Source organism: Syngnathus floridae, chromosome 5 (assembly GCF_059516105.1).
Source record: "Syngnathus floridae isolate MCC-2025c chromosome 5, RoL_Sflo_1.0, whole genome shotgun sequence".
NCBI lineage: Eukaryota > Metazoa > Chordata > Actinopteri > Syngnathiformes > Syngnathidae > Syngnathus > Syngnathus floridae.
In genome coordinates, this window is record NC_142417.1 from 16295001 (window position 1) to 16346215 (window position 51215).

Here is a 51215-nt window from a genome sequence, read left to right on the forward strand (position 1 = left end):
CTGGAGGCCTTCACAATAGGTTCTGCGGGCCCTGTCACATAAAATAAATGTCAATCAAGACAAAAATAAATAAATAAAAATAAAAAAAAAGGTCTGACACGTTTTTCACATGTTGTCTCAGCTTTCTTTTTAAGAATCATGATTTTTTTTTTTTTTTTTCCCAATGATCATCGTCACACACACATCTGGGTGTGGTGAAATTTGTCCTCTGCATTTAACCCATCCCCATGTGATTTTGATCCATCCCCTGGGGGAGAGGGGAGCAGTGAGCAGCAGCGGTGCCGCGCTCGGGAATCATTTGGTGATCTAACCCCCCAATTCCAACCCTTAATGCTGAGTGCCAAGCAGGGAGGCAAAGGGTCCCATTTTTATAGTCTTTGGTATGACCCGGCCGGGGTTTGAACCCACAACCTTCCAGTCTCAGGGCGGACACTCTACTACTAGGCCAATGAGCTGGTGATGATAACAAAAAGACACAAAAAGAACACTAAACCTTCCAGAACGTGACAAAACTCAAAAAGCCCTTGAGATATTGGAGAAATGCATACTACTCGTCTCTTAAAGGAGATGAGGAAAGTACATGGTGATGTGTCAACACATAAAGGTGTGTTGTGTGAATCTCTTGAGTTACACACAGTCTTTACACTGACATCTCTGTTTGCTCTCTCATTTAGTTATTTATTTAAGTTTTAATGGACTCCTTCATCCTGCATCTGTACCACTTACAGGACAGCAAGCCTTGACGGCCAGCATGGATGGGCCTAATCGTAGTTTTAAATCACGGTAATTGGGAGTTTTTGCTTGATAAATGCTAATCTGTTTCCTGAACATGGATCAGGTGCCATTGAGCAAGGCAAATAGCATCCATCTTCAGACTCAGTGCCTCAGTCTTTAATGTCTAGCTCCCTGATTTCCTTTATGTATGCGAGTTGTTTTTTGTAATTTCACGCATGTCGCAAACAATAGGCAGGTAAGTGGAAATTTAATTTCCCTCTGGAGACAACAATTCTTATTGTTTATTATACAAATTAAATTAAACTCATCGTAATATTGTTTTCCTTTTGAACAAGTCTCCCGAGTGCATGTTTGGTGAGAAATTGCACCTTTTTCAGGATGTATTATGTCTTGTAAATTGAATATGATGGAGCTTTGGGTGGACAGCATGTGAATGTCTGCCTTATATCGCGAGTCTATGGCAAGCTATTTGAGCATTTATTCCATATCCTTGATATCAAACATTAGTGTTCTTCACTAGTTTGGTCTTTGTCAGCACTAGTTGGACATTGAGCCACACTAGTTGTACACGTTGTCATACAAGTTGCACAGAAACTCGAACCAGTCCCTAGTTTTCAGCAACTAGTGCAACATGTGTCCAACTAGTGCTGGCATAAGACTACCTACTGACAGGTAGAAACACACTAGTAGTTCCAAAATCCTAGCTGGTCAGCTTTTTGATGCTCTTGTGACCCACTGAACCAAGCTATGAAGTTTAAAGTCTTACAAGTAAACATGTAACATACAAAAGCTTTAACATGTTCACTTGTCGAATGTCGACTGTTGTCACATGTTAACTAGTGACCTGGGATTTCTTGCACTCGTCAACTAGTGAGAACTGTAATAGCCACTAGTGAACTTGTAAAGGATAAAACACTGACTAGTTAATAAGTGACAGCCCCTTGAAGCCTTGATATCACACTAGTGAGTCTAAAAATGCTTACTTGTTTACTAGTCATGCCCCAAATATCCACTAGTGCACTCGTGCAGCATTTTGACTTAACTAGTTCTACTAGTGAGGTAAAGAATGTTCACTAGTAGAACTAGTGAATGCCAACATGCTCACTAGTAAACTAGTCAAAGGTGTCTTTTGATGCAACTAGTTAACAAGTGATACGCAAATGTTCACAAGTAGAAGGAGTGACTTCTAAATTTCTTACTAGTGACACAAGTTGCACTAAATGCTAATTAGGAGGCAGGAACTTACCATAAGCAAACGCCTCCAATTGGCTCTCTGATAAGAGATACATTCATCAAAAATGTAACCCTGTAAAGCGTGATTACGAGCTTTCACTGATTTTTTTTTACTGCTCTTTGCTTCGTATTAATACAGAATCAAGCTATTTTCCCCCAGTTAATGGGTATTTACACAGAAATCATGGATCAAAACAGTATTTTCCACATTAGATGGAATAATAAATAAAAATAATGCTATATAATGCAACAATCATGCAATAAATACACCCTTCATGACAAGGATGTGAATTTTCAGTTGTCTATTGAGAAGAGAACGTCATTTGATTCATATGCTGCAATATGTAGAGAAAATGCCTCACCACCTCGGCTCGTCTAAAAAAGATAGATGCCCATGAAAAGCAACTGAAAATAAAACAAATACACATCCATGCTCTCTTACTTTTTACTATAAAGCCAATTAATATGGATAATATGTTGTGATTTTTCTACAGTATTTGTTGAAGTTTATTGGTTGATTTTTGACAGCAGTATGTGATTGAGTTGGTTATGTTGGAGAAAAATGTGTGATTTCATGAAATTATGTCGGACAATAAATACCTAGAATATAATTTGAAAAAATGATTGTAAAAAAAATGCATGCACAAAAACTACACTAAGAATAAAACAACAAATAAACTAGGGGATTCCCTAAGATAGAAGAAAAGTCTAAAAACAATATAACTGATAATAAACATGCTTCTCTTTCTCCCGACGTTCTTTGATGGAGCTGATCACAAACAAGCGTACATTAACAGCGTCATGCTGCTGGAGCTGTGCTGTCAAAAAGTACAGGATGGAACTGCTCATGTGCTGTAAATAGAATCTCGATCTTGACAGGTATGACCTACAGGACCGTCTCAGAAAATTAGAATATTGTGATAAAGTTCTTTATTTTCTGTAATGCAATTAAAAAAAACAAAAATGTCATACATTCTGGATTCATTACAAATCAACTGAAATATTGCAAGCCTTTTATTATTTTAATATTGCTGATTATGGCATACAGTTTATGAAAACTCAAATATCCTATCTCAAAATATTAGAATATTTCCTCAGACCAAGTAAAAAAAAAAGATTTATAACAGCAAAACAAAATAAAACATTTGAAAATGTCCATAAATGCACTCAGTACTTGGTTGGGAATCTTTTTGCACGGATTACTGCATCAGTGCGGTGTGGCATGGAGGCAATCGGCCTGTGGCATTGCTGAGGTGTCATGGAGGCCCAGGATGCTTCAATAGCGGCCTTTAGCTCATTTGCATTGTGGGTCTGGTGTCTTTCAGCTTCTTCTTCACAATGCCCCACAAATGGGGTTCAGGTCAGGGGAATTGGCAGGCCAATCCAGGACAGTAATTCCATGGTCAGGACACCATTTACTGGTGGTTTTGGCACTGTGGGCAGGTGCCAGATCATGCTGGAAAATGAAATCATCATCTCCATAGAGCTTTTCAGCAGACGGAAGCATGTAGTGCTCTAAAATAAAATAAATCCAGAATGTATGACATTTTTGTTTTTTAAATCCATAATAGAAAATAAAGAACTTTATCACAATATTCTAATTTTCTGAGACAGTCCTGTATACACAAAGGGTTTCTGTGCAACTTGTATGACAACGTGTATAACGCAATGTCCAACTAGTGCTGACAAAGACCGTACTCGTGAAGAACACTAATATCCGATATCAAGGATATAGAATAAATACTCAAATGGCTTGCCATACGAGTCTGCCCTTTGATACGGATTCGGAGTTGCAAAGTAACAAGATACCACGAGATGGCACTAGTGTCATATACCGTTAAAATTATCCTTTCACATTTCTAGTTTACGTAAATGACGTGACACATTAATGCTCTTTTTCACGCATGAAGTTCAGTAACTGTAGTACGGGCAACCAAGAATTATATGATTTTCTAAATTGATGATGATGATGATGCTTTTTATTTTTGTTGTCTATACTATTAACAGTAGTATCCACTCTATTATTAATAAGCTAGAGGGATGTATCTTAGACTTTGTTCCGACTGTAGGCACAAATTTAGTGTAAGCCCCTCCCAAGAGGAGGACAACGGATGCCAGCCTCTATCTATACACATGGTCACTCACTGTACTGTCCTGCGGAGTGAAATGGAGCTAAATTAGGGGCCCTTCACTTTATGGCCACTTAAAGGCTGAATAGAGTAACCAGCGGTTTGTATTGCTTATGAGCGTAAACGGCTTGACTCAAGGCAGAGATGATGTGGAGATACACGAACTTTTTTGCATGTTTGCTGATCCTATGTAAGGATGCGGCTTCACAGAGCAAGGTAAGTGGAGATAAAATGCAAATCACTGACATGCAATTTCACACATCGCAGTGATCTGTTATTTGTTGATCTAATATGCGCTAAGTCTCGTTTTGATTGATATGCGTTTTGTTTTGATTTTTTTTTACCTGCGTCAAATTACATGTTTTATCACACCAGGGGTTGCGTCGAACATTCAGCGCGTTTCTGTAGACGTTTCGCTGGTTAGTAATAGCATTTGAAGAAATTATCTGATAGAGATCTCGGAACATACTATCTATCAATAGGTCGAATCGTGGAGAACTGACGCCACTTGTATAAAGGCATCTGAAGCACGACACTTGCTGGGAAAGCAATAATATCTGGCTGACCAATTGTTTAGACAGCTGCTGAGCTCCAATAACCATTTAATCTTCAGGTCCATCCAAACCCAGGTCACACAATGGGAGACTATACCCTTTGTAGATTAAGGCAATCGCGCATCTATAAATGTAATAGAATCGCTTTCCGAATCCCGCACACGTCCAATGTCTAATTTCTCGCTACATTTTGCGCAAGCACCAATCTGTACTTCACAAACTGTACACTATTTGTACATGTGGTGTTTTTGTGATTACAAATTGAAGTAATGTTAAAAATAAAAATAAAAAAGATAAAACAAACAAAAATGCTACTGGTTGCAGATACCCTGGCAACTCCTGCATAGGAAAGTAATACATTCATGTTTGATTCATTCAATCCTAAAACACAAAAAGAAACTACAACGTGACCATTTATATAATGTGAAAACTCAATTTCAGACATGTCAGCATGAACACAGAATTTAAAGAGACTTTTGGTTTACATTTTCTTTTTTCCCTTTGCTAATGTTTGTCTAATGCTAGCATGTATTTTGTAATGGAGTTGCTCTACATTGTACAGTATTGCAGTATTTCAGGTCAAAACAAAAACGATCAAATGGTGTAAATCAGCAGTACACGTGCAGCTGCAGCATAGAACATATGGTTGCCAGTCTTGGACAGCTGACCCAAAGATGTTGCAGTATTACTCTATAAATAATACAATGTACTGGACCACACATCTAACATGTAACTGTAGTTGTGCACGCTGTACTCCATACTATTAGAGAAGCAAGTTTACAAAATACAATGTACATAATAGAACAGAATCACTCAACTATGTCCAAGTATGGTGCACGTCTGTCTAACAACTGTCTGCTCTGTATTAAATCAAAGGGGGATGGAATGGAGGTTATTTAAGAGTAAAGCTGCCATATAGCAAGTCATAGGTTGCAGCATGGGGAAGGATCAGCCCCAATTAGGGGAGTACTTTGAGTTACAATGGAAGCTGGATTCATCTGTAGTACCATAGCCATTCACTTCAGTGTGCTTGTTGGGCAGAATAACTTTCCCTCCCAGTTTTAATGGGACATTTTGAATCCAAAGCTTCAGCCAATGACATATATTTCTGATTTTCCCTATTTCAGCAACAATGTGGCCAAGTACAACCCTGATAAGGAATAATCCAGTACAAAGACATTGAATTTTGCATTCGTGCTGGATTTTAACTACATCCCACACCTTTTGGAAACAAAAGAATTTACTGTAAAACAGAATATATCTCCTACCGACAGCCTGGACCTAAATATTACTCTTGTGAATGAATGGGAGACTCGGGCTCACACATAAAATGCAATGATGCTTGACAGCATGTTATGTCATTTAAATGGCAGGGCTGCGACTCCCCTTGAAAGACAAGCTTAATTTCTTCCATTACCATGCTCAAACATCAAAGCCATCTTTCCCTGTTGGAATGAATGAAAATATAATCTGTTCCACCCTCCCCAAAATAAGACAACAAATTCATCTGCAGTGCATTTCCAGAAGTTAAATGGCATTCCGGTGACTGCTTTTATTTTAGTTCAGTGTGTTTTAACAAGAAAATTAGCCCTCTGTATTGTTGTACTTTTTAACAACATAATAAATAATTGAATAGAATGTGAAGAATTAAGCAGTTTGTGCATCCTAAATATTTCCTGGTAGCTCCTTCTGGTATACATAGCTTGGCCACCGGCTGAGTGTATTATACAATCATGTAGACAAAGAAGAGTTTTACTCAACGACTGTAGGGTGACTCAGTACTCAGCAGATAATTAGATTGTGTGTGTGTGTGTGTGTGTGTGTGTGTGTGTGTGTGTGTGTGCGTGCGTGCATGTGTGCGCGCGTGCATGCGCGTGTGTGTGCATGTACGTGTGTGTGTGTGCGCGTGTGTGTGTATGTGTGACAACCGCCAAACTCTGAATTCAAGCCACAGTTGACAGAGAAGAGGGGTTCTGAAGCAAAACCAAGAAATGTGAATGAATTGTGGAATGATGTTAAAGAATATTGGAGTGGAATAGCTGAAAGGTGCCACAAGTTGGTTAGCTTCATATCTCACAGATGTGAATAAGTCTTGAAAAACTGTGGTTATACAACTAAATACAGGGTTAATGAGTCACAGGATTGCTATAAAGAGGATTTTGAAGATAATACTTTTGCGCTTTTAGCGTCAACAGCACCTACTACTTTCACTGTGAGCACTTCCTTTTCTACTTTTTTATACTAATAGCCCAATTTCACAGCCTTGAGATTGTAGATGTTATCAATGCGTGTTGGATTGTGAGAATATACTTAATCTACTGGTACTTGTTTTCCCATGTAACAATAAAACAATAAACTCAAAACCTGGAATAATCGTTTTAGTCACATTGCACTACTATTATTCTGAATACTACTGTATCATGGACGAATGGGGAGTGCCAGTAGTTGTGTGTATATAGTGTAGGTTCAATAAGCAGTAAAATGCATTACTATGACAGGACTGTGACCTGTGTGTTCACTTCTGCTTCACTGTCAAGTGGGTCTGGTTTTCTTGGGTCAGGCCGTCATGTTCAGGTTCTCCCCATGCTTGTGTACGTTTTCTCCAGGTACTCCATCTTCTTCCCACAGTCCCAAAAATTCATCGTTAGGTTAAATGCGTACACTAAATTATCTTGTGGTGTGAATGGTTATTTCGTCTATAATCTGTGATTCAGTGACAACTGGTCCAGGGTGTACTCAGCCTCCTATCCAAAGTCCTGTGAGTCCAGGTCACGTGAGTCCAAATGAGGACAAGTGTATAGAAAATTGATTTATGAAGGTATCCATATGTCAAGCAGTCGTAGTATAATTTACAATATGCTGTATTGCCTACAAAATGTGTGTCTCTAAAGAGTCAAATGTTTTGAAGCCAAAATTGGTGCCAGTGTTAAAAATAAAAAACAAAGTCCTTTCAGAAGAAACTGGGGGCGTTGAGGGCACCATCAAGTGGCGTGGGAAACAGTGCGGGCACATGCTTCATGTTTTGGTCATAAACAAACCAAAAGACAATCAGTACAACGTCCGGGGTGAGTGGCCACAAAAAGGAGACGGTTGCTCAGTCTACTGTGTCCAATGCTTGGCACTGGGGCAGATACTTGGCGTCATTAAATGAAATGAAGGGTCTATTCTTTGTTGTTTTAGATCAGTGCCAACATTTCTATGAATGAGCATTTTGGCATGGTTTGACTGTAGATATTAAGGATTTGAGCAAGCAGTAAGCAATGTGAAGTGTTGCACAAAATTTCTGATAAACAATGTTTAATTTATCTTTTTGAAGGAGACAATGGCGGTGCTACATTCGCACGTCTTGGGCATAACAATACAATTTAGTCACCTGTTGCTTTTAGGCAGAACTTACAGAGGTGCAAATTTACACAGCAGTTGCAATTTGTCCCTAAACAGATACTTACATAAGTAGTGACATGAGTTTCAACCATAAGGGGTCTGAGCAGTGACTCCCTGGTGTTCATATCAACATATCAATCGCGGCTGGCAGTCTTTTGCCTCTGTTCTCCCTGTGGTACTATCTCAGAATCTGGCAAATTCTAGGTTCAATTTCAACCTGGTCTGGTTAGTTAGCCACCTGTCAGCTGACCATTGTCAGACAACCAGCGTAAAAGAGAAAAAAATAGTCTTGTGACATAGATTTCATTTCCCCCCATATAGTATGTTATGTTAAGCTTTCCTTCACTTGCATTAATTGATCGATTGGCATGAGTCTGCATCAAAACAAACAAACAAACAAACAAACAAACAAACAAACAAACAAACAAACAAACTAACTAACTAACTAACTAACTAACTAACTAACTAACTAACTAACTAACTAACTAACTAACTAACTAACTAACTAACTAACAAGTCACGTTTATTTGTATAGCCCTAAATCACAAAGAGTCTCAAAGGGCTTCACATAGCCAAAAAATTGACAATTATTCTCAAAGCATCCCCTGATCATAAGCTCCCAAAAGGGCAAGGAAAAACTCAAAAAAAACCTGCCAGGGGAAAATGAGAAACCTTGAGAAGGGACCACAGATGGAAGGATCCCCCTTTCAGGATAACCAGGTTGTAATGGATGCAGAGAGGGCAGAAGTAATACATAATATATGAAAATCAATGAAAAAAATGGATGTCGGAGGTGCCCTCGATTGTCCTGGCGGTGTCTTCAAGGAGGTTGAGCTGCAGTTTCTTCATCCTGAATTGGTCCCCGAGAATCCAGCTAGCCGCTATCAGCTTTTGCGCCACCTAACCCCCTCCCCAGCCAGGGGAGTAACCAACTAACTAACTAACTAACTAACTAACTAACTAACTAACTAACTAACTAACTAACTAACTAACTAACTAACTAACTAACTAACTAACTAACCAACCAACCAACCAACCAACCAACCAACCAACCAACCAACCAACCAACCAACCAACCAATTAACCAATTAACTAACTAACTAACTAACTAACTAACTAACTAACTAACTAACTAACTAACTAACTAACTAACTAACTAACTAACTAACTAACTAACAGATAATTAATACCAAGTAGAAGTTTACTGACTACATCAATTGCATGTTCCCACATGCATGCATTTACGTAAAAGGATGCTTGGCATTTCCAATGTTTGTATTATCTTGGGTTTAGATAGTTTCTCCCTCTGCAAATGCATGCATCTTTGACAAAAAAAATAAATAAATAGGGGTAAGCAAAACATACCTTTGTTTCTTCTACAGCCAATGTAAAATCCCAGGAAAAGTCTTCCAGGCAACATCTCTGTGGCTCTTGGAACAGAGCCACTTGGCTCAGCTTGCAAATGTCGATGAGTATGTGAATGGGAAACATCGAGTCAACATTAAACTAAATCATTATGTGCTGACACTACTCATAGACCTGACTGTTGAGTTTGACTTCTGTTGTCATTTTTAACATCTTCTTGGGAAAGCCAACACAAGCATAACACGTATGAGATTAATACAATCAAGTAATCAAATTATCACATTGATTGTACTGCTGCATTACAGTCGACGTCAAATAGGTCAGGCATTATTTTTTTGCTCAACAGTGTTTAACAATGTTTATGTGTGCCAGTGTAAACAAGTGTTTATGCTTAAAATGTTATTATTTGATGAAGTATATCCTAATATTTTAAATTATTAATAAAAATATAGAAAGTTGTTTTGTCACTTTTATTTTTGCAACTTTGCCAGATTTTAAAATTTTTGTCGAGGTACTGTTTCAGTAACGGTTTTGAAGTCCTTGTCGCAGGAATAGTATCAAACTGAAAATTTTGTATCATGACAACACTATTGCATGTTTCATCTTTGGAGCTAGTGTCAAGAGTGTTTGTGTTTGGCTCTGTTCATTATAACTCATTGAATTATTTTGCGATACCGACGCAAATCGGGTTATTACAAATATCAGACATTCAGCTAAAAGCCACACTCATTTTATAATTGGGACTTTAACAAAGAGACCATCGCTGTACTCCCTGTTCAACACGGCAGTAAAGGCTCTATGTACTGATATCTATGTTGACATCATTTTCTATTTGTAAGGATCTTTGGGCACTGTAGCGTTTTAAAATGTTTAGGCATCTTGGCAACTTGTTGTGTTGTTGGCATTGAAGTAACTGAAGGAAAAAAGGCCTAGGATCAACACGCGCATTTGTTTGTTTACATCAAATCACAGAAGAAGACTTGCATATACATATAACATATATAACATTAAATTTGTTTGTAACCTTGTTTTTTCATTTTTTCCAAAAATATGAATTGAATGGTACAAGACATTATGGAAGTCAGAGTTCAACTGGGACTGGTCGCCAGTAAACCGTGTTTTTAGAATGTGGCAGGACGATGGCGGACCCAAGAAAACCAAGAACACAGGAAGGCAATTCAAACTCAGAATGTCTTGAATGATGTCCTAACCACCAGTCAAACAAATTGTTGTCATTCATCTGTGAAAATACTTAGGTGCTGATATTCAGTTGTGATTAGCATTAACATCTCAATTCAACCATTTAAAAAGCATTTTTAAGTGCTACTCCTTTGAAATTTGTGTTTTGTTAAATTATTTTAGGAAATACATTAATAGCTGAGTTCATCTGATAATATAAAGAAAGTCATTTTAATGCCTTCAATTGTGTCTATTGTTTGACATGACAATGTGAGTAAATACTTCAGAGTATGTGGACACATAAAGAGACACAGCAGGAATGTTGAAATGTACTCTCAAAAGCAGTGAGGACTTGATATACTTTCTTCTTCGCTAATTAACATCCCAGTGCCGATGACTTGTTTTAGCTCCATGTTTTACGGATAATCTGAGAACAAAGGTTTCACTCGTCATCTCTTATTAATTTTTTTGAGGGTCAATCTTCACAGCGACCCAATGAGCACCGTTAATTTGAAGTCAGAAACAATATTTGGGGTGGAATGTCTCTCTGGGAAGTTTTGAGTGGCCATCAAAGTGGGTTAAAAGTTCTGTTCTTCAAAATTCACCTGATATGCAAAGCGCTGAGTAGAATTTTATTTTATGATGATCATAAAGCACTTCTTGGACAAACCTGCAACATACATTTGCGCATTTTAGGTTTGTCACAGGACAACGCCGCTGCATACTCGCCTTTTAACATACAATTGTGCGGCCAATTACTTGCTGGCAAAGTACTAAAGACGGGACATGCTTGTTTATATGACCCTGGTTTGGCACACAATGAAGCACACAAGTGAAATTCTAAAGCCAGTGAAAGCTTTTAAATGCACCAGCTATTGTATAGCAATTCTGAATACAATTGGAGGTTCACTTCATGACTGTTAGAAATTGTTAGTCATAAATGAGCTAATAGAGCACTCTGTGTCTTACACACTTTTTTTTCCCGGGTTGAGCCCTGTTCTTTTGGCCTTGTACTTGATCGCAAGAGAGGCCTATTTTAAAGACTCAAACCATGCAACATTCATTACTTGTCTCTTAATTGCCTTCTCAGAAATCATGCTGCTAGCTTAGCTTGGCATTAGATGCTCAAAAGTAACGGAATTTCCGGACTATAAGCCGCGACTTTTTTCCAAAATTTTGGACCCTGCGGCTTATAGTCAGGTGCGGCTTATATGAGATTTTTTTCGTGATTTTTGTGATGACTTGATCACTTTTACTCTTAACACTATTATATACAGTAAAAGCTACAAAACAAACTGACAAATAACTCGTTTTCAAATCAGACGAGTAAAAACTGGTCAAATATTTAAAAAAAAAGATATTATCAAAAGTGAAGACAATTTGCAATTCTAGTAATGACACACAAATTTGATGCACAATTTGTCTTCGCGGGCCACATAGAATGATGTGGCGGGCCGTATCTGGCCCCCGGGCCTTGAGTTTGACACCTGTGCTCTAAACCCTTTCTCTTTGCCATGTCACTCAGAGATTACACAAAGCAGTGGCGCTGTTTGGACCATCTGCATTGTATTAAAACCCAATCAATCAGCATTTAAATTAAATTCTTCTGACATTTTGCTCACCAAAAACAAGTTGTAATGAATGTGAACTTTTAATGCATTTTATTCAGGTTACTTTGAACCTTAAACGGCGGCGCGGCGTACTTATGGATTTTTACGGCCTCCGGCCTCCAGGGTGCGCTCTAGCAGGAAGCAAGAGCGAGACAGGCGAAGAAGAGATAATGCGCCGAAGAAGACGCGCCATTTTGTGTTTACATTTCGCGCATCACGCAGAACGCGATCAAGACGGACATTACTGAAAGGAAGCCTTTATACACAAACCGTCATCATGGGGGACAAAAGAAATGCATATGATGCCGCTTTTAAGCCAAAGGCAGTCGATGTTGATGACATTATCTTGTGTCTACTCTGGAGCGTACTTATGGATTTTTACGGCCTCCGGTCTCCACGGGGCGCTCTAGCAGGAAGCAAGAGCGAGACAGACGAAGAAGAGATAATGCGCCGAAGAAGACGTGCTAGTTTGTGTTTTGATCGTCTCGCGCATCACTCAAAGACAGGAAGCTTTTATACACAAACCGTCATTATGGGGGACAAAAGAAATGCATATGATGCCGCTTTTAAGCTATACGTGTCGCTCACTAGTTTAATGTAATTTAGCGCTTCGTGCATGAATAAGATTAGCATGAACAGACCCTCTTCACACTCGAAGAAATGCATAAAAGCGACGACGAAAGAGAGACTGAGAAAGTGTGAGACGAAGGATATCTAAGGCTATTCCAATCGGACACTAAGGAGGAAGAATTCGATGGTTTCAGTGCACAGGAGGAAGATGAAGACGGCTCTTTTTTTACTTTTACTGGTATGTTTTTTTTAACCAGCCCTGTTAGTGCTGTGCTACCGTGTTGCTGCTGTGTTACCGCCGCGTCTCAGTGACTTTGCTATGTTACTTCCGTGTTGCTGCGTTATTACTGCCGCGTCACAGGCAGTGTTTGGAAAGAAATGTTAAGTTATGTTATTAAAGCTTTAAAAAAAAGTTTTTTGTGTCCAGTCTTCCTTTGCTAATAACTCGCGTGCACACTTCCGCGTTGCTGCGATCCTACTGCTGCGTCACAGGCAATGTTTTGAAAGACATGTTCAAGTATGTTATTAAAACATTAAAAAGGCTTTCTATGTACTGTCTTTCTTTGTAGAAAACTCGTGTGCACGTGCGGTTTATAGTCCGATGCGGTTTATGTAAGAAAAAAACTGAAATGTCCCTGAATTTTAGCTGGTGCGGCTTATAATCCGGTGCGGTTCATAGTCCGGCAATTACGGTAGGTAGGTTTACAACCGCACAATTCAGATAGATAGGAGTAGGGGCAGAGAATTCTGGCTCAAAATTTATCTGATTTTAATACTGAGATGTATGCTAGAAGATAGAAGTAGGGGCAGAGAATTCTGGCTCAGAATTCATCAGATTTTAATACTGAGATGAAAATTTCTATGCTTTTGCTTTGAGCTCTGTGTGTTGAATGTTGAAGTACTGAAGATCCAAGATGGAATATTTCCAAACTGCAAGTTAACTCAGTGTTTTGGAAAAGTCCGTATCATTGTTCTGTTCTACCAAACATGTTTTTGGGATGTGGGAGGAAACCCACGCGGGAGAACATGCAAATTCCACACAGGGAGGGCCTGAGGTGGAATCGAACCCGCACCCTCGCAACTGTGAGGCGGACGTGCTAACGGCTTGATGGGACAGCCGCCCAGTAGCAATGATAAAATTAAAAATATTGGAATTAAGTACTCATGTTCAGTATCAAAGCCAAGTGAAGAGTCCCTCCAAATTTTCATGGGTAAACTATGGAATTAGGGATTTTTATTCCGAATAAAGTGTCTTGACTGAGAAATAAAAGGTCATGGGGTGGGACAATGGAAGTTAAATTTCTCAAGGAGCTCGGAAGAAGACATTTAAGTCTCTTGGATATAATGGTCCTTTGAGTTCAGTCAAAAACGTTTAATCAGTATATGAGGGTAGAAATTATTGCATTCGTTTATAATGATAGAAAGATCAGAGAACGTGAGAAGGCCTAAGATTTTCAAACCAGTTACCACTGGGTGGGAAATAAAGCTGGAAGTAGTCAAAAGAAGTTGAGAGTTGATTCAAGTTCCATGTCCACCCGTGAGGGGCACACTTTGTCTGCTGTTATTTATCCAATAGAAAGGGTTATGATCATTACAGGACAAATAATAGTCCAGGAAATCAGGCGAGGCTAAGCCACCAAGGGATTTGGGGAACTGCAACACTGCTCTTCTTCCCTAAAGACGTTTAATCTGCTAATCCACTTTGTTTTCATGTGGTTCTAGCATTTGTCAGCCTGCTGTGTTTTCACTTGACATGGGTCAGGTTTGGTCTGGTTCTGCACACAGGAGGCCTGCTCTGCTTCAGACATACCCCTCCTCCTCAGTATTCATGCAGTAATGGATGGAAGGCAAGTCACCCCCGCGACACACCTTCCCCCATCACTCAGCCTGCATTCCTTCACTAATGAGCCCCTTACCACAGCAATCACTGGCCCCCTCCATCGCTTTCTCCTCTAAGCCTGCCGTTCCATCGCAAATGCAGGGACGAAGGGTAAAACAAAAGCAGAAAAGGTTCCTTTACGACATTTTTATGTAGTGGTTGTATTCTATTTATAGAAACAAAAGAATTATTGGCTTCAACCCCTATTTTCTTATGTTGATGGTGTGCATTCTCAAATTCACTTGAATTTGTCATTTAGTTAATACCAAAAGCCAGAACGTCAAACCCTTCAACACCAGATTTGACTAACTGACTCAATTCCAATCAGTGTTGTTTTGGCGGCCTGTTATAGTTTCGTCTTTGTCACAGGCTTCACAAGCTGTCATTTTAGTTTCTATTAGTTTTAGTCATGATCATACCCTTTTTAGTCTAATCAAGTTTCAGTCAGTTAAATAAGCTCACTCACCTGCTGGTTTGGAAAATCAAACGACGTATAGAGTTTCCGCAACATTTCGTGAAATTTGTCATCTTATTTTGGTTAAGACAATTTTGCATAGTTTTAATTTTGTAAAGCACATGTAGTCTCATTTTTATTCATTAACAATTAAGTATCACAGATTTAGTTATCGTTATCACCATGTGACCAAGTGACCATCTCAAAGTCAAAGTCAAAGTCAAAGTCAGCTTTATTGTCAATTTCTCCACATGCCAAAGACGCACAAAGAAACCGAAATTTCGTTCCCCCCTATCCCACGGTGACAAGACATAGCTCACAACAGACAAGTAAACAAGTATAACAAAAGCGTGCTCAATAAATAATGAATAAATAACACAACAATAAATAAATAAATAAATAAATAAATAAATAAATAAATAAATAAATAAGAGGAGCAGGGTAAAAAAAAGGAGCAAGTGCGCGTACAGCAGACATTCCCGAAAATAGCGCAACAGTGCCGCACGCTACGCAGAAGGGGGTAGCGAGTTCAGGGCCCTAACAGCCTGGAGAAAGAAGCTGTTTGCGAGTCTGGTGGTGCAGGAGCGCAGGCTCCTGTACCTCTTCCCAGAGGGCAGAAGGTCAAACAAAGAGTGAGCCGGGTGACTCACATCTCTGGCAATCGAGGTTGCCTTGCGGGCGAGATGGGAGGTGTAAATGTCCTTCAGGGAGGGGAGCGAAGCACCAATAATCTTACCAGCCGTATTCACTATGCGCTGCAGGGCCTTCAAGTTCTGTTCAGTGCAGTTACCACCCCAGACAGCGATGCAACTGGTGAGGATGCTCTCAATGGTGCCACGGTAGAATGTAGACAGGACTGCCTGAGGAGCACATGCACGCCTGAGCTTCCGCAGGAAGTACAGGCGGCGCTGAGCTTTCTTTGCCAGTGACGAGGTGTTAGCGGACCAGGAGAGGTCCTCACTGATGTGCACCCCCAGGAACTTGGTGCAGCTCACCCTCTCCACCACAGCACCGTCGATGATCAGCGGCAGGTGTGTTGTGTGACCCTTCCGGAAGTCAACAATGATTTCCTTGGTCTTATTGACGTTCAGCAGGAGGTTGTTGTCCCTGCACCACGTGGTCAGAAGGTCAACTTCCGACCTGTACCGAGTCTCGTCGCCCTTCGTGATGAGACCCACCAGAGTCGTGTCGTCAGCAAACTTCACTATGCGGTTGTCGCTGTAGGTTGCAGTGCAGTCATGCGTCAGCAGGGTGAAGAGCAACGGACTGAGCACGCAGCCCTGGGGGGCCCCCGTGCTCAGCGTGATGCTGGCGGAGATTTTGTCGCCAACACGCACCACCTGAGGCCTCTGACAGAGGAAGTCCAGTACCCAGTTGCAGAGGGAGGTACTGAGGCCCAGCTCGTCGAGTTTGCAGATGAGACGCTGCGGCACAATGGTGTTGAAGGCAGAGCTGAAGTCCACAAACAGCAACCTCACATATGAGTCCTTTCTCTCCAGGTGGGTGAGGGCTGAGTGGAGGGCAGAGCAGATGGCATCCTCAGAGGACCGCTTGGCACGGTACGCAAACTGGAAAGGGTCAATGGTGGGGGGGAGAACGGACTTGATGTGCTCCATGACCAGCCGCTCAAAGCACTTCATGATGATGGGCGTCAGTGCCACAGGGCGGTAGTCATTGAAGCAGGACGGTGCAGGTTTCTTCGGCACAGGTACGATGGTGGCAGCCTTGAAACACAAGGGGACGATGGCCTGCTGCAGGGAAACGTTAAAGATGTCCGTGAAGACACCCGACAGCTCCCCAGTGCAGTCCTTCAGCGCTCGACCCGGGATGTTGTCAGGGCCCGCCGCCTTACGGGTGTCAATAGCGGCAAGCGCCCTCTTCACACCGTCGGCAGAGAGGCGCAGGGGCTGCTCGTGTGGGGGGGGAGCGGTCTTCAGCGGGCAAGTGCTGTTCTGGGCGTCGAAGCGAGCAAAGAAGCGGTTCAGATCGTTCAGCAGACGGACGTCGCCCTCACAGCTCCTCGGCGCGGGCTTGTAGTCCGTGATGGTCTGAATGCCCCGCCAAAGGCTACGTGCGTCCTTGCTGTCCTTGAAGTGGGTGGAGACCTTGCACGAGAACGCCTTCTTCGCTTCTTTGATGCCTCGGGACAGGTCGGCCCTCGCTGTCCTCAAGCCAGCCTCATCCCCCGCTCTGAAAGCCTTGTCCCTGGCCCTCAACAGTCCGAGGACAGCCCCCGTCAGCCACGGCTTCCAGTTCGCGCGAGTGACGACGGATTTCGAGCAAGTCACATCATCGATGCACTTCGTGATGTAAGAGGTAACAGTGTCAGTATACTCCTCTATGTCCGTCCAATCGTTGTAGGTGGCTGCCTGCTTAAACAAGTCCCAGTCAGTGGAGTCGAAGCAGTCACGAAGTGCATCGGAGGCACCCTCAGGCCACACACGAACCTGCCTCCGAACCGGCCTGGATGCCTTTACCAATTGTCTGTATGCGGGCAGAAGCAAAACGGTGAGATGGTCAGAAAGCCCCAGATGGGGGAGGGGGGTGGCTTTGAAAGCTCCCTTTTGCGCCGAGTAGACTAGGTCCAGGAAGCTGTCTCCACGTGTCGGAAAAGGAACATGCTGGTGAAGCCTCGGGAAAACAGACTTCAGGTTGGCATGATTGAAGTCTCCAGCGAAGATGGTGAAACTGTCAGGGTGCGCTGTTTGCTGTTCACTGACAGCCTGGTACAGTTCACCAAGCGCCGCGATCCTGTCTCCTTCGATGTTGGAAGGCGGGATGTATACCGCGACTAGCAGAATCGCGGTAAATTCCCTCGGCAGATAAAAAGGACGGCACTTAATGATCACAAACTCCACAAGCGGCGAGCAGCGCTTACATACCACCACAGAGTCCCGGCACCATTCTTCTCGGATGTAGACGCATATTCCACCTCCTCGCGACTTTCCCCCTCGTACAATGGCACGGTCCGCCCGATAGCACGCTAGCCGCTCGAGATGCACTGCAGAGTCCGGAATGTTGTCACTCAACCAGGTCTCGGTGAACACGAGCACACAGCAGTTCCGCACCGTCCGGTTCGTAGACCTCAGCAGGCGAACGTAATCCATTTTGTTGTCCAGCGATCGAACATTCGCCAGAAGAATGGAGGGCACCGCCGGTCGCGCTGGGTTGGCCGCCAGCCTGGCCCGAACGCCTCCGCGCTTGCCCCTCTTTTGCCTCCTCGCACACCATTTCCGACGGCTCCCAACCGGGGGAGGAATAGCGGGTGAGGTCGGCGACGTTTCAGGACGTAGCAGTCCGAGCGCCTTTAATGTCGACGCTTCAAAGTCCAGAACGCCGCAAAACCCACTTCTGCCGATGTCAAGCAGAACCTGCCTGCTGTACTTGTAGCACGGACGAGACGAACACACAAGACTGTCGGACGAACACTCATTAGACAAACAAATCACCGTACTGACGGGACAGAGAGTGGCCGCTGCGTGTGCACGTGCCGCCATCTTGAAACTAAATCTCATCTCCCATCACACGATAAAGTCTTGCTGAGGAAGATATTTCGTCCTAATTTTCGTTGACAACAGAAATACTAATTCTGTACCAAATACTAATGAATAGATGTCAAATCTAAACTCCAAAGTAAAACTTTTAAGCCCATCGAACATTTCTGCCATGCCTTTATTCACTCTCTCCAAGAAGGATCACAAGAGGTATCCTGTACAGCTCTGTCGCCACTGCCGTCTTGAAGCCGTCCAAGTCTTTATATAACGGGTCCTCTTGATGATTCCCTTGAGCTTGGAAAAAAAATAAATCACACGGAGCCCGGTGAAGTGAGTTGGGAGGTTGACCTCAGTGATGTTCATCTCGCCCTGGTGAGCATGCGCGTTGTCAAAGTGAAGCTGCCAGGACTCTTGTGTCTTCAATGATTCAAAGGCCACAGAAACTATTTGTAGACAGGGTAGTCAATCGTATGGCTTACATAGAAGAGGAAAACTTGTAATGAAGTTTTTAAACCACAAATTGGAAAATTCTGAGAGCCCTGGCAGGAAAATATTATATACTGTATTTTCCTCACGTTTTTTTTTCATAGTTTGGGTGGGGGTGGGGGCGACTTATACTGAGGAGCGACTTATATGTGAATTTTTTCATAAATTTTCCAAATTTAAAAAAAAAAAAAGTGACACCACGATAAACAAACCGCAATGTGGCAAGGGATTACTGTCATTTGAATTTCAAGTGGCACGGCGCAACGGTTGTTTACATGAAGGACAAAGATTTGATCACGGGATGACGAAGATGACGAAGGGCCCCACATACTACCGGCATCATTAGCGGCTTTGTTTGTAAGTGACATAGAGGACAAAGACATGGCTTTTACGCACGACCGGTCCTACTCTACGGAGCTCTCTTTCACCTCTGTGGATGGAAGTCGGGGGCCGGTGCTTGGCCTGGTGGCTGCCCGGGGACGGTGGATGGGGCTCGGACATGGCTTTTACGCACGCCCGGTCCTATTCTATGGAGCTCTCTTCCACCTCCGTGGCTGGAAGTGCCACCTCCAGGGATGCAAGTCCACGCCGGTGCTTGGGTCCTTGTACTTTGTTAACGCTACAATATAGTAGTTATATACTAGGTCTGTGGAATAACGACGAGGCTGACGTCAGGGCGCACGCGCGGCGTTGTTGACGAAGGACGAGGAATTTGATCGATGGATTTAATGATTTAGAGCAGTAGTCCCCAATCTTTTTTGCGCCACGGACCAGCTACGTGTCAGAAATATTTTCGCGGAACGGCCTTTATATAAATAAATAATACATTTATAAAAATAAATAATACATTATTATAAATATATAAATACGATGAAATAAAATGATACGACTGGCATAATAGCAAGTATAAACGATATAAAAATAAAACTCACCATTACGTTGAATTAGTGGGAGCACTGAGCTTGTTTCTCAGAAACGAGCCGGTCCCATCTAGGTGTAATCGGAGACAATGACACCCGAGGTGGTTAAGGTTTGTCTTTTAATACAGGATGCTTGGTCTCCATGTGCCGAAGCAGTTTTGAAGGCTTCATTGCCTCGTTAGCTAGCCTGTCGCCACATATTATGCAGAGTGGGCTTGGCGCGTCAGAGTCACATGTGGCGACAAATCCATATTTTAAGTAGGACTACAGAAATGTTCTTTTAAACGCAGCTTTCCTTTTCTTAGAAGTCGTAGCCTCTTCTTCTTCCGTCTCCTCATTGGGCTTTCCGAAGAAGCTTTCCAAACATCTCTGTTTCTTACTCATATTTGCTTGCTTCGCGGGCTCGACTGAGGTTACATGTCACGTGACCGAGACGAGCGTCTTGACCTGAACCGACAGATGTAATTGGGAGAGAATCGCCAATTTTTTTATATAATTCTAAATAAATTCTTACTCATTTTTGCTAGCTTTGCGGGCTCGGCTGGGGAAACATGTCACGTGACCAGGACGGGCGTCTTGACTTTAGTTAATTGATCGTCGATAATTTTTTTTTTTTCCTGTGCGGCTTGGCGGCCCGGTACCGGTCCGCGGACTAGAGGTTGGGGACCACTGATTTAGAGTGACACAGATGGTTTGATAACATTATTGCTTATATAATAGTTATTTGATATTTATATATCGTTATGTGGGCCTGTAGAATATTTGAAGTGCAAGCGCCGTCAGCGGCGCGCACCCATTGTTGATATAAAGGACGATCGATGGATTTAATGAATTGGAGTGACACAGATGGTTTTATAAACGTGTTATTTATGTAATAGTTATGTGAATAACTCTGAATTTTGTGTCAGGCCCGTTCTCAGCTCTTCGCTTGTGTTTATGTCACGTTAGCATACGTTTAGCCTGATGTTGCTCGTTCATGTCTGTTCTTGGTGTTGGATTTTGTCCAATAAATGTCCCCCAAAATGCGACCTATACTCCGAGCGACTTATATATGTTTATTTTTTACGTCATTGTGCATTTTATGGCTAATGCAACCTATATTCCGGAGCGACTTTTAGTCCAAAAAATACGGTATATGCAGTTCAGCTGGTACAATAGCTTAATGGGATAACTCACTGCTCAGAGAGGGAATGATATTCTTTGGTATGCGTTACGATAAGATATGTGTATTTTGTTGCTTGATGCTTCAAAATAATTGTGTCTGTTATGTGCCTGCGTCATCTGCCGCTCAGCCACACCCCCAACCAAACCAATCATCTGCCACTGCTCGTTAGGTCAGCCCTACTTAAACCCCATGAATCCAGCCAGTCACTGTCAGTTCGTCCTCTTACCCTGGCCGTGATGCCACCCCTGTGCTCACTGTGCTCTGTCTGAACGATTCCTGTTGCCGCCATTGCCCGTGTACTGACCCAACTCGACTCGACTCGCCTTGCTCACTGCCCGTCCTGACCACCATCCTTGTCAGAACAGAGGAAGAAATCATTTCATGAGGAAATAAGGCTTCTTATGTTTATAGGGAAGTCCATCCAAATTTATGTTTATCTCTAACACAAGTATTCACAATTTACCTCTCAATGTATTGACCTACCTACTGTCATTCATTTTCACCAATAAAGTATCACGGCATTACAGCTTCAGTAAATTGCCGATTATTTCCACTTTCAGATATTTGGAGAGACAGAGCCTGTTCGTATGGTATCGGAGGGCTCGGATTGCCGCTGTAAGTGCATCATGCGACCTCTGAGCAGGGATGCCTGCATGCGGCTGCGGAGTGGCAGTGTTCGCGTGGAGGATTTCTACACAGTGGAAACAGTCAGCTCCGGATCTGACTGCAAATGTTCCTGCACCGCACCACCATCCTCTCTCAACCCTTGTGAGAATGAGTGGAAGATGGAGAAGCTTAAGAAACAGGCCCCTGAGTTGTTAAAGGTGAGTCAATTAAGTTGAAGTTTCAGTTTTTAAAGTGACACAAGAATGCAAAGCTCAAAATACTTAATAAAAACTTTAAGTTGACAGAGTTCATATCACACAAACATTATCAAAAGCCCAATGTACTTAAAGTTGTACTTATTCAAGAGGTTTGCCAACAGTGGGGTGACAAGGGATTGCTTCCTTTTGCAAACATCTAGCAAGATCCCAATTTTTGACATAGATTCAAAGTATACACTGTGACAATCCAGTCAGTTGGTGCCAAGTGGTGCAAAATGGCAAAAGCTGGCTAGATGTTTAATTTCAGTATGAGTGCAGACCAAGAAAGCCGGGCCTCACAATTCCTCTGACCTAAACTAACTAAAGATCCTCTCGATAAAGCTAAATAGGCTCTGAAACAAACACCATCTTATTTAACTGCAAAGTCAATAGTTGTTATCCAAACCAATGTCATGTCATGTGTTTTAGTGCATTTAAACCAATGTATATGTCACAATCAGATAAATAGATCACATGAAGATGTTAATAGAAAATGAATAACTGACACTGCTTTTATGGGATTAACAACCAGCTCCAATCTATGGTGGACCTTCTTGAGGGAACCCTCTACAGCATGGATCTGATGAAAGTCCACTCATACATCAACAAGGTGGTGTCTCAGATGAACACCCTTGAAGAGGTAGACAATTTCTTTATATTGTGATTTTCAAGAGCTGGAACACTGAAGAGTTTTATATTCTAATTCATCACTGCTATGCTACGATGTCACCTTTTTCAGACAATCAAGACAAACCTAACACGAGAGAATGAATTTGTTCGTGACAGCATGATGAGCCTTACCAACCAGTTTAAGAGATATGAGAACTACTCCAACATAATGATGAGCATCAAGAAAGAGATTTCTGGTCTCAGTCTACAGCTGCTTCAGAAAGACTCTTCTGAGTCCAAGGTGCAGGTTAGAAAAAGACAAAAACTGGTTACACTTTAACTCTGAGGTCTACATGAGATTACTCTCGTTTCACCATCATTTTCAGGTATATTATAGGAGCAAATTCTAAAGTAATCCTGATGCTTTTATAATCAGTTTTGGGGGTAACGGTAAGTTAAAAAGTTACAAAAGTAATGTGTTACAGTAATATCGTATATTTAGACAGTAACAAATTAATATAACGAATTACTCGTTAAATTTTGTTATATTATTACAGTTACTGACTCGCTTAAGGCATTACAATTTCAGGACTATGATACAGATTCAATCGCACAATTTAGACAAGCATTTAATTATATCACTTACAAGACAAATGGTTTAATTAAAAAGTTTAACACATGATTAAACATTCACACTTGTCTAAGGAAACCATGCTGGTAATTCTATTCTTCATTCAGTGCTGTATTTGTTTGAACACAACAATCACAAACAAGCATTTTACAAGCCTGAGAAGTCATTGTTTGCAAGACCTATCACTGTCATGGATTCATAAAATGAAATGCAAAACATAGTATATTTAAAACAGAAGCAGGAACACACTTCAGTAAAAAGCAGTGAATAAATTGTGAAGAAACAAGAATCATTGGCCCTCATTTACTAACACACGTACATACAAATTTGTGCAAAAACTGCGTGTACCCATGTAATGACTCAATGTCTTTCGAACATCCTAAAACCATGTGTATGCACAACTAATGAAGGACCAGCTGCTGATTAAACCAATTTTATCATTTAAACAACAATAATAATTTCAAAACCACTTACTACTACACTTACTAACCTTAGTGAAAAATTTACATAGCTGACTAATGTTCTAATTGAACATGAAAAGGATACTTGTCACATTTAGCCTAGTTCCGTTCAAGTACTTCTATAGTGTAGGCCTATTTGAATGTAATAGCGTCGATCTAAGTCAGTTGAGCACCTTTAACGCAAGAGCAGAGAAGTACACTGCCCAGGAAACCAATCAAGCCACTCTCATTAATACAAAGTTTTGTAGAAAGACATTTGTTTAGGCAGCTAAAGCGTTCCTTTGTTACATTAATTTGGGTCAGGCATGTTGTTGGGCAGCCGAAGGGTCTTTTTTCCGTCCGTCACCGTGAATGCTCCCCCTTACATCGAAGTCTGTTGACATTTTATTAAAAGAGAAGCAATACGCAGAGGACAGTAAGTCCTGTTGATGTAAATTGGATGGAAGAGAGAATAAAGCAGCCACTTATTCAACTACTGTGTCTGTCTACGCTCTTTGACTTGTGAGTGATTGTGTGGATGAGGTGCTTCCGCAAACCTCCCCCTTTCCAAATCAAACTTAATCCCTACCTATCCCTAACAATGAAATAGAGCAGTCATAAAGATCAAATAGTCCGTAAGACTGTTGGAAACAAATGGTGTAAAATTCAGTTCAGTTCGGTTCAGGTTTAACTAGTAATATGTAATATTTTTAAAATGTTGGAAATTCCTTGCCCAACACTGTTCATATTATAACTGTTTATCCCATTTCATATTTTAAACTAGCTGTATATTTCTACTAGCAACCGCTTGAAGTGACCTGTTATTACCAAATCACGACTTGCCTTTGGGCCCCTCATTGACAATGTAGTTTGTCCAAGTGGTCATGTTGTACTACCTGGACCACAGCTACAGGTCGATCAATGACTTGCAGTACACAGACAGTGTTCTGCCTCCTGAGGGTTAGGATGAGTTACTTAGTGTGGTGCTGCTATACGTACGCTTGCCAATGATTGTATGAACTGTTACTAAAATGCTGGGTTATAGTCTTCTATCGAGAGCACACTCAAACAGGGCCACAACCCATGCATGTTTTCAAGCATTAGCAAGCATACCGTTTCCATTTCCGCCTCTTCCAACCGTGCTGTGAGCTCGGAAGTGTATCATGCTTGTACCTGTAGTTTGAGTACATCCATTGGGATGTGTTGACAGAGGAGCCCCTTTGAGTAAAATGGGCCTGTTGTCATGTTGAAGTTCAGTTAAAGTTAAATTAAAGTCCCAATGATCGTCACACACACATCTGGGTGTGGTGGAATTTGTCCTCTGCATTTAACCCATCCCCGTGTGATTTTGATCCATCCCCTGGGGGAGAGGGGAGCAGTGAGCAGCAGCGGTGCCGCGCTCAGGAATCATTTGGTGATCTGTAAAACTGAAGAGCGTCGTTTCAAAATAAACTACGCCAGGATGTGCATGCCACAGCTGTTGTACTGCGAATCTTTTGGCCATAATGTAAATACAGACCCACCCAAACTGGCATGACGAATCTGACAGATTTCAACAACAAATTACTTTCAGACTACGTATTTGAGTTTGACATATACATCATGGTGCTAAAGATGGCCACCAGAGCCGGTTCAGACCTCCAGGGGGCCCGCACTCAAAAATATGTCAAGCCCCCCACCCCCTCATCAATTTATATCTATCTCAGTGGGCATCCATTTTGCCACTTTCTGTCACCTGTAAATGACATCACAGTTACTCAGGTCTCCTCAGGTCACAACCAATCACGGCTCACCAGTTTTCTGATTTCGAGTCAGGATTGATTGTGATCTGAGCCCTGAGCAACTGTGATGTCATTGTCAGTCGACAGCAATTGGCAAAATGGCCGCCCTACTGAGATGGATAAAAACAGCTAGATTTTACTTGTTTAATTCATACTCCACAAATGAAACATTAATCAGAGCACTGTGTTTTGACTAGTTGGGCTGCACACAGCATATTATGGCAAAGAAAATGTTGGGGTTGACTTCCTCTTTAAAAAAATCTATTGTTCAGTTGGTATGCCAAAGTGACGCAAATAAGTATCCACATTAAACTACCACACATAGCCGTAACCACTAATCCAAGGCAGGATTGAATTATGTTTTCAAGTTGTTTACAGCAATTTCTGACCCCAACAACCAAATGTTACTGGTAAAGTCCCAGTTCATCAGTCACACCAGACAAATGTTTTTCTCACCATCTTCTGTTCTCAAAGATTTTCCCCATAATAAACAGCCTCCCACAGGTTTCTTCTTTTTTATTTTCAATATATCATTGTCTCTAAAGATCATAGCAAATATTCCATTTCTGAAATACGTACTTTTCAAAAGCACTCAAATGGGCCTTACATTAATGGGAAGTTGAGTGTAACTGATGACACGTATATACAATGAATTGCATTAAAATGGGTTTCCTACACCTGTACCGTTTTCACATTATATATGATCTATTTGATGTATGATATATTCATTTGATCGACCAACACAAAATAATTTATATTATAATTGTGAGGTGAAACAGAAATGATACATACGTTTTAAGATTTAAGCCAAATTATCTGAAAATTGTTGTGTGCATTTGGATGTTGACCCCCGAGTCAATGCTAGCTAGCTACTATGTAGACCTAGACAATGAAATCTTTGCCATTCAACTCGGCAAAAAAAATCTCAAGGCCAGCCAGATTGGATGGAGAGCATTTGTGAACAGCAATTTTTAAGTCTTGCCACAGATGCTCAATTTAATTTAAGTTTGGACTTTGACTGGGCCATATACCCCCTTATGCCCAAGTCTACTTGTGCAAAGTCATTGAAAATACCAAAAGAAAGAAAACTCCACTCACACACAAAGTTTCTAGATTTATCTTGTTTTAACATTTTAGCTTTTTTCTACTCACGATCTTTCATGTGCTTTTGTTTATTTGTTTTGGTCCATCACAAAATGTCAGTGAAGTACAGTCAAATTTGATTGCAAGGGTAGAAACTGAAAAAGTTTAAGGACTGTGCTTTTTTCAAGGCATCATAGCTGTTATTAAAACATGCTGATTACATAAATATCCATTTGCAGCATAATAACGATGACACCAAGACCAAGAGCATCATAAAGCCACCTGTCAAAAAGCCCCCAGCATCCAAGCCCCCTCCCAAACCCAAAGAAAAAGTCATCAAGCCCAAGAAGGAGGTCACTAAACCTGTGAAACCAATGAAGCCTGATCCTACAGCCAAAACCAAGGTGGTTGGCCACCAGCCAGGTGTGGTCAGAGGCATTACTTACTACAAGGCTGTCAAGACTGACGAGGATGAGGTCAGAGGAGGTGAGGGTTTTCATCTTGGAGGTTTCATTTTCTTTGTTTGCCTAGCATCGCGCATTTCATTGAAATCCAAATTCTTAGACCTAAAGGAAACATTGTGCTTGTGTTTTACTTTTCCCCTTTTCACCTACCCTTGCGCAGTCATCTGGATGTGATCCACTGTGTGTGTTGAACATGATCCAAATTAATTTTTTCAGCAATTTCATTGTTGGATTAGGATCAAACAGCAGCTATGCAATAAAGATGTTTATTCGCGTAATTTGATTGTGTATCAGTCAGAGCACTCGCATAAACATTTTCTGTGAAGGCCGATGAGGTTGTAAACCCAACTGTAAACCCATCAAACTATCCATTTTTTGCACACATTTTTTTATTTTAACTCACTGGTCTAGATTGCAGGTTGGGCTTGCTATTGTGCATTTAGAGAGCAAGAAATCCAAATCTTTTATTGACAAAATACATGCCGCAAATGGAATGCTGTGTCAATGGAGCGCTGCCATGTCCATGACATGCCTCAGCTTTGCTCTTCACAACAATGCATGCTGACCCTCAACATCGCAAAGAAAACATTTCATGGCTCCTTCCAATCCTCTTTTAAGTCTAGTTGAGTGAATAGGTATGCTGCGTTTGAACAGGGCACACGCACATGATGCTGTCAGACCGGGTGTTCTGCTATGTATGTGCATCTCAAAGTGCTCAGCCATCCCTGTCAAATCAGTGAAAACTTTGGATGCATATCCATAATCTCTAAAAAAAAAAAAAAAAAAGAACAGGGTTCTCTTTAAAAAGAATACCTTTATCTATCTTTGGCTGGTAAAGAGCCTTAATGCCGTAGCATCCATGTCAAGCACTTACTCACATTTTCGCTGAGAACTGCCAAATGCTTCCTAAGTTGTCTGTTGATGACCACAGCGCCGCCACAGCAGCTGGGCTTCAACATCTGCTCAGGGGCGTAGTTGAAGGAAGTTTTTATATCTTGTATAAGTCCATCCATCCATTCATTTTTTGAATCACTTTTCCACACGAGGGTCGCGGGCGTGCTGGAGCCTATCCCAACTGACTTCGAGCAGTAGGCGGGAGACACCCTGAACTGGTTGCCAGCCAATCGCAGCCTGTATAAGTTATTATCATGGTAAAAATAACACTTCTATATATCCAAACTGAATGGAATGTCTAACAGAGAACTAAGTGCTTTTAACCTAAGTTACAATAAACATAATGAAAATCAATAAAGAAGAAAATATTTGCATAATACATGGAATAAATCAGTATTATGCAACTTTATTATATACTACAACATTCCAGCAATAACTACACCCTTCATGTAGATCATAATGTTCTTTTCTATTGAATGGGTTTGAGAGAGGTGTTTATTTATCTTCGTGGCAATGGAGGCTGTACTTTGTGGTGCTATATATATATCAGAACCACGAATTATAGCCGCCCACGAATGGGATCAGCATCGGTAAAAATCCAGCTGGGGACAGCTATTCCAGTGCCTGTTCCCATTCGCTCCTTCCCTCTATTGTGCTCTGTAAAGGAGATGAATGGGATAGAGTAACTTGAGTACTAGAGTACTTACATACATACATACATACATACATACATACATACATACATACATACATACATACATACATACATACATACATACATACATACATACATACATACATACATACATACGTACACGCGTACATACATACGTACATTTACATACATACATACAGTGGGGAGAACAAGTATTTGATACACTGCTGATTTTTCAGGTTTTCACTTGCAAAGCATGTAGAAATCTGTAATTTCTATCATAGGTACTCTTCAACTGTGAGTGATGGAATCTAAAACAAAAATTCAGAAAATCCCATTGTATGATTTTTAAATAATTAATTTCCATTTTATTGCAGGAAATACATACCGTAACTTCCGGACTATAAGCCGCGACTTTTTTCCAAAATTTTGGACCCTGCGTCTTATAGTCAGGTGCGGCTTATATAACATTTTTTTTGTGATGACTTGATCACTTTTACTCTTAACACTATTATATACAGTAAAAGCTACAAAACAAACTGACAAATAACTCGTTTTCAAATCAGACGAGTAAAAACTGGTCAAATATTTAAAAAAAAGATATTAAAAGTGAAGAGAATTTGCAATTCTAGTCATGACACACAAATTTGATGCACAATTTGTCTTCGCGGGCCACATAGAATGATGTGGCGGGCCGTATCTGGCCCCCGGGGCTTGAGTTTGACACCTGTGCTCTAAACCCTTTCTCTTACTCTGCCATGTCACTCAGAGATTACACAAAGCAGTGGCGCTGTTTGGACCATCTGCATTGTATTAAAAGTCAAAGTTAAAAGTCAAAGTCAGCTTTATTGTCAATTTCTTCACATGCCAAAGACACACAAAGAAACCGAAATTTCGTTCCCCGCTATCCCACGGTGACAAGACATGGCACACAAGAGACAATCAAGTAAAATAAAACCCAATCAATCAGCATTTAAATTCAATTCTTCTGACACCTGTGCTCTAAACCCTTTCTCTTACTCTGCCATGTCACTCAGAGATTACACAACGCAGTGGCGCTGTTTGGACCATCTGCATTGTATTAAAACCCAATCAATCAGCATTTAAATTCAATTCTTCTGACATTTTGCTCACAAAAAACAAGTTGTAATGAATGTGAACTTTTAATGCATTTTATTCAGGTTACTTTGAACCTTAAACGGCGGCGCGGCGTACTTATGGATTTTTACGGCCTCCGGCCTCCAGGGGGCGCTCTAGCAGGAAGCAAGAGCGAGACAGGCGAAGAAGAGATAATGCGCCGAAGAAGACGTGCCATTTTGTGTTTACATTTCGCGCATCACGCGGAACGCGATCAAGACGGACATTACTGAAAGGAAGCCTTTATACACAAACCGTCATCATGGGGGACAAAAGAAATGCATATGATGCCGCTTTTAAGCCAAAGGCAGTCGATGTTGATGACATTATCTTGTGTCTACTCTGGAGCGTACTTATGGATTTTTACGGCCTCCGGTCTCCAAGGGGGCGCTCTAGCAGGAAGCAAGCGCGAGACAGACGAAGAAGAGATAATGCGCCGAAGAAGACGGGCTTGTTTGTGTTTTGATCGTCTCGCGCATCACGCACACACCCGCGCTCACACAAAGACAGGAAGCTTTTATACACAAACCGTCATTATGGGGGACAAAAGAAATGCATATGATGCCGCTTTTAAGCTATACGTGTCGCTCGCTAGTTTAATGTAATTTAGCGCTTCATGCATGAATAAGATTAACGTGAACAGACCCTCTTCACACTCGAAGAAATGCATAAAAGCGACGACGAAAGAGAGACTGAGAAAGTGTGAGGCGAAGGATATCTAACGCTATTCCAATCGGATACTAAGGAGGAAGACTTCGATGGTTACAGTGCACAGGAGGAAGATGAAGACGGCTCTTTTTTTACTTTTACTGGTATCTTTTTTTAACCAGCCCTGTTAGTGCTGTGCTACCGTGTTGCTGCTGTGTTGCTGCTGTGTTACCGCCGCGTCTCAGTGACTTTGCTGTGTTACTTCCGTGTTGCTGCGGTATTACTGCCGCGTCACAGGCAATGTTTAGAAAGACATGTTCAAGTATGTTATTAAAACGTTAAGGCTTTCTATGTGCTGTTTTTCTTTGTAAAAAACACGTGTGCACGTGCGGCTTATAGTCCGGTGCGGTTTATGTAAGAAAAAAACTGAAATATCCCTGAATTTTAGCTGGTGCGGTTTATAATCCGGTGCGGTTTATAGTCCGGCAATTACGGTATTTGATACATCAGAAAAACAGAATTTAATATTTGGTGCAGAAACCTTTGTTTGCAATTACAGAGATCAGATGTTTCCTATAGTTGTTGACCAGGTTTGCACACACTGCAGCAGGGATTTTGGCCCACTCCTCCATACAGATCTCCTCTAGAGCCTTCAGGTTTCGGGGCTGTCGCTGGGCCACACGGACTTTAAGCTCCCTCCAAAGATTCTCTATTGGACTCAGGTTTGGAGACTGGCTAGGCCACTCCAGGACCTTGAGATGTTTCCTTCGGAGCCACTCCTTAGTTGGCCTGGCTGTGTGTTTTGGGTCGTTGTCATGCAGGAATACTTGTTCTCCCCACTGTACATACATACATACATACATACATACATACATACATTGCTTCAGTAACGATGATGCAGTGAAGACAAATGGATGATTCTGTCCAAAAACCTGAAATCATGAGTTAACTACATGGTGTAGAAATGTTGCAAAAACAAAATTAAACCACCTATACTCTATATCAAAATAGAGGGCGCTATTTGACAGAGATTTGTAACACAAATCAAATGAGCCCTAATTTCTATTTTTTGTCGTGAATCAGCTCTAAATGACTTGTCCAGAAATCAATGTCAGAAAATGAGAAATGTATGTGCCTTGCAACTGGCTGGCAAACAGTTCAGGATGTAGTCTGCCTTTCGCCCAATGTCATCTGGGTTAGCCTCTAACACCCCTGCGACCCTGAATAGGGTAAGTGGTGTTAAAAATGGATGGCTGGATGAATGAGAAATGTATAACAATCATAATAGTTGACAAACTATGGCTTCAATGGTTGCTATTTTATTGTAGTTATTTTCAACAATAAATGAGTATAAAAATGGTTAAAAATGTCAACTATGTAAAATGTTGTATAATGTTATTACTCATTCCGGTAAAAGTGGTGAAATTCTTTGTGTTAGATAAGAAATCTTTTAAGAATACCTAATTCAAGATATAGAAAGATTACTCAAATTCACACATTTTAGATGATACTAAACATGTAAAATGTTTTATAATGTTATTACTAATTCTAGCAAAAGTAATGAAATTCTTTGTGTTATATAATGAAAAATCTTTTAAGGACCTTACGTAGCTCAAGAAATAGAAAGATGTTCTCAAATTCACACTTTTTAGATGATGCTAAACCAGTGATTCTTAACCTTGTTGGAGGTACCAAACCCCACTAGTTTCATATGCGCATTCACCACACCCCCTCTTAAATGAAAAATACAATTATTTTTTTTCAAATTCAAGACATCAATGTTTTTTACTTGTGCACAAAATGAGTCGTGCATGAACATCACCTTGTTCAAAGAACAAAACCAACACAATGCATGAACTCACAACAAATGACACGCCTGCAAATCAGTGTGACTTCTGCTGTTGCCTTTGCGAGACTAGTATACATATGCGTCAGATAAGCGTCATCACGAATTTACACGATAAATCAGGTGTGTTCGGACCTCCACAGTGGAGGCTTTGCCGAACCCCTGAGACCGACTCACCGAACCCCTAGGGTTCAATCCAACTCAGATTAAGAACCACTGTACTAAACATTAACATTCAAAATTTGTGGTGGAAATATTAAGCTAATTTAAGATGTCAGACTTAAAACAGTGGGTTTGGGTGGGGGGGCTCTGACCATATTTGCTCTGGGCCACCAAATGACTCGTTACCGCCCTGGACTGAGCCAGCCAAAGTGTGATCATTCGTGGCTCGTGCCCTGATAATGAAGGGCACCAGAAACCACGAGAACTCAAGTGATTTGCAGGACATACGTTGTAAAAAAATGTATTACAGTTTTAGAGAATGTAATCCTGAAACAACAAAATTCCAAAAGATTCCACTACTGTTGTGTTGTCACTACAATTTGTACTTGTTCATATACAGTTATCTCACCAAGGCTGACAAACCAATGTTTTTGCTTCTTGTCAGATAATCCAGCAAAAACATACACACGCCATCATGTCACCGAAACCCAGTCTGAGGATGGCGGAGCTGAAATGGTTCTTGAAACTATTGATTCTACAGTTGCACAGGCTACGGCACCCACTGCATTTCCCACCGGTATCACGCCTACCACCACTAGGACTGCTTCCATCGCACCAACCACTACCACTGCACCCACCACTATGATCGCCAGCAGCCAAAGCACAGCAGCAGTGGAGAGGCCTGCCCCTACTATTGTACTACTGCTGGACAACAGCAACAACAACAGTCGACCCATTCTCCACAGAGCAGGTTACATTTTGAATAAACTGCGTCTGACCATAATTAATTGACTTATAACATTCAAACACTCTCAGTTAGCATAATAGTACTATCAGAAACTTGTCTAATTTTTATACTGTGCTGTTCTAGAGCTACAAAGAAAAGAAAAGAAAAGAAAAGAAAAGAAAAGAAAAGAAAAGAAAGAGGAAATGAGAATGATTCATCAGTTTTGTCTGACGTGCTGTTTTTCATAATTTTCTTTAAGTGTTAATGCGGAATGAAGTGAATTAAAGTTATGGTCACAATCAATTACTGCACATTACCTTCTCAATAATCATTGAAATCATTGGCAATTACTATCAGTAGTAGTAGTAATTGTGGTTGTAGTAGTACTATTAAAAACAGATGTATCGATGGTATTTTTATCACTACATAAAAATAATTCAAATAAAACCAAATTCTTTTTTAAACAAAATATTTTTTTACGATCGAATTGGCATTTTATAAACTCTCTCACCGAGTTGTTAAAGATATACATATTTCGTATCAGACATGTAAATCTATGTTTCCACAAATATACATTTTATTGCTCCTATTTTTTTTTAACGAGACATATTAGTAACTTAAACGTGTAAAGTGATCGCTCTCCATGACAAACTTCTATTTATGTTTTTAAATGTTTCTTTCAGCCTATTTTGAGTGGTTGTTTGTAACAGCCATGACATAGATTCCCTATAGGATCTTTAAATATCTTGCAGAAATATTGTGTAGGAGCACAAACGCACTTCACAAAAACACACAATTATTTTTGGGTGTGTTAATTGTTCACAGTGCAACAAACATTAGGGAGAGCTTATTTAGAAGCCCTGGTGACATGTTAGACGGCAAGACTTTTTCTGTAAACCTCTTATTGCCAAAATATTACTCAGAAAACGCTTATATTTTTCAGCACGGGGGTGTTTTGCGGGGAAGAAAAGAGGAAGTTTTGATTGCTTGTCTGAATATGGAACAAAACAAAAATTACTAAATATGAGTTTAAACGTGGATCAGAGTTACATATGCTGAACATTTAACGTGTTCTTTTGCAGGGAAAATCCTTCACTGCGAAGGGACTCTTGCATCAATTGAGCAGCCAGAGAAGCAACATAGTTACGGCCGCAATGAAGGAGCCTGGATGAAGGATCCACTGGCTAAAGACTCAAAGATCTACGTCACCAACTATTACTATGGCAACAATTTGGTGGAGTTTCGTAACTTGGACAACTTCAAACAAGGTGTGCTTGTTTTGCAATTCTAACACAATGTTTATGCATAAAGGTGACTGAAACAAAAAATTATTATGGAAGAAGGAATATCCATTCATCAATTTCCTATATTGCTTGTCCTATTAGGGTCACGGGTGAGCTGGTGTCCTTCCACACTGAAATTAGGCAAGGTACACCCTGAACTGGTTGTCAGTCAATCGTATAGGGCGCTACCATTTGCTTTTCCATTCACACCTACAGTAAAGTTGGAAGCCTTAATTGAAGACTATGATTTACTGGTCACCAGTCCAGATTGTGCCAGCCCACTGGCATCTGGGAGCCGAATGAGGAGTAGCGGTTTAGAAAATGTATGGATGGATGGATGGATGGATGGATGGATGGATGGATGGATGGATGGATGGATGGATGGATGGATGGATGGATGGATGGATGGATGGATGGGCGGGCGGGCGGGCGGATGGATGGACGGCTGGACAGACGGCTGGACGGCTGAGTGGTTTGGTTGGGTGAATGGAGGGATGACTGCCTGCCAACTCTGTCAGCAGCTCTGGACCCTATGAGAATAGATTCACTTAAACAGCAGCACCATTACAGCAACAGAAACACATCTCCACATTTAGAACCAAAACAAGGACAATCTGTATAAAGCTGATCTTCATGTTGCATCTTACCAAATGATAAATGAAACTAGTAAGCAATAACTTCTTTTCTCCTACCACCCAGTGTGGGAACTAAGTAGTATACACAATCAAGGCAAACGACACAAGCCATGGAGATTGTTAAGCCAATGCTCTGGGCGATTAAAGTACATGGGCGGTCACTTGGCTTCTGGGCCATGGTTATAGAACCCCTAACGAGAATCTTTAGAAACTCAAGACAGCTCTCATCCAAGCCCGGGCCCGGCCACCGAGGAGTCCTCACAGACCTCAACCCCAGATACTGGAAACCTTCAAAGTCTCCAGAAACCTCCTTCCTTGTTGGAAGGATGGATGGATGGATGTCAGAGGAACTATTAGTATTGAATGCATTTCCCCCATGGATCCACAATGACCCAATTTGAGGTAAGCAGTGCCCCATCCCCACTACACACAATGTTGATGGTGCACCGCCTCTACAGAATTCCTCCTCCCACACCCAACTTTTTGCCTTAGCAACCACCAAAGCCATATTCCACTTGACCTACCCTCTCTGTAAAGCTACTGAAATAGTCCCATAGACAAAAAAGGCCTGGTAGGACTCCTCTTCCTCTTGACCACATTTCTCACCTCTTCTGTGTCCACCAAACGGTTCAGGGATTAATGCAATGACTGGCACCAACCACTTTACAGCCATAGCTCCATTTGGCTGCCTCAACAATGGAGGTACAGACTAAACCACTTGTATTCAATGTTCCTTACCTCCTGTGAGCCAAGGTGAGATTTGAAAGGCCTACTGACTGGGGATCCTGCCAGGCATTCCAAGAGGACCCGCAAAATAGTTTACGGTACTCCAGAAAGATTGGTCAGCGAACATCACCATGGTAAAAGATTATGCGCCCTGTAAGGTTTTCAAGAAAGCCCTCAGTTTCTACATGTCTTCTCCCATCTGAACAAGGCTTCTCTCTTTCTCCTTAATTTGGTCAATACTGAAGTAACAGTGGTTCAGTATTGATTAGGCCTCTGATTAATTACATAGGTGAATTTAACTAGGCCATTCTGTTACTGTGACCTTTTCTCTTGGCTTAGCATCTTATCTATGACACCCTTGGCACACTTATTCGTTGATTTCAGTTAAGGCTGTAGTGGGTGTGTGGACAAGGGTATACGTACATATATATAAATACTGTAGGAATCCTAGGAGGTGAGGATTGAACTTTCTTCCGCAATCTGGCAGAAAAGGCTCTATGGCTGTGTCTTGATTTTTCTGGCATCCATTAAATAGTTCAAGTGAGAATATGGAGTCTTCTGGGAGTGACTATTAGCATAGCAAACATGAAAAATAAAAGAACTGGAAAGGATTCCCCCAGAACGTAACAAGAGAGTGGTAGCATTCACATATTTTTGATGGAAAGGTATTGCCTCATTAAAGCAGTCTTTTTTTTTTAACTGTCTCCAGCTCATATCATGCTCTGTGGCCATACGTTGACTGGTGAAAATTTTGTGGGTCACGCTTCACTTTTTTGAAAATGGGCATTTTCTGTACAACACTGACAATGCAGAGCATGATAAAAAAATAAACAAAATAAACAACAAAATAAAAAGTTAACCTTCCTGTTAACTGTGGTTGTCCATGGGCATGAACCTGTAAGAAACATCAAAGCTACTCCAATAATTTCAGATGACTGATGGCTGTTATTTTATGTTATTCAAGATTCAAGATTCAAGAGTTTTTTATTCGCCATGTTTGAGCGTGCCAAACAAGGAATTTATGTTATGATAAAATATAACACAAAATATGATGGATGCTGCTCAGACTGGGATCAGTTTTATGTAGAGGAGGGTAAAGTACGGCCTGACAGTCACTCACGCCTCACTGTGGTGCTTAGTGCAATACCTGAGTGGAAGACAGTCCAAACCCTCTCAACAAGGGGACTGGCCCTGGACACCAAGTTGTGAGTTGAAGCGATTGCAACAATATCTAGTCGTACCCTCTCACCATAGTGTACCTGATCAAGCTACTTCCCAGACTGAGAGGTGAAATTCCAAGAACCTGTAGGTAAGGATAGTGCCCCACCATTGACTACCGCCCATCTCAAACTGCACGCAATCTCCACCCAACCCCACAGGTGGAGAGCCCATAGGAAGACAAATTAGTTCATTTAAAATTAATATCAATTCATATATTCCTTCACCCAATGGAACTCCACCCAAATCCCAATTTAAAATATTCACCTCCATGCAGTCCCCAAAACATAGGTTAAAAGAATTGTAAGCAAGCATTCAAATGAGCTAAAAATGACTTTTTTTTAAATTGGTACAGGGCGCCACTGAAGGTTTACTTGCTTGTTACATTGTTTTAGTTTTTTAAATAATTTGATCATAAGTCATAAGTTAAGTCAAATGCTAAAAAAAAATATGTGCTGGAATTGCCACTTACAATGACTGCAATAACCGAAACACTATTCTCCATATTACAAGAGAGTATAGTTGTTATGAAGTACAACAGGCACACTCGCTGCCCTGTTAAAACCATAACAATAGAGCTTGATTGGATGTGGGGTTAATGGTATTAAGCTCACTCTTTGGAAAGCGCTCTGTGAAACCGCTTGGATCTGAGGAATTTAGGTCTTGGTTGTTTCATTCCTTTAGAGGGTGGGAAAATCAACTCCTACATGCACATCAACCGAGGAATTGGATTACACTCTTTTAAAAAGATGAGATCTGCCTTCATAGGATTTGGCTTGTTGATGTAGATCTGTTTAGACAATGGGCTTTCTAAACTCACTTGCATTTAAAGCATCCTGCAGTGAGGTGAGCTCACAGCTGTGTGCGGATGACTAGCTGTCTTGGTGAGTGGCAGTGATGCCTGCTGTTCTCTGACATGTGCTCTGGCCTTTCCTTTGAACAAGGCCCAGTAGGAAGGGATTAGCAATGAGGGTTGGCTCTGGTGATGTGGGTGGTTGGGGGGTTTAACAACACTGTTTTTGTCCTTGGGATTTTTATATTTTCAAATCTATATCAAACTTCCTGAGGTTGAAAGGTTAAGAGGACCAATAGGATGTGATTCAAAAATGACACCAGAGGTACACAATATGTTGGTTCAATGGTGAATTACTAAACAAACGGTCGTGTCACATAATACCAGTTTCTACATACAGTCTGGTATTGTACAAACATTGTCAATGGCACCATAAAGATAACATCATCATACACACAACAATGGAACATATTAATTACTATAACACAGCAAAGGGGTCCTGAACTTCCTGAGCAAGTGACTTTACATTGAGCTCTCAAAAAGCTATGCAATGTGAGCACAAGACATATGGAGTTCCCACAATTGCCTCAGTTTGTGTGCATGTCCTGAATGTGTCCAGAAAATTACATATCACATGCTCTGATATTTTGACTGATTAATTCCCAAGTTTTAACAGCCACAGAAATTGGATCTGGGCCTAATAAGGCCTGTTCAAAAGATTAGTCTTTATTACTGATGCCTGCTCCTAAGGGTGTTTTTACAGTAACAGTTAGTTTGAATCAAACCTGTAGTTAATTTTATCCTGCGACTTGTTTGATGTGATTTAAACACAATCATAATCAAATCTACTGCACAACAATTCCCAGAAGAACAACCGTCTAAAGAACAAATCAGGTGTTAGTCTCAGAGCTCTGTATTCATAGACAGAGCAAGTACACTCAAGTGTAAAGACTGAGGCATCTTGGGGTTTTGTGCCAAGGGCCTTTTCTTTTACATGCCCCCAGCTCACATGAAGATTTGGTGGCTGAGAGTAGAGTGTCATTTTATGCCTGTTGGAACTATGTCTAACTACTATGTCCAATTGGTTCACGGAGTGTGACACACACTTGTTTGATCAAGGTGCAGGCAGATAGATCCTGAGCTCTGGCGATACATGTGGTGGATGTCAACGAATATAATTCCTAAGTATCACAACAGCGTGCATCAAACCTGCAAACCAATTGAAGAAAACAATTCATCACCTGCATGATGGTTAGGCTCACCTTGTGGGGTGTGGGTTCACGTTTGAAGGGAGTGTCTGAGTGTCCACTTCACAGCGGTGATCTGTGATTGCTCTGGCCAGTGTTACATCATCCACCCATGGGCATCTGCTTGCAGTTCCCTATAAGCCTTCTGCAAGGACTCCTGCAAATCAGTTTCTACTCCTGCTTTGTCAACTGACAATTGTAAATGCAACGACAGGCGAAGCTTCGACTGGCGACATGTTAAGTCATCCTCAACAGTGCAAACTGCCCATTTATAACTGCGGACATCTGTAAAAATACCAAAACTTGATATAGCATGTCACTTCGTACTTAGACTTCATGCCAGACTTGTGCTGGAAGCAAATATAAAGCCCAAATTGGCAGAGATGTGGGACTCGAATAATATGACCTTAGTCAAAGTCAAACTACTATTTTTAGGACTTGCTTGCCAAAATCATTGGAACTCTACTTGAATAAAATATATGTATAGTTTGAAATCTGCTTTTTAACACATTTTGCCTTTTAAGGAAGGACAGCAAGCAAGAAAGAAAAATCATCTGACAGTGGCACCACTTAAAAGAAAAAATGTTCAATGGGTTTACTGGTTTACTGTAGCCTAGTAGAAAATTATTACAAACATAAGACAATTTTGTTTTATACTATTGTTAATTATGAAACCTTCTAGTACACTACTTAATGACTAATAGGAATACCACAGAGACATACATGACTTGTTTTGGCACTTCCATCCATTATCTGTACCACTTGTCGCAGGTGTGCTAGTGCCTATCCCGGCTATCTTCTGGCAGCAGGTGGAGGACACCCTGAATTGGTTGCCAGCCGATCGCAGGGCACACAGAGACGAACAACCATCCAAACTCGCACACACACCTATGGGCAATTTGGAGCGTTCAATCGGCCTACCAAGCATGTTTTTGGGATGCATGAGGAAACCCGGAAAAAAAACGTGGGCGCGGGGAGAACATGCAAACGCCACACAAGCAGGGCCGGAGGTGAAATCAAAACCTCAACCTCTGGACTGTGAGGTGGACGTGCTAACCAGTGCAGTTTTGGCAGATTTTGATACATATATTTTTTTTTTTATGAAAAGAAACCAGACCAAAATAAACCAAAAATAAAAGCTATACGTTGGTGGCACTTTGGTTGTTTTGATATACCAATAATTTACAGCTTATTGTACGGTTGCATTTAATCTATAAAGTCCTGGTTTCCTAACAAAATAAAAGGTGTAATAAAAAACTAATTCAATGTTTTCCCTGCTGCAGGCCGCTGGAGCAACCTTTTCAAACTTCCTTACAATTGGATTGGCACAGGTCATGTGGTTTATAATGGAGCCTTCTACTACAATAGAGCCTTCACCAAGAACATCATCAAGTATGACCTGAAGATGCGATATGTGGCTGCCTGGACATTGTTGCATGATGTGGTTTATGAGGACACCACCCCATGGAAATGGAGAGGTCATTCCGATATTGACTTTGCAGTGGATGAAAGTGGACTGTGGGTGATCTATCCCTCAATAGATTATGACTACAACCAACAAGAAGTCATCATTATTAGTAAACTTGATCCCGGAGACCTGTCCCTAAAAAAGGAAACAACCTGGAGAACAGGTCTCAAGAGGAACTCTTATGGCAATTGTTTCATCATCTGTGGTGTCTTGTATGCTGTCAATGTGTACAACCAGAAGGAAGGAGAGGTGCGCTATGCTTATGACACCCATACCAACACAGAGGCTACTCCACGTCTAGCCTTTACCAATGAGTATTCATACACCACACAAATCGATTATAACCCCAAGGAGAAGGTTTTGTATGCCTGGGACAATGGTAATCAGGTTACATATCGGTTACATTTTGTCGACCAGTGAGAGCTGCCACAAATACAGTAACCTCACAGCATGCCTGCTGTTATGGACTTGAAGTGCTCAGTAGTTTATATATTTTATTTGTCTTAAGACTGAGGACATACCATAACATACAGTATCAATGCATGTAATTCAAACAAATGGCCTTGCTGTTGAATGGGCGGAGACTTTTGACAATCTTACAAGTTGAGTTGATGTTCAACAAGCAGAGCTCATGTACGTATATTATGTTCATTCATGAAATGTCAGCAGGCTGGCTAACTATATGAGAAGTGAAAAAACGAATAGCCCTATTTTCTTGAACCCTTCAGTGAAAGAAAGAAATACCTACAATGATTGATTCACTGTACTCTGCACAGATACTACAAACACCCTGTGTTTGATGTTGCAGTCTCATCCATGTTTCACATTACATGAAAATGTAATGATTGTGCATGTAAAGCTAAAGTTAATATGACTTGCCAAAAAGCTCCGGTTTTGTTTCATCTTTACAAAGGACTTTCTCCTAGAAAGTTTGTGGCTTGTCTACATGCAGTTTAGCACGCTCGTGTCAGTTTCAGATTAATTTAGTGCATATTGAAAGTTTATTTTTCTTTATCGGAAGGGTACCAACAAGTTGGCCAATGTGTCTATAGAATTTGTGACGATCCATTTAAAGGGAATTCTAGGCTTGCATTTCATAGCATGAATACCATTTCATAGTTTCAGCTGCTTTATAACTTATACAGAGGAGGCTGGAGCTTAATTAATAACTTTAGCTTTACAAAACCACTCTGTTTCATATATATATTTACAGGACGCTTAGCATGCATTCTGATAAAAATATAAAAATTAAAAAAACACCCTTTTTTTCTACATGAATTCTAACCAAATCCATCCATCCATTGTCAATATCTGTTATCCTGGTCAGAACGGGGTGGTGCTGCAGCCTATCAATGCTGACTTCAGGTGAAAAGCAGACAGTGACCTGGACTGGTCTCCAAGCTGTGGCAGGGCGCGTATAGAAACAAACAACCATTCGCACTCACTTTCACACCTTCACTGAGTTGGAACTGAACCCATACTGCCTGCATCAAAGCCGCGAAACCATTAGTGACCTCCAGCCAAAGCAATTGTAAAATGTACAGTGCAAGTACAGTGGAGCCTCGGTTTTCGAACGTCCCGGTTCTCGAACAAATCGGTATTCGAACAAAAAATTCGAGATTTTTTTGCTTCGGATGTCGGACGAAATTCGGTTGTCGAACCTCGCGAGATGAGCCGAGAGGACCCGCATGCCAACCTTCTCCGTTCGTTATGACATTCTCGTTACTCTGAGGATTGCATCAACTCTAATCATGCTTCCAAAGGAAGCAAGTGGGAGCGGTAAAGCCATCCTAAAACACAAAGACGCTCCTAAAGCAACACCGGCACGCTGCGGTTCCGCGATCATACAAAATTAAGCTCCCTGCGCACTGAGGTCCACTTAAATTTTGGAAAGTACATCAGGTTTTTGAAAATATTTTCTAAATTTCAGCGACGGCTCTGTCATAATATATATATATATATATATATACGTATATATACGTATATATATATAATATATACGGTGCCTTGCGAAAGTATTCGGCCCCCTTGAAACTTTCAACATTTCGCCACATTTCAGGCTTCAAACATAAAGATATGAAATTTTTATTTTTTGTCAAGAATCAACAAGTGGGACACAATTGTGAAGTGGAACGAAATTTATTGGATAATGTAAACTTTTTTAACAAATAAAAAACTGAAAAGTGGGGCGTGCAATATTATTCGGCCCCTTTGCTTTCAGTGCAGCAAACTCACTCCAGAAGTTCAGTGAGGATCTTTGAATGATCCAATGTTGTCCTAAATGACTGATGATGATAAATAGAATCCACTTGTCTGTAATCAAGTCTCAGATGCACCTGCTCTTTGATAGTCTCAGGGTTCTGTTTAAAGCGCAGACAGAACCATGAAGACAAAGGAACACACCAGGCAGGTCCGAGATACTGTTATGGAGAAGTTTAAAGCCGGATTTGGATACAAAAAGATTTCCCAAGCTTTAAACATCTCAAGGAGTACTGTGCAAGCAATTATATTGAAATGGAAGGAGTATCAGACCACTGCAAATCTACCAAGACCCGGCCGTCCCTCCAAACTTTCATCTCAAACAAGGAGAAGACTGATCAGAGATGCAGCCAAGAGGCCCATGATCACTCTGGATGAACTGCAGATAACTACAGCTGAGGTGGGAGAGTCTGTCCATAGGACAACAATCAGTCGTGCACTGCACAAATCTGGCCTTTATGGAAGAGTGGCAAGAAGAAAGCCATTTCTCAAAGATATCCATAAAAAGTCTCGTTTAAAGTTTGCCACAAGCCACCTGGGAGACACACCAAACATGGAAGAAGGTGCTCTGGACAGATGAATCCAAAATTGAACTTTTTGGCCACAATTCAAAACGATATGTTTGGGGTAAAAGCAACACAGCTCATCACCCTGAACACACCATCCCCACTGTCAAACATGGTGGTGGCAGCATCATGGTTTGGGCCTGCTTTTCTTCAGCAGGGACAGGGAAGATGGCTATAATTGATGGAAAGATGGATGGAGCCAAATACAGGACCATTCTGGAAGAAAACCTGTTGGAGTCTGCAAAAGACCTGAGACTGGGACGGAGATTTTTCTTCCAACAGGACAATGATCCAAAACATAAAGCCAAATCTACAATGGAATGATTCACAAATAGACGTATCCAGGTGTTAGAATGGCCAAGTCAAAGTCCAGACCTGAATCCAATTGAGAATCTGTGGAAAGAGCTGAAGACCGCTGTTCACAAACACTCTCCATCCAACCTCACTGAGCTCAAGCTGTTTTGCAAGGAAGAATGGGCATGAATTCCAGTCTCTCGATGTGCAAAACTGATAGAGACATACCCCAAGCGACTTGCAGCTGTAATTGCAGCAAAAGGTGGCACTACAAAGTATTAGCGCAAGGAGGCCGAATAATATTGCACGCCCCACTTTTCAGTTTTTTATTTGTTAAAAAAGTTTTAATTATCCAATAAATTTTGTTCCACTTCACGATTGTGTCCCACATGTTGTTGATTCTTGACAAAAAATTAAACTTTCATATCTTTATGTTTGAAGCCTGAAATGTCGCAAAATGTTGAAAGGTTCAAGGTGGCCGAATACTTTCGCAAGGTATATATATATATATATATATATATATATATATATATATATATATATATATATATATATATATATATATATATATATATATATATATATATATATATACACACATACTATATATACACATACTATATATATATATATATATATATATATATATATATATATAATTAATGGTTTTGGGGTTGCTATACTGCCAAAATCCAGGAGTTGCCTGTGGCCCCTGGCCCCCTGCGGCCCCCAATGGGGGCATGCGGCTCTCCAATGGGGGCATGCAGCTCTCCAATGGGGGCATGCGGCTCCCAGACCCCGGCTAGTTTTCAGTGGTCTTTCACATTTGCCGTTCTCATCCTTGAAAACATCTGCGATTGGCTGGTGACCCCCAGACTGCGGGGATAGGCTCCAGCACGCCCTCGTGAGGATGAAGCGGTTTAGAAAATGGATGGATGAAAATGTTCGTATTCAAAAAGTCAGGCCAACAGCTGGGTCAGCTCACTGTTGTACAGTCAATTCAAGTCAATTTTGGAATAAGTTGTAGCCAGAATCGATTTAGAGGAGCTGAATTTCTGTCTGATGATTGCTACTGGAGTGGCTCGTTGGCCAGGCAATGTTCTGAAATTGCAGTCACGTTTCTAAGCTTTCGTTGAATATATTTGGAATATTTCATACAGCTAAAGCAGCTTAATTCTCTCTCTGCCATTTAACTCAACCAATAAGATTATTTCTGCTCTCAGATTAGTTCTACAACAAAGAAATGTTTGCCTGACTTAACAAGTGACTTTTATCTTAAGTCCATCCGATCACCAAGCACTTTGTTCATAATTCTCTTGCATTTATTACAATTCTGCCCGACAAAGGTTTCTGTCTTTCAACAGTTGATGCGCTTTGAAGCATGTGTTTTATTAAAAAAAATGACCATTTATGCAATTTTCTAAGAGTAAGAATTTGTTATTGTGATTTTCTAGTACCTGAATTTGTTTGCTTACTACAATGAGCTCTGTTGATACCATTATATTATATCACACAGACTGTCTTGGCAAATATTAAACACCATCAACCAGAAATGTTTCATTTTTGGCATTGTCAATCACCAATAAGCCTGAAGTGACCATTGTCCAGATTTGACAGTATACTTGGTGCCCATCTATGTATTCTACCTTGAAAACAACGTACCATGACCTGCAGGATCAGGAAAAAAGAAGCTTTCAGTTTTTCACTGTCCTTTTTTGTCTTCATCTGCTGTATAGATTTAAATAGTAATTGAGCATTGAGCAGCTTTATTATACTTTGCCCCATTCCGTTTCAGCTGTTGTTTCTTCAGAGTTCAAAATATTTTTAGATTAAATATGAATGGCTATCAATGATGGGTTGTGCATATCAAACACATCATATTCCACAAGGAAACTTCCTGAACTCTACACATTGGACCTTTAAGGCGGTCAGGCTCTTTCTAACAGCATTGTATGGTGTTTTCTTATTTCATCATCAGGAAACAGGTTTAATCATAACTAATAGCGATACAAGTATGTAATGTCTTTATTACTCAACATGTCATGAACCTGTTCTATGAATAAAAATCCTGTGACAAAAAATGTGTTGTGAATCTGACAAATTAATCTGTGATGAACCAGTCAATGCCAACTGACAACCAGACGGCCGTGCCCACCTCCTATTGAGTAGATAATGACCTATGCTATGACTCAGATCTTCTGATTTCCAAATAACTAAGTACAGATTAGCTGTGTTGCAGACTTGCAGTCTCTGTGCTCAGTTTGATCTCCATTCCAATTCCACTGCATGGAGCATTGCTGCATGATTTCTTGCAGAAAATTTGAAAATCCTAAAATCTATTTTCATTTCAACAACTCAGGAGGGAGGAACTGGAATAAGCTAATAGCTGAATAGAGCAGGGTGTGGTGATTTGACACGTGCGCTTCATATAGTCTATCTATTTAAAATAGCTTTCTTTTTCCACACATAGAATTCAATTGATCCATTTATTATTAGGAGGAAGGATTTGAAGCCAAATGACTGTAATGAGGTTGTCCCATCAGAACTCTGTCACGAAATGTTGACATGTTGTTGTCATAGAACAATGATGTCCAAGCTGGCTGTGATGATGAACACTGACAATTCACATGACCCATGCTACCACGAGCTCAGCATCTCACAGAAAAACAAAAGCTCTCCTGTTGTTTAACACGATTCAACTCTCCAGCGCGTCCTGGGTCGTCCCCGGGGTCTCCTGCCGGTGGGATATGCCCTGAACACCTACCCAGGGAGGCATCCAGGAGACATCCTGATGAGATGCCCGAGCCACCTCATTTTGCTCCTCTCAACGTGGAGGAGCAGCGGCTCTCTCGGATGACTGAGCTTCTCACCCTATCTCTAAGGGAGAGCCCGGACACATAGCTCGTGACCATAGGTGAGGGTAGGAGCGTAGATCGGCCATTAAATTGAGAGCTTCGCCTTTCGGCTCAGCATCTCTTCACCATGACAGACCGGTACAGAGTCCGCATCACAGAAGACGCTGCACCGATCCGCCTGTCGATCTCACGCTCCATTCTGCCCTTGCTTGTGAACAAGACCCCGAGATACTTGAACGTCTCCACTTGAGGTAGGATCTCATCCCAATCCCATACTGCCGACGCTGCACCTGTCGATCTCGCGCTCCATCCTGCCCTCACTTGTGAACAAGACTCCAAGATACTTGAACTTCTCCACTTGGGGCAGGATCTCATCCCCGATCCGGAGAGGGCATTCCACCCTTTTCCGACTGAGGACCATGGTCTCAGATTTGGAATCACTGACTTTCATCCCGACCGCTTCACACTCGGCTGCGACCCGCTCCAGTGAGAGCTGGAGATCACGGCTAGAAGAAGCCAACAGCATCACATTATCTGTAAAAAGCAGAGAACCAATGCTGAGGTTACTAAACCAGACACCTTCAACACCTCGACTGCGCCTAGAAATTCTGTCCATAAAAGTTATGAACAGAATCGGTGACAAAAGGCAGCCTTGGCGAGGTCCAACCCTCACTGGCAAAGAATCCGACTTACTGCTGGAAATGCGAACCAAACTCTGGCATCGATGATACACGGACCGAACCACCCTTATCACTGGCTTTGGATAAGAATCTTAGAGCGAAACCCAAAGTGTCCCAGCTTTCGAGACAAGGTGAGAACGACTAGTCTTTTATGGTTTGAACTTATCCAGAAGAATGAGTATATTGGTGGAATGATGATGAGGAAGGAGGTGCCAGGTATGAGAGCAAGAAAAGGTTGACAGATGTACTGAGGGAATACATGAGGGCAGTTGGTGTTAGAGAGGAAGAAGCAGAGGATATGTTTCGATTGAAAAGATGAGGTGCTGTGGCGACAAAATAAACATAAAGGAAAAGATTTTCGGGCGCATTTAAATTATTTTTCAATAAATCTCAATGCGCCTGTATAAGCTTTATGTAGGCATTAACTCGTGCAGTGACATGCAATGCCACGTCCTACGCCAGACAAGCTACCAACGGCACTGGAAATGACAATTGGACAAAAGTAATAGTAGTTTCCTGTCATTCCAAGAAGTTAGGTTGTTATGGTGTATACATTTTTAATATATTCCATTTAAAACTTTTTTGTAGATACAATGCAAAATATTTCTACTTGCATTTTTTTACACTCACGATAGATTCACAATTCACAATATATTGTTTCGGTGCTGAGCTCCCCTCAGTATAGCACAGCAAACAGACCAGAGCCAGAGTAGTTTTGTCTTGTAAACAGAACACCCACATGACAATAATTGAGACACTGTGAGCAATTTCCTCAAACAGACTCTGAAGAACAGGATGTCAGACTAGACAACAACTCTGCAGTGCCATGCTGTCCAAAGCTCTTGGGATGCTGCACTTGGTTAACCTTCTATTGATCTCTTTGTCTAAATACAGTCTCAGAAGCAGAGACTATCAGTAACTCCATAATAGTCCAATTTGTGTCCACTACGTCTACCTCTAGGGGAATCACAGTCCTCAGCCTCCCTGGTAAGGTCTATTCCGGGGTGCTGGAGAGGAGGGTCCGTCGGGAGGTTGAACCTCGGATTCAGGAGGAGCAGTGTGGCTTTCGTCCTGGCCGTGGAACAGTGGACCAGCTCTACACCCTCGGCAGGATCCTCGAGGGGGCATGGGAGTTCGCTGAACCAGTCCACATGTGTTTTGTGGACTTGGAGAAGGCGTTCGACCGTGTCCCACGGGAAGTTCTGTGGAGGGTGCTTCGGGAGTACAGGGTGCCGAGTCAACTGATAAGGGCGGTTCGGTCCCTGTATCACCTATGCCAGAGTTTGGTCCGCATTTCCGGCAGTAAATCGGATTCGTTCCCAGTGAGGGTTGGACCCCGCCAAGGCTGCCCTTTGTCACCAATTCTGTTCAGAATTTTTCTGGACAGAATTTCTAGGCGCAGCCGAGGCGTTGAAGGTGTCCGGTTTGGAGACCTCAGCATTGCGTCTCTGCTTTTTGCAGATGTCGTGATGCTGTTGGCTTCTTCAAGCCGTGATCTCCAGCTCGCACTGGAGCGGTTCGCAGCCGAGTGTGAAGCGGTCGGGATGAGGGTCAGTACCTCCAAATCCGAGTCCATGGGCCTCGGTTAGAAAAGGGTGGAATGCCCTCTCCGGATCGGGGATGAGATCCTGCCCCAAGTGGAGGAGTTCAAGTATCTTGGCGTCTTGTTCACGAGTGTGGGCAGGATGGAGCGCGAGATCGACAGGCAGATCGGTGCAGTGTTGGCAGTAATGCGAACTCTGTACCAGTCCGTCGTGGTAAAGAGAGGGCTGAGCCAAAAGGCAAAGCTCTCAATTTACCGGTCGATCTACGCTCCTACCCTCACCTATGGTCACGGGCTATGGGTCATGACCAAAAGAACGAGATCCCGGATACAAGCGGCCGAAATGAGTTTCCTCCGCAGGGTGTCCGGGCTCTCCCTTAGAGACAGGGTGAGAAGCTCGGTCATCCGGGAGAGACTCGGAGTAGAGTCGCTACTCTTCCACGTTGAGAGGAGCCAGATTAGGTGGCTCGGGCATCTCATCAGGATGCCTCCTGGACGCCGGGCATGTCCCACCGGGAGGAGAGCCCGTGGACAACCCAGGACGCGCTGGAGAGACTATGTCTCTCGGCTGGCCTGGGAATGCATTGTGATCCCCAGGATGAGCTGGATGAAGTGGCTGGGGAGAGGGAAGTCTGGGAGTCCTTCCTGAAGCTTCTGCCTCCGCAACCCAATCCTGGATAAGCGGAAGAAAATGGATGGATGGACGTCTACCTCTCTTTGTCAGTATGACTTGGCTCACATTCAGTAACAATCTACGTTTTCAGAAAAAGAGGCTTTCCTGTGGTTTAGGCCAGTGGGCCAAGAGGACAGTAAGGGGAGTCTGTGTACACGTTAAAAATGGAAATCATTATACATAAGGAGTGGTCCTATCTGGTCCTCACATGAACATTTTGCAATGATGGCTTAAAAGCATTGACAATAATTTGGGCATGTGAATGTTGGATTGAAAGATTCTGCAAACATCGAACAGTTTTTACACTAAAAGCTTGCATACTATTAAGATGCATACTATTAAGAACCAGAATAACTGGACATGCTGCAATGTTGTTTATCAAACCCGCAACAAATTGTGCTGACTGATTTTGCGTCTTCAAATGACACATCTTAAAGGCAGAAGCAAAGTGCACAGGTGTGCCATCATAATACAGGTAAAATGAAAGGCAGTGGGGTGGCACTTGTATAAACAAAGTTATTGTAACATATTGACTATTCGTTAATGCAAATTCTGGCCCTTCTTAACGATCAAAAGAATAGATTGGCAGCTTATACAGTGGAAGGGGTCACATCTTTTAATCAGAGTAACTGGGGAGCCACACAGGACCGTGTGCGCTTTCTAACCAGATGTGTGACAAAAAAAAATAATTTTCAGGACTTTCTTATGATTCGACATGGCCACGTATAGTCAGCTACCGATTTTAGTTCAAAGAAATAATTTTCTTGTTCTAATGAGGGACCTGTCGAGGAGCCAGCCCTTGGAGTTGGAGGCACTGGTTAACACTGGCTCATCAAATCTCAACTTTATTATTTACAAAAAATAAGTGAGAGGCAGGCGTTTAGGTGGCCATTAGCCCATATCCGATCCAAAGTAAGGACAGATTTTCAAGTTCATGGTATGTTTTGTTTTGTTTTGTTTTGTTTTGTTTTGTTTTGTTTTGTTTTGTTTTGTTTTGTTTTGTTTTGTTTTGTTTTGTTTTGTTTTGTTTCGTGTTCTGTTCTGTTTTGTTTTTTTAGTTCCCTTCATTGACCCATTTCCCACGATAACCGTTTTGCTCTTTTCTGGAGTGTGACTTACTGGTTTAAATCCAGAAATATCTATTGGGAAATTCCATGACCTCATCCAGTGTTTCTCCATGAGCTTTCCAAAGAGAAACACCCCCGTAAAAATTCCAAATGAAGCCAGTGTGAGAACATCATGTTGGACACAAAACCTGATATTAGATGTTGTATTCGGGCTTGGCGGTGTCTTGGGCTTTGGTTTTGGACCAACAACAATTTCTTGAAAGGCACACCACCCATTACTTGGCCCAGAGTAGCTGACAAAGAAATACAAGACAACAGCTGCAATTGGGGAACTTAATAGCACACACCACACTCGAGTCTGCCATCCATCTCAATACCTCTCCGAATCCCAGATTGCAAGTCTAAAACCCAAATTGCAACACCTCAGTCCAGCTGCTGGAGTTTGACTGATCATTAAGGTGTCTCCTCATTGGAAGTAGGAGTGATTTGTTCAAAATGTCAAGCAATTAGTTTCAGCTGTCAAGAACAGCTCTTATGAAATTACACAATAATAAAAGGTACGGTTTCTTGTGAATTCTTACTGTATTAAAATATTAAAATTCAGTCTATCTGTACTTTTTGGTAAAAAAAAAACACCATAATGATTTAAATACAAGCAATGTAAGCAACTTTCTATCAATATATATGGATGGACTCTTTTTTAATACCAAGGCAAATTCCAGGAAAAAGGATGACGTGCAATTGTTCAGTCTACGCCTGGGATTGTCAACCGGTGGTCCGTGGCCCTCTGATGGTCCGTAGCGGTATTAAA

At 41.5% G+C, this 51215-nt stretch overlaps 1 protein-coding gene and 1 long non-coding RNA gene across 4 annotated transcripts; one reads left to right on the forward strand and one right to left on the reverse strand.

Moving 5' to 3' along the window:
* The first annotated feature begins 3965 nt into the window (after positions 1 to 3965).
* Positions 3966 to 41726, forward strand: olfml2a (olfactomedin-like 2A). Of its 2 annotated transcripts, none has more exons than XM_088376338.1 (8): positions 3966 to 4313; positions 21718 to 21981; positions 22553 to 22660; positions 22760 to 22936; positions 26804 to 27050; positions 32816 to 33121; positions 34180 to 34365; positions 40283 to 41726. In XM_088376338.1, exons 1-8 carry the CDS (start codon positions 4242 to 4244, stop codon positions 40885 to 40887), a joined length of 1965 nt encoding a protein of 654 aa, XP_088232464.1. In that variant the 5' UTR covers positions 3966 to 4241; the 3' UTR covers positions 40888 to 41726. The 2 variants fall into 2 exon arrangements, with proteins under 2 accessions (XP_088232464.1, XP_088232465.1); XM_088376339.1 differs by having other exon boundaries at positions 3967 to 4313; positions 22760 to 22930.
* LOC148398410 (uncharacterized) lies at positions 18746 to 28235 on the reverse strand. 2 transcript variants are annotated; one of them, XR_015858620.1, is made up of 3 exons: positions 27907 to 28235; positions 21384 to 21509; positions 18746 to 19029 (listed from the first exon to the last, which is right to left on the reverse strand). It is a non-coding gene; the product is annotated as an uncharacterized LOC148398410 (long non-coding RNA). The 2 variants fall into 2 exon arrangements; XR_015858621.1 differs by having other exon boundaries at positions 18823 to 18880.
* Positions 41727 to 51215: the final 9489 nt, after the last annotated feature.

What these genes read in the sequence shown, in the direction of transcription:
- olfml2a (XM_088376338.1), top strand. Translation starts at nt 4,242, where the DNA reads ATGATGTGGAGATACACGAACTTTTTTGCATGTTTGCTGATCCTATGT. An exon ending in AGGCCCCTGAGTTGTTAAAG is followed by an intron (nt 21,982 to 22,552) that starts GTGAGTCAATTA and finishes ATTAACAACCAG; the next exon opens with CTCCAATCTATGGTGGACCT. An exon ending in CGAGGATGAGGTCAGAGGAG is followed by an intron (nt 27,051 to 32,815) that starts GTGAGGGTTTTC and finishes GCTTCTTGTCAG; the next exon opens with ATAATCCAGCAAAAACATAC.